The sequence below is a fragment of the Triturus cristatus genome, chromosome 10 (assembly GCF_964204655.1).
Source record: "Triturus cristatus chromosome 10, aTriCri1.1, whole genome shotgun sequence".
NCBI lineage: Eukaryota > Metazoa > Chordata > Amphibia > Caudata > Salamandridae > Triturus > Triturus cristatus.
Window position 1 is genome coordinate 87,539,308 of NC_140593.1, and position 72,089 is coordinate 87,611,396.

Below are 72,089 nucleotides of genomic sequence, written 5' to 3' on the forward strand. Positions count from 1 at the left end.
CAGAATGAATTACTTTAGTTTAAATACTTTGCAAATAGGTAATAGACTTTTAAGTACAGTGGTTACAGTTGTTGCAATGGGCAACACAATTTCAAACACAATGCAACATTGAGCTCAATGTGAATTTCTAGTCAAATGCAATTAGTTACTTTATGGATTGCTTTTCTAACCACAGGATTGGATCCTAGATTCAGTCCTTGGACATCTCCTGTAAACAGTTGAGTAAAAGCGTTTTGGTTACAGTAGTGATTTTTAAGGAATATTATTGTATTTTAAAAGTTGACACACAGAAGATTTTTCCACATAGAATAACCAATGTTATCCTATGGCAGAAAATTCACTTAGCAGGTAAGTAGTGTTATCGTTACTTTTTCTTACTCAGTGGTCGATCCTGGATCCAGCACTGGTGAATCTCCTGTAAACAGTTGAAAGAATGTGTTTAAGTCATACAGACGATTTTTTAAGAATGTTTTTAGTTTGTGAAAATAGACACTTAGAAACTTTTCTGCTGAAAACCACACAATGGATTCCTATGGAAGGAAATACAAGTTACTGGTAAGTACCCTAAGAATTACTTTCCAGGGTCAGTGCTGGGCTAAAAGATGAAGCACTGGGTTCTCTCCTGATAACAGGTGAGTAAATCGGAATTCGTAGCTCGTCTGATTTTAGAGGAATATTTGTACGTTTCAAAATTGGACACAGAAACGTTTCTGGTGAAAACCACACAATGGATTCCTATGGAAGGAAATACAAGTTACTGGTAAGTACGCTTAGAATTACTTTTCAGGGTCAGTGCTGGGCTAAAAGATGCAGCCCTGGGTTCTCTCCTGATAAGAGGTGAGTAAATCGGAATTCGTAGTTCGGATGATTTTAGAGGAATATTTGTACAATGGTGACAGAAGGGAGCGGGGCCTGAGGTGACGTGTGCAAACACGCCCTGTGGTACGTTTTAAGTTGGGGAATTAATTCCTCTTCAATCCTGCGGTCCCCTGGGGGCCAACTAGCCCACCAGGTACCTCCAGTCTGCGCCAGGGAGCTGCGTTGCAGAGAGGTGTTCAGAGGCCACGCCCCTTTTTACACATCTCTGCCACGCAGCTCCGTGGCGCTTGCTGGAGGTACCTGGTGGGCCAGTTGGCCCCTAGGGGACCTCTGGATTGATGAGGAATTAATTCCCCAACTTAAAACGTGCCACAGGGTGTGTTTGCACACATATCACCTCAGGCCCCGCCCCCTACCTTCACCACTGTGCAAACGCGCCACGTGGCACGTTTTAAGTTGGGGGATTAAGTCCCCTTGAATCCTGAGGTCCCCGGGCAGCCAACTAGCCCACCAGGTACCTCCAGTAAGCGCAATGGAGCTGCGTTGCAGAGAGGTGTAAATAGGGGCGTGGCCTCATTACACCTCTCTGCAACACAGCCCCCTGGTGCATACTGGAGGTTCCTGGTGGGCTAGTTTGCCCCCAGGGACCCCCAGTATTCAAGGGGAATTAGATCCACCTCTGTAAAAGCACCAGGGGGCGCGTTTGCAGAGTGGTGCAAGGAGGGGGCGTGGCATCCGGCCCGATCCCTCTTATTTTTCTTTTCTTTTTTTAGAAGGGGGGCTGTGTAGCCCCCCTTCTTTTTCTAATGTTTTGGCCCTGGGGACCCCATCCCCCAGGGCCCCCACTTTTTTTTTTAATAAAAAAAAAAATCGGGGGGCTGCGTGGCCCTTTGCCCCCCGGGGACCCCAACCCCCGGGGTATGGCCCTTTTTTTTTTTGTATTTTGGAGGGGGGCTGCCTTGCCCCCGTCCTGTGGCCCCTTTTGGCCCCGGGGACCCCATCCCCCGGGGCCGTTTTGTTATTGTTTTTTTTTTTTTTTTTTAAATGTAGGAGGGGGCCGCGAGGTCCACCTCCCGGGCTACTACTAGCCCCGGGGACCCCATCCCCCGGGGCTTGCCCTCTTCATTGGGGGCCGTGGGGGGGTCCCCAATACCCCCATGGTCCAAGCCGGCTCCCCGCGTCCTGCGGGAGCCGGCATTGCTTTTCCACATGGGGAGCAGCTCACATGCTGCTCCCCATGTGGAAAAGCAATCTGCTTTGCTTCATTGAAGCGAGAGCAGGTTTCACTGCTCTCGCTTCAATGAAGCAAAGCAGTTTGCAATGGCAGGGTGGGAGCCGCGAGGCTCCCGCCCTGCCATTGCAAACAGCAGTGTCCTGGGGGTGGGCACCCCGGGACACTTCAGGAGCCGGCCCTGAGGGATGGCGGTCCCCAGGGCCTGTACAAGGCTCCAGGAGGGGGCTGCACGGGCCCTCCCACATTTTAAAGTTGCCCCGGGGGTAGCAGTCCCCGGGGCTGGGGGAGTCAGAGAGCTCCCCCCACACCAAATTTTTTCAAGCCCCGGGGGGTGGCAGTCCCCGGGGCTGCGGGGGGACGTGAGCCCCCCCTGCAGATATTATGTTAGAGCCCCGGGGGGAGGCGGTCCCCGGGGCAGTGTGGGGGGGGATTGAGCCCCACCCACACTTTTTCAATATGCCCCCGGGATTTTAGCAAATTCAGCACGGGCTGAATTTTTTTTTAATTTTTGGCCGAAATTTGCGCTGGGTGCGCGGATCTCGCCGATTTTATTTTTAAAAAAATGCTTTTTTTGGCCCTGGAGGTCCTTGTGGGACCCCCTGAGCAGGCCTGGGGGGTCAGGGTGTTTCTACCCTGCCCCCTTTTTGCATTTTTTGCGTTTGTTTTTTAAGTTTCCGAGGCACAAGATGCCTGCCAACACTTCCTGATTTGGAGTGTTGACAGCCAATTAGAATAGAGCTTGTGCACGGCAGGGTGCACGCTGGGTGCGCATAGGGTGCGCGGTTCCTCCGAGGCCATAGATATATATGTAATTTTAAATGTCATTTTCTCAGGAACTACTGAACGGAATTACACCATTTAAGCAAAAGGCACGAGTCCGAACTAAGGACTACCTCTTTGCCAAATTTGGTGTAATTCCGTTCAGCAGTTCGGGCTGTAGCTGCGGCTAAAGGTCCTATGGGAAATTGCATGGGGAAAATGCATTTTGGGACTCCCCTTTTTTCTCGGCCCCCGCTTGACGAATCACCGTGAAACTTTCAGGATAGGAGCGGGCCAGAGCTGGCCAAAAGTTTGGAAAAGTTTGCAAAGATTCGTCAATCGGCGCCAAAGTTATTCCAAATAGAATGTTGCAGATTTCCTATGGAAAATAAGCCCTAACTATATCTACCTACTGGCGACCGCCAGTAGGTAATATATATCTCCAGTTAAAAAGCGTATACTGGAGCATCTCCGTGCCATTAGGAATAGGGATCTTACCTATACTATTGCCAAACATTGCGCGCTAGAGCATGGAGAGATTTCTGACGTTAGTTCTAAGATCTCGTTTTTTGGAATTTACAGGGTTGCAGTACATCCACGTGGAGGTGACCAAGAACGCCGCCAGCGACGTTTGGAGTCTGAATATATCATCCGCCTACAGAGTAAGGCGCCTGGTGGCCTGAATCGAGAGGAAGATATTCATGTTCACCTAGGATGAGGGGATATCATATACCTGTAGTGCTCCAACAAATCTGGACACTGTATTGATACACTCTGGCTCCCCTTCGGGCGCTCTCTCTTAGTTTCCCCACCTCCTGCCATACCACCTTTTTCATAGACATCTTGCTTTTGCAAATGTTTATTTTATTTCTCCCTACTTGTTCCATTTCACCGCCAATTCGTCCAAGCGGCTGCTTGGTCGATGGGTGGGCATAGCCGCCACGCCTTGGTTTTTTAACACACTGGGGGTTGGTTTTTCTTCTTTTTTTCCCCGGCATGATCCAAGCTTCTCCTTAGATATTTTTGTCATTACACTTTTTGTGTGACTTTTTATTTTTGTTTTTGTAATTTGTGTCTGTACTTTATCATTTTAGTCTAGCCGTCTAGTGTCTATACAGGGTAGTTGGTTGCTGTTTCCACTTGGCAGTTCCACTTGCTCTGTATGTGCACCATTTCACTGTGGTACACATTTGATGGGATCGCATTTCTTCTCTTGCAATTGGCGGCTTTAGCACTAGCTAAATATATCCTTTTCACATTAAGCATTTATAAGTGAGAAATTTAAATTCACTAATTTGTTGTTGTATATAGGAAAAAAGAAAAAAGAAAAATTCTTATTATTTTTTATTTATGGCAGCCTTAATGTGTTGAAAGTCTGTTTTTTATATGTACTCATGACTCTTTTTTCTATGTCTATTCTTAAATCTGCTTGGTCATGCTTGGTTGTAAAAAAAATGCCTTTATATGTAGCCACTTCCTTTCTACGAAGTGACTTTGACAAAGACCGGGAGGTTGAAACGCGTCAGTCATTAAACCTTTCTTTTCCTGCAATCCTGAGTGCGACTCCTACCTTTTTGTTGTGAAGCAGGAGGGTTTTCTTTCATATATATCTATCTATCTATCTATATATATATATATATATATATATATATATATATATATATATATATTCAGTGAAAAAACCATAGGTTTCACACATGTTATAGTTAGCTGGACATTTTACTCGTAAAAAACCAATGAAATTGCCCCGTTATAGTTAGTTCAGCTAACTATAACTCGCGCGCCCGCAATGCACTGCTGATGACGTCACATATTACATCACTCATGACATGGTCAGTGACATCACTCATGACATCACTGATGACATCTCAAATGACATCACTGATGACCTCACTGATGACATCATCCAGTGAATGTGTGTTTTTCTGAAAATTAAATATGTTTTATATATGTATATCTCAAGGTTGATGGAAGAATAAATGGGTATATTACTGTCTAAATGGATGATTTCTTTTTGAAAAATTGATTGTGTAACTGACTGATTAAGTGTATCATAGTGAATACATGGCTTAGTGAGTAATGTTTAAATATATAAATATCTGTATCATTTTTTCACTTTGTGTATAAGTGGCTGCATGGGTTGGTGAGTAGCTACATGGGTGTCTATATAGGTTATTAGTTGGTTTTTTGAGTATCAGTCTGAGTGTCTGCATGGTTCGGTGGGGGGTATGACGTAGTGCATAGGTGCATGAATGAGTGACTCACTGTTTGTATGTGTTGAACAGAGCATGTGTGCAGGACTGCATGGGTGGATGAGTGTGTGTATGGGTGTGTTAGTGAGTGAATGACTGTCTCAATAGTGTCTTTATGAGTAACTACATATGTTTAAAACTAGTATATGTGACTATTGGTTTATATATGTGAGTATATGTGAGAGTGAGAGATTGAAAGAGTTCCTGTATGAATAAGTATGTATTTCTATAAGTGATTGTTTAAAAGACTAAGTATGTGTAAGTTTCCGTAGAAGTAAGTGTGGTGGTGTGTGTATAACTGTATATGCAAGTAAATGTATGTTTGATTCTTTATTAGCATGAGTGACTATGTGTGTGAGTAGCTCTATGGATGAGTGGCATTGTGTAACAGGATGTATAGGTGTATGAGTACATATGATAAGTGAGTACATGTATGAGTGACTGTATTGGACTGTTGGTGAATGAGTGGATGTGTATGTGGATCTTAGAATTACTGAAGAGGTTGTTGTAACTGTTATTGGTATGTCCATTGTTTTGTAAATTTTAGTCTCTATTTTTGAATGTGTGTATCAAAGGTTTTATTAGGGGAAGAGGAGGTCTGCCACTCTATCACAAGGATGATGTCATCAGTGAGGTCATCAGTGATGTCATTTGAGATGTCATCAGTGATGTCATGAGTGATGTCACTGACCATGTCATGAGTGATGTAATATGTGACGTCATCAGCAGTGCATTGCGGGCGCGCGAGTTATAGTTAGCTGAACTAACTATAACGGGGCAATTTCATTGGTTTTTTACGAGTAAAATGTCCAGCTAACTATAACATGTGTGAAACCTATGGTTTTTTCACTGAATTTCTAAGGTTTTTTAAATGCTAATTCCTAACTATAACGTGTGTGAAACCTATGGTTTTTTCAGTGAATTTCTAAGGTTTTTTAAATGCTAATTCCTAACTATAACGTGTGTGAAACCCATGGTTTTTTCAGTGAATTTGCAAGGTTTTTTAAATGCTAATTCCTAACTATAACGTGTGTGAAACCCATGGTTTTTTCAGTGAATTTGCAAGGTTTTTTAAATGCTATTTTTTTTTTTTATTCTTCATTTTTTTCAAACATATTTTTATTTTAATTTTCTTACCTTTTATAAAGACTATGCTTAAATTTTTAAAATCCTTAAATATTTTTTTTATATATATTTTTTAAAATAAACATGTAAAAATTTTTTCCAGATTTTTTTTTTTTTATTTTTTTTTTTTATAGTACGCGTACCGTAAGCTCACAGTAAGCGTACGGTTTACGCAACGTCCGTAATCTATCTACGCTGCTTGCGTATAGTTACGTACTTTGCGTAGCCGCGCGTACTGCGCGTGGGACGCGTGCGCGCTTACGCCACACGCGCACGTTACGCGGAAGTGCCGGGGAGTGACTGTTATGCGCATGCGCGCAAGCGCGTGTCTTTTTTACGCGCACGCGTACTTTTTGCCGTAAGCGTACCGTAAGCGCACCGTAAGCGTACGGTAGGTCATGTGATCTTGAAACACAACTTTTGATTGGTTGAAAGTACTTTCAGTTCTAGAACTCTCCTACACCACACCCATTCCCCTCATTTCTGCTTGTGATCCCTTAGGAGAAGGAGCTGGTTTGTCTTTGGGATACGATGGCAGAACAGCAGAGCTCTTCTGAGAGTGAGGCTAGCACCAGCAGCACTGTCTTGAGGCAGAGATCGAGGAAACAAAAGCCTTCTTATGTTTGGGATTATTTTACTTTTCCAGAAGGCCAGCAAAAGGTGAATGCACCCTTAGTTACTTGTAAGCTGTGTAAGCGTGTACTTTCTAGAGGTAATCCTAACAGGAAGTATTCCTTTGGGAATCACACCATGAAGAGACACCTCCAGGATGTACACAGAAGGACACATGGTCATCTTTTTGGAGGTAACTCTTCAGAAAGACGAGCCAGTACATCCACAGCAGCTCAGCCTGGACCATCATCTGCAGGGCTGACTCCTTCTTCTGCAGGTCAGGTGAGCCCTTCATCTGTGGGGGGAGAATCTCCTTTTGCTGGCCCTCTGGAAATGAACCTTCGATTTCGGAAGGTTGATATTCATTGCACATTTTGTAAAAGTCTAATTTGTCATAGGGAGACCAGTGTTTCCCTAGTGAACAACAAAATAGATCAGCACATTTGTAGCTTTGAATGATTTTCCCATGCTTCCTTTCCTCTGTCCCTGCATGAACACAACGGTTCTTTTAAGAGCCAACCTTATCTTTCATCTTTTTTTTACATATGTTTTTTAAAACCTTTTTTTTTTTTTTTTTTACCGTACGCGTACGGTGCGCGTACCTTTTTTTTATTTTTTAAAAAAAACACTAAAAATCAATTGCACGTGTACAAACTGTTTTTTTTTCAGACCACCACCATGTGCATTCTCTGTGACTGCCTACACTCCACCAAGGGCAACCAGCCTTAGTGATGCTGAATGTATTTGCATTACAGACTTAAACCTGAAAACCCCATTGGCTTGTAAATACTGTGCATGACTATACATGGCAAGCACATGGGTGTGTGCTAAGCCTCTGCTTCTTCCCCAAAAAATTTGCTCCCCCTTTCCATCTAATGCAACTGTGAAATCACCAGAGCAAGACGCAATAAATCTCTGCCTATAATTCCTCTATGCACACAGAGTCATGTTTTCACATTAGTCCTAAAACGAAATTTCTTTGCCAATATCAAAGCACACTTACTGCTCTTTTTTTTTCGGGCCAAGTGAAAATCACTTTTTACAATTGGAAATCACTTTTACAGACTGACACATTATGAAACCACTATTTTTGATTTATTTAATTGCACGTGTCCAAGCTGTTTTTTTTTCAGACCACCACCATGTGCATTCTCTGTGACTGCCTACACTCCACCAAGGGCAACCAGCCTTAGTGATGCTGAATGTATTTGCATTACAGACTTAAACCTGAAAACCCCACTGGCTTGTAAATACTGTGCATGACTATACACGGCAAGGACATGGGTGTGTGCTAAGCCTCTGCTTCTTCCCCCAAAAATTCGCTCCCCCTTTCCATCTAATGCAACTGTGAAATCACCAGAGCAAAACGCAATAAATCTCTGCCTATAATTCTTCTATGCACACAGAGTCATGTTTTCACATTAGTGCCAAAACGAAATTTCTTTGCCAATTTGAAAGCACACTTACTGCTCTTTTTTTTTTCGGGCCAAGAGAAAATCTCTTTTTACATTTTGAAATCACTTTTACACACTGACACATTATGAAACCACTATTTTTGATTTATTTAATTGCACGTGTCCAAGCTGTTTTTTTTTCAGACCACCACCATGTGCATTCTCTGTGACTGCCTACACTCCACCAAGGGCAACCAGCCTTAGTGATGCTGAATGTATTTGCATTACAGACTTAAACCTGAAAACCCCACTGGCTTGTAAATACTGTGCATGACTATACACGGCAAGGACATGGGTGTGTGCTAAGCCTCTGCTTCTTCCCCCAATAATTCGCTCCCCCTTTCCATCTAATGCAACTGTGAAATCACCAAAGCAAGACGCAATAAATCTCTGCCTATAATTCTTCTATGCACACAGAGTCATGTTTTCACATTAGTGCCAAAACGAAATTTCTTTGCCAATTTCAAAGCACACTTACTGCTCTTTTTTTTTCGGGCCAAGTGAAAATCTCTTTTTACAATTTGAAATCACTTTTACAGACTGACACATTATGAAACCACTATTTTTGATTTATTTAATTGCACGTGTCCAAGCTGTTTTTTTTTCAGACCACCACCATGTGCATTCTCTGTGACTGCCTACACTCCACCAAGGGCAACCAGCCTTAGTGATGCTGAATGTATTTGCATTACAGACTTAAACCTGAAAACCCCACTGGCTTGTAAATACTGTGCATGACTATACACGGCAAGGACATGGGTGTGTGCTAAGCCTCTGCTTCTTCCCCCAAAAATTCGCTCCCCCTTTCCATCTAATGCAACTGTGAAATCACCAGAGCAAAACGCAATAAATCTCTGCCTATAATTCTTCTATGCACACAGAGTCATGTTTTCACATTAGTGCCAAAACGAAATTTCTTTGCCAATTTGAAAGCACACTTACTGCTCTTTTTTTTTTCGGGCCAAGAGAAAATCTCTTTTTACATTTTGAAATCACTTTTACAGACTGACACATTATGAAACCACTATTTTTGATTTATTTAATTGCACGTGTCCAAGCTGTTTTTTTTTCAGACCACCACCATGTGCATTCTCTGTGACTGCCTACACTCCACCAAGGGCAACCAGCCTTAGTGATGCTGAATGTATTTGCATTACAGACTTAAACCTGAAAACCCCACTGGCTTGTAAATACTGTGCATGACTATACACGGCAAGGACATGGGTGTGTGCTAAGCCTCTGCTTCTTCCCCCAATAATTCGCTCCCCCTTTCCATCTAATGCAACTGTGAAATCACCAGAGCAAGACGCAATAAATCTCTGCCTATAATTCTTCTATGCACACAGAGTCATGTTTTCACATTAGTGCCAAAACGAAATTTCTTTGCCAATTTCAAAGCACACTTACTGCTCTTTTTTTTTCGGGCCAAGTGAAAATCTCTTTTTACAATTTGAAATCACTTTTACAGACTGACACATTATGAAACCACTATTTTTGATTTATTTAATTGCACGTGTCCAAGCTGTTTTTTTTTCAGACCACCACCATGTGCATTCTCTGTGACTGCCTACACTCCACCAAGGGCAACCAACCTTAGTGATGCTGAATGTATTTGCATTACAGACTTAAACCTGAAAACCCCACTGGCTTGTAAATACTGTGCATGACTATACACGGCAAGGACATGGGTGTGTGCTAAGCCTCTGCTTCTTCCCCCAATAATTCGCTCCCCCTTTCCATCTAATGCAACTGTGAAATCACCAGAGCAAGACGCAATAAATCTCTGCCTATAATTCTTCTATACACACAGAGTCATGTTTTCACATTAGTGCCAAAACGAAATTTCTTTGCCAATTTCAAAGCACACTTACTGCTCTTTTTTTTTCGGGCCAAGTGAAAATCTCTTTTTACAATTTGAAATCACTTTTACAGACTGACACATTATGAAACCACTATTTTTGATTTATTTAATTGCACGTGTCCAAAATTGCACGTGTCCAAGCTGTTTTTTTTTCAGACCACCACCATGTGCATTCTCTGTGACTGCCTACACTCCACCAAGGGCAACCAGCCTTAGTGATGCTGAATGTATTTGCATTACAGACTTAAACCTGAAAACCCCACTGGCTTGTAAATACTGTGCATGACTATACACGGCAAGGACATGGGTGTGTGCTAAGCCTCTGCTTCTTCCCCCAAAAATTCGCTCCCCCTTTCCATCTAATGCAACTGTGAAATCACCAGAGCAAGACGCAATAAATCTCTGCCTATAATTCTTCTATGCACACAGAGTCATGTTTTCACATTAGTCCCAAAACGAAATTTCTTTGCCAATTTGAAAGCACACTTACTGCTCTTTTTTTTTTTCGGGGCAAGTGTAAATCACTTTTACACACTGACACATTATGAAACCACCATGTGTAACTACAACAAAAACAATTCCCATTTCTATTATTCATTTCTTAAGTTACCACATACATCCCCTCTCAAACTGTAAACTCACCTTTAAAATTAGTTAGTTGTGAAAGAAATGTGACACTCAAACAGCAGATTATCAGAGCCAGGATCTCTGTTGTGTTCACCTCTCTCCTCTCAGCAGAACCAGATAATGGCAAACTTTCCCTCTATTTTTCCACACATATACATGTAAGTTTCAAATCTCAGTGCTTCCCCCTTTTTTTCACATGTATTCACACATTTCTATTGGTTGAAAACGAACCCTTTTCCAAAAGTACCCTTCCCCCAACTTGACTTCTGCCTAGTACCCTTCCCCCAACTTGACTTCTGCCTGCTACCATAGCAACAGCTCATGGAACACTGCTGTGTTCAGTTAGGTCAGAAGTTCGACACACAATGTTTCAATTCCACAGAGCAAGAGTGCTTGACTTTTCAAACCTAACAGCAAATCCATAGTACTGTTCTTTGGTTACACATTTTTTTGTACCAATACAAAACATGCTTCTATTAATTTTCACATACAGACTAGTTTTTATTCTTGAATGGTATGAAACAGCCAATCAGTTCTTTTTGTTTTAAAAAAATATGTATGCCTCCATTTCCAAACTGTCTTTCTTTTCATATTGCCATTCTACTGAAAGACACCTCCTGAGTGCATCCAGTTCTCCTTTGAAGATGTTCACAGTGTGGATTGTAGGGCACAGCTATGTCTTCTGGAATGAAAAGTATGCAGAGAAAACAGGTATGGTGAGAGACCTTGCTTTGCCAAATGTAGACATTAAATGGATTGGTCAGAGAGGGTTAAAGTGGCACCAATTAATGCCATTGGTGAAATCCTTCATGCACATCCAACACCCTGACCTCATAATAGTGCACTGTGGTGGCAATGACCTAGGCACTTTGACTGGGGTAGGTCTGGAAATGCTTATGAAGGACACCTTTGCACAACTGTTTACACTTTTCCCTAAAACTGCCTTTGTGTTTTCCAACATATGCCAAAGGCAAAAATGGAACTGGTCCAATCATTTCTGTCCGCAGATTGACAAAGCAAGAAAGCACGTCAACAAATCTGTTTCTGCTTTCCTCCGTGACTATGGTATGGGTGCCATTTACCACAACAACTTGCGTTATGACATGCAAGACATTTATAGAGGAGATGGTGTGCACTTCAATGATGAAGGGAACAGAGTCTTCCTCTTGAACCTTAGACTCTGCATCGGTACTTACTTGTAGGTACCACTAAAAAAATGACTTCATAAACACAACAGCTCTTTTTAGAGCTCCCTAATTTCTAAACTCTTAAATCTGCTTTTCATTTATTTTTTTTATTTTTTTTTACCGTACGCTTACCGTAAGCTTACCGTACGCGTACCCCGTGATTTTTTTTAAAATCAATAAATGTTTTTTTTGTACTTTTCTGTCCTTCTTTGACCCCCTTACAATTGTTAGGGGGTCTGTAACTCTCCTCATTGCCCCCTTTCCTTGTTTTCACTCTTTTTTTTCAGAGTGAAATACACAAAATGGCGGCCGCCGCTTCCTGGTTTCGGCCGATTCGAATGTTTACTAAGATCTAAGAGCCAATCAGAATCGCGCTCGCGCACGCCACCGTACGCTTACCGTAAGCGTACGGTAAGCGTACCGTAAGCGGGCTCAGATATATATATTGATTTAAAGGCTATTTTCTCAGAATCTACTGAACAGATTTACACCAAACCTACAAAAGGCACTTCCTTGACCTAGGGACTACCTCTCTGCCAAATTTTGAGTAATTCTGTTCAGCCGTTCGGGCTGTAGCTCGTTCTAAAGGTCCTATGGAAAAATGCATGGGAAAAACGCGTTTTGGGACCCCCCTTTTATCTCAGCCCCCGCTTGACGGATCCCCCCGAGACTTTCAGGGTAGGAGCGGAGCGTAGCGCCCCACCTATTTTGAGAAATTCGCGAGGATTCGTCGACCGGCGCCAAAGTTATTCAAAATAGAATGTTGAGGTTTTCCTATGGAAACGTGGTCCTAACTATAACTACCTACTGGCGACCGCCAGTAGGTAATATATATATATATATATATATATATATATATATATAATCACCAAGGCACAGATCTCTAGAATTAGAAATAGAAAACCTTTACAAATTTAGCTTTTGATAATTTCTTTCTTGATATTGTGATCATTTAATATTATCTCTTCAATATTCCCGACCCACGGTTGTCAGGAAGGAGGGATGAGACTATGGGTCGTGCCGTCTGCAGAGTCCAGAGGAAGTGATCGTGTCTGCAGGGATGTCCTTCTTCTGTTCAGGCAGGGTAGAGGCTGATGAGTGGATGAATCAATGGCTGTCTCCAGCTAGAGAGCTGGGAGTAAGGCACTTGCAGGTTACTTGCTACCTGGGCAGCCATGAGAGGGTTTGATCTTACCCAGACCAACATGGTGGGTAGGAGCAATTTAAGGTGGCCCTTCAGGAGGACTCCAGTCAGGACAGAGGGACCCTGCTGGAGAATGGACCAGACGGTCAACGAGTCGAGGGCTGAACAGAATGGGACTATGCCAGCTCCGAGGCATTGGAGGGTAGATTCACAGGGCCATCTGTGTCAGGTCCATCCTCTCCAGACATGAGGCACAGAGGATGGAGAAAAGTCGCCAGTACCCAGATTTACTAATTACTGTAAAGATTCTAACTGAGCAATGCGTAACAGGATCTCACTGATAGGGCAGTCAGCAGCAGATGTGTTCTACGGCAGATGGCAGGATCCTACCTCACTGACCAGGAGTTTAGAGGTACTCCAAAGAGAGGCCCACAGCAAAGCCAGACAGCTCTGTTTCAGGGCAAATCATGTTTACACTAGTATAACTAGGTGTGTAGAAAGGTTGGTGATATTTCAAGAGTAACAAAAGGAACTGCGACCAGCAAGGCCTCAAGCAAGGTTGGGTGTTGGCTCCTCTATTATTTAGGTTGTACTCTGCCTGTGTGGGCAAAAGCAGTGGGAAAGCAAGAAACTTTCAACCTAAACTAGGAGTCCTGAGTAATACCCTGCTTCAGTATGTTGACGATTGTGTGACCTTGGGTGCCATCCGTCTAGGGCCACATTGAAGTTTGTCCTCCATATTTAAATATAATCACAATAATTAGTGAAAAACAAAATGTTAAAAAAAAATGATCATTGTATATGAACATCATTAAATCACTTCAGATGGTCATTAGGAAGCACAACAATTGAGAAGGCCAATCCCTGTAATCAATCCCTGTAATGAAGGTGACTGTACTACTGTATATTGACATGAAGAAGATCGTGGTACAACAACATCAAGGAGAGAATATTGCAGGACATAATATCGAAAGGGAAGTGCATATAGGGAAATACAGATTTACAATTCCTACCTCTACATCTACGTTCCTTGAAGATATAAGTACTGCATATATACACACATTTGGAGTTAGGTACAGAAAGTCTAGACGTACCTGTTGATATTCTTTTTTTAGGTTTCGCTTGTGCTGTGCTCGTGAAATCTATTGTGTCTAATATAAATCTTAAAAGGGGCTTACATTTCGCACGTACTTTTTATTGGTCGTCTGTTGGCCACTTACTTTTCCTCCATTTCTATTGGCTGTTGCACACTATTTCCTGTTGTTCTGCGTGTGTTTGCTCTTATCAGTGTCCCAAGGTCCAAGTACTCCTTTCCATCAGCCAAACTTGTTTGTGAGGCTGCTCTCTTGATGTCGAAAAAGGTCAGCGTTCTAGTGTTCTTGCTCTCCAGTGTGCAGCTCGGCTGCACGACACAGCCCTCGTAATCTCTTCTTGGCTGCACTACAGTAAAAGCTTGGATCGCACAGAACTCATCAGTCCCCCCAGGGCAGCGCGCACTCACCAGTCCCATCGGGACCAAAGCAGGGACTCCCTCTAGTGATAAAGCTGCATCAGAGGCTGGCATTTGTTTACATTTGGGATCTAGCATGCCATACAAGTGTATCTACAGCCCGTCTGCTCTCCTCCTCTGTGCTTTTCCCACATCGTTTTGAGTTCCCCGACTCGCTCCTGACCTCAGTATTGCTCCCTTCCTCATCACTGCATACCCATCACAATACTCCCTTGCTGCCTGACCCATCTCTCTACGAATTATGTCCATCGATGCTTGTAGCAAGTAATTATGTTTATGCCATTTCATACTTGTGCAGTTTAAAAATTAAAATGCAAATTTGCAAACACTGCCAAGCCGCGCCCTCACACATGATGAATATTATCACCTCAATCCACCATTCATTCCCCACCAGAACCCGAGTTTGAGTGCACATCTCATTATTAATTTATCGCCATGTAAAAGAGCGGCCTGTGTCGAGATCACACACCTATGGGCAACACTTGCGAGAACAAGCACCAGGCAAGACATGTAGAAGAAAGGAGCCTAGCATTGTTTATTACTGTAGGGAATGCAGAACCAATAACAATGCCAAAGCCATTTGAAAGGTTAGAACATAGCAAGCATTGGCGACAGCCTCCTTTTGTCTTTACAGGATCCTGCTGCCTCAGTTTATTTCATGCACCCAATAGGAATGACTTTGTATGAAACACAATGAGTACACTGCGCTTTCACTGATGAGCAGTGTAACACAAGGAAATGAAATGAAATGGATGCTCTCTCTTGCAAACAAAGACATTATCAATGAAGTTGTAACCTTCTTTAGCATGCCTTAGTCTTGTAATATAGGCATAGGTTTATCCTAAAAGTGTGAGTGATTGTCTCTGTGTAATGTGTGTGTGATGCACAGTGCTCGGACACCCTCCACTGGTATGAGTGGCGCTATATAACTAATTCAATGCATCTGAGAGAGTGTGGTTATGGAAACTTGGTCACTGTTAAAGGATACTAGTGAGAGAATCCATGGTGGAGGTGGTCAATGGCGGGGTGCACCAACGAACATTGTTGCACAGGGCGCCACAAGCGCTAAAGCTGGCCCTGAATGTATTTTTAAGATATGTTGCACAGCGGCGTTAGCTGCAGTACAACATGGTTTAAAACTTTAAAAAGTGCTATTATGTGGACTGGTTTGACCCCGCTATAGCGCTTTTAAAACGTTAAGCCATGCTGCAGAGCTGCTAGTTTGTTGCATTGGGGATAGCACTTAAAACGTAAAAGTTCCTGCTGAACTCAGGATAAATCGACCATGGGGAAACAGCCTTAACGACACTGGCTCAGCCACATGTGCCATTTCCCTGCAAGCTGAGCCATGGCTGCCATAACCATGCATATGCCTTACCAATGCATATTTGTGGCTAAGGCAATGCACGGTCTAGATGCAGAGCGGTTGGGTGGGCACAGGAAGAGGAAGGATCTGAAGAGAATGCAGAGAGGTAAGTGGGGCTGGGGCTGAGACCGGTTCTTGGTACAGGTGGGGGTCGTTTTTCAGGACGGGGGGTAGTTTTTAGGGCTCGGGTTGGGGTTGTTTATAGGGCAGAGAGCAGTTTTAGGGCTCAGGGCAGGAGGGGCTGGGTTAGGGTACTTAGCAAATGTAGGGGACTGTTGTTAGGGCTCAGGATGGGGAGGTTGGGGTTAGGGTAGTTTTGAGGGCATGTGGTCAGTTTGTAGGGCTCAGGACAGGGGAATGGGACAATTTTCGGGGATGGGGCAGTTTTAGGCTTCAGGATGGGGGCTGGGTCAGGGTAATTTGCAGGGGTCACTTTTTAGGTCTCAGGGCAGGGAGTGGGGGGCTTGGGTCAGGGTAGTTTTTGAGGCATAACAGCAGTTTTTGGGGGTCAGGCAGGGGTGGGAAAAAAGGGACCGTATTAACGGCTGAGGCAGTTTTAGGCCTCAGGGCTCGATGACTGGGTCAGATGTAGGGGACAGCATTTAGGGCTCATGGTGGGGGGCTGGTGTTGGGTTCGTTTGAGGGCATGGAGTACATTTTTAGGGCGCAGGGCAGGGAAAAAGGGACAGTTTTCAGGGATGGGGCAGGGGTGTGATTTTTAGTACAGATGTCCATTTACCAATCATGCCTTTACCATGAAATTGCATGGTAAAGGCATGCGTGGTAAAGACGCAGTCGTGGTTAAGACCACCTGGTTCAGCCATGCGTTGTTCAGGCATGCATTGTTCCATCATACAACCCCACCATGCTTTAAGAACTATTTTTTGAGGACTGCATATGGTTTGCGTGCTTTTTGGCTGCATTTTTTGGTTTGTCTGACACTTTTGATTTGATCTCCTGGTGTCCGCATGCATTTCAAGCGTGCTTGTGAGCAGTATGATTTTTTTTTTTTCTCCAATGCCTTTCAACTCATGTTCTCATCGTTTCTATGATGCTCCTTTCAACCCCCTAAATCACAACCATTCTAAAATATGTTTCTCACATTTTTATTTAGAGAACGTTGTGGGGTGCATTCCATTTTACTTAAATTCCCCGCTCTTCACCTGATATCCAAGCTTCATATTACCACCAGTTTCAGCACAATATATTGCCTTTCCCAATAAACAAGTCCTAGCACTTTTATGCAGTTTCAGTAATATTGCACAACTTCTCCCTTAGCTAACACTTACAAAAATAAATTACCTATTATTAATGACATACACGAAACCTACTGCATTTACCAATGAATGTGTATATTTGGCACCGTCGATATCCCAACTTTGATATCTAGTATGGACACTTGGCAAGACAAATGAGCCCATCAAAGGCGCACTGAAACGACTTAAAACAACAAAAAATGTCTTGATAAGAAAATGTATTCTGAATGTCCATAACCCTACAGCGGCCGCGGTGTTTCAGGTGTTTGCAGCTAAACTAGTGATAGGATTGACACATGAAGCTAATAAACTTTAAGACAAATTAACTGCCTGGTGAAGAAGGTAGTGGGAAAAAAGATGAAGCTTTAAGAGGGGTTTTTGAGTGTGACGCACCCCAAATAAATGCATTAAAGAATTAGCAGTTGGGTCTCGGGCCCTAAGTCTCGCCTGCGATGTCTGTGTTTGTTTTCTCATCGTGCACCAAGAATAAACGACAAAACAGTGACCTTTGATGTAAAACAGGGAAAAGAGAGAGACAGAGATATACATATAGCGGCCTAATTTCAGAACATGAAGCCAGATAACACGCAATGAATACAAGCTTCCCTGCTTACACAAATTGTGTGATCCTTTGCATTATATTTCACAGAACCTACTTTTTCTTTATACTAGGAGAGCACTTTTACATACTCAACTTTAGGATGCACAAGCACCTCGTATGGTTGATTAAACAGGCTATGATGTTGCTCCATTTATAATAGGAATCTAGGCCAGGTTTAGGGATTCCTTGACTACTGACTTCCCTCTAACTTCACTAATATCGTTGTCGTTGGGGGACAAGCCATTAATGTTTCTAAGTTCACATTTAAAAACTTTCACTTTTTATAAATGTCGGTCTATGCAGTGATATATTCTAAGCCGTGTTGGCATGTTTTGCACCTAATGATCCACAATTGAACTGCTGTTTAGTAAAATTCCTGAGGCTATGTGAAAAAGAAACGCCAGCACAATAGTTATTATACCTTTTAGAAATCTGTAACAAGTGCAAGTCCAATGCGGAGGCTTGAAGAGGATGCTACCGTTTACTGTTTTCTTGGCATTAAAGCACTTTATTTAAGTCAAAGCACTTCTTTCACTTTTTTACTGAACTCTGGAATAAGTAGTGAAGGGAAGTATGGACTGGAACTAAGTATCTTTGCACCTAATGAACAACAACTGAACTGTCGTCTAGTAAAGCTCCTGATGTTATGCGAAAAGAAAATGCCAGCACAATATCAACTAAAGATTTTAGTCATCTGGAACAAGTGCAAGTCTAATATGGAGGCTTGAAGGGGATGCTCCCTACCATTTACTCTATTCTTGGCACTAATGCACATTATTCAAGTCTAAAGCACTTCTTCACACTTTTTACTGAATGCTGGATAGTTAGTGAAGGGAAGTATGGACTGGAACTGAGTACCTTTAAGCTTTAAATATGGGCAAAATCAAAAATAATTTGAATGGAATTTTATACGTATATTTGGATTAAATTGAAGCTATTTTGAATTGCAATGGTTTTAATTAACTATGCAAATAAATTAAACTTGATCAACATGAACAGTGATATATACTTAGGTAAAACGCTTCCGCATGTTAAAGAAATACTTTTTTGAATCTTTGAACCTTGAAGAGACTGTATAATATTTTTACATTATGCTTGTTACACGATATACATGCCAAACGTTTTTGAGATATGGTCAATGCATGCAATCTTAGAGCCAAGCCAGACACTTGGCTTGACTCTGGCTCAGTTTGCACAGTTAATTTGCTGGTGTGCCCACCTCTATTTGAAACTTGGACATAGTACATTGAGCTGTAAAAATGTATAACGATAATATTAGAGTCATTAAGGACCATGGGAAATATATTTGAATAAGATAATCGAGGGGTTAGAGATAAACTCTTCTGGGACGAGGCAGCCTCTCTTGATTCCTGTTAATCCATGTACATATTTCCAGAATCTACACCCTTCCCTTGAGTCTCAATTATTCCATAAGAATACGTTTATTTTACAGTCTGATCGGTCTATCAGCAGTGCATTGCGGGCGCGTGAGTTATAGTTAGCTGAACTAACTATAACGGGGGAATTTCAATGGTTTTGTACGTGTGAAATGTCTAGCTAACTATAACGCCCCTGAAACCTATGGTTTTTTCAGTGCTTTTCCAAGGTTTTTTAAATGCTAATTTCTAACTATAACGTGCTAGAAACCTATGGTTTTTTCAGTGAATTTCAAAGGTTTCTTAAATGCTAATTTCTAACTATAACGTGCCTGAAACCTATGGTTTTTTCAGTGAATTTCAAAGGCTTTTCAAATGCTAGTTTCAAACTATGCCTACAGAGGTAGGGCATGTGAAGAAAGAGGAAATGCAGAAAGAAGCAACAGAAGTCCTCAAAAACGAAGAAAAGTGCAGGAAGAAGGAAGACGTGCAGAAAAAACAAACAGAAGAGCAGAAAGAGGCCTTGTTGCAAAATCATCCTGTACCCTCAAATTTTTCAGATGGGTACTGGTGGCAACTGACTCTGACTAACCAGTCCTAGAGCCAGTGCTATTCTAAAAGACACTTAGAATACAGTGAAAACACCTATATACACTACGGAAACACTATGCGTTGGGGTACCCCTGTAATTACCATGGCCTCCTCTGTAAGCCCCTAGTACATAATAGGGCAGGGGGATTAAAACTACCTCTTAAAACATGCCACAGGGTGTGTTTGCACACTGGTGAAGGGAGGGGGGGCCTGAGGTGACTTGTGTGCAAACTACAAACACACCCTGTGGCCGTTTTAATTTGGGGGATAAAGTCCCCTTGAATCCTGAGTGTCCCTTGGGTCCAACTAGCCCACCAGGTATCTCCAGTTAGCGCCACAGAGCTGCGTTGCAGAGAGGTGTAAAAAGGGGGACGGCCTGGACCACCTCTCTGCAATGCAGCGCAGTGACGGTTACTGGAAGCATCTGGTGGGCTAGTTGGCCCCCAGGGGCCCTCAGGATGGAAGGGGAATTATTTCCCCAACTTAAAACGTGCCACAGAGCATGTTTGCGCACGTCACCTCAGGCCCCATCCCCTCCCTTCCCCACTGTGTAAACATGCCCTGTGGCCATTTTAAGTTGGGAGATTAAGTCCCCTTGAATCCTGAGGGTCCCTAGGCTCAAACTAGCCCACTAGGTACCTCCAGTAAGTGCCACAGAGCTGCATTGCAGAGAGGTGTAAAAAGGGGTGTGGCCTCTGAAAACCTCTCTGCAACGTAGCTCCCTGGCACATACTGGAGGTACCTGGTGGTCTAGTTGGCCCTCAGTGATCCTCAGTATTAAAGAGGAATTAATTCACCAACTTACAACTCGCCAGGGGGCGCGTTTGCACAATGGTGAAGGAAGGGGGCGGGGCCTGAGGTGACGTCTGCAAGCATGCGCTGTCTCGGCGAGAGACGCTGTATACAGTATTGTGGGGGAAGCTCCACCCACTTTCTGCCCATGCTTTTGATTGGCTCAAATCTGAAATGCTGCATTCTCATTGGTCGGCGTATTAGTCCCAGTCCCTTACTGCCATGACGTTATTTTTATCCTTCCATGGCTATCAACCCCTTTACTTCAGCAACTCTTTTGTTCCCCTGCCTCTCCCCGTTCCCTCAAAAGTCTGTGACTTGTCTGACCACCACCACCCCCCCGCCCACTCCCGTTCCTGCCTTCTTCGGCACCCGCATTTTTGTTTACAATGCAATAGGACTCACGTGAATACGAATCCTATTGCATTTGTAAAGGCTTTTATTCATATGATTGCCTGCCTGCATTCGCACTTTCTTTTGCCTGACCTGTCCAGACTCTTGCATGTGCGCGATGCTTTACATCGTGCGCATGCGTGCCAAACGTGTACTCTGTAGTGCAGTGGCTGCCTCCGGCTCGGCACGCAGTGACTCGAACCATGCTCGGCTGGCTGGCTGCAGGATGCAGGCATGTTTGCCTCACTTCTCTTCAAAGCGGGTGCCGAGGCCCTGTGAAAGAGCCCCTGTATAACAAGCCGTCCTTTGACACCAGACACTCGGCCCGACTGTGGAAACAGGTTTAATGTCTCTCGCATGGGCGGTAGCCGCTGGTGACGGATAAGAGATCTGAAAAGGTGGCTGGAGGGGTTAGTTTGGGGACAGCGGGGCCCGGCTCTTGTGATAAGAGAGGTAAATAGGTCCAGTGAAAGGGGTCGCCTCTTCAAACAAGTGTTAGCTGCCATCTCTTACTGGGTCTTCAGTTAAAGGACAGACCCCCCCACCTCTGAACAGAATAACAAAGTTAACAGCCCCCTTATATTTATTTAGGTAATATCTTATGTAGCATCGACTCCACCCAGCGGGGCTTCATAGCACAGTACGACACACTCTTAAACAAGGGCGGTCAACCATTTATTGATTGCTGTAAACACACTCCTAATACAGTTGAAATCTGTTTTGCCTTTCTTTTAAGAAATAAGTCCTAAACGCTGACAGTGTGCTAGTTTCTTTATGTCTCAAAACTATATCTAAATAACTTTAAAGTGTATATGAGAGCAGGCGATAATCTAAAATATTTTCAACATTTATATATTTCTAACTGTAATAAACTTATATTATGGTAAATATATTTTCTCAAAATCGCGTCGGATGCGGTCTCCTTGCGCGCTAGGTGCGCGATTGCCATGTGAACTTAAAAAAAAGCATTTGATTAGTTCATAACATTTCCCATTGTAGCAGTTGGAGAACGCCACCCTTTTTAGTCATTCTCTCTACAGCATTTGATGAGACACACCTCTTCTGCTTAGAGAGCTTTTTAAAAAACGTTTTGCTATGTACACATATCTTACACTACACACAACATGCAACCATCATCTTCATCAATATTCATGGTCTGTAAAGTAGCCTTCCACCTGTGATAGCCATGCACCTAAAAGTTACATACCCAAAGTTTTCCACACTTCCAGAGGTAACATGGTTGCATACGCTGTCCACAGCACAATGTAATGTGGTACGGCCCAGGGGCAGTGTCATGCATAGATAATGAACACACGGACACAGATAGATAGTGGAAGTGGGTACGGGCACATGCGCTCCACTCCTTTTTATTTCCAGGGTCACATATCCAGTGACGTCTGTGCTGGATGCGTGTGGGGTGAGTGTAAACCAGCCCTCAGGGAATGGTTGCTGCTAGCATCAATACAACAGTAATCATTGGATCACACACACAGATTCAATAATAAAAGGGTCAATAGTTTGTGCCTCAGTAAGGTAGGAACAGTAGATGTGAAATAATACACAAACGATTCTATCGTAAAAGAACCATAACTTGTGGTATACTGAGATACAGGCAGTAGATCTGAAATAATACACAAAAAGATTGTCTCATAAAGGGTCCATCGGTTCTAGTCCACATCAAAAGCATTCAGCATGTGCATAGCCAGCGATGATCCGTGCTATGGGCGGGCCATACTAGGAGCAATGTCTATTGCCTGCAGGACTGCATCACCTGCAATACCAACTCGATCTGAATTGTGAACACTGCTGTCTATAGTGTAGGCCAGAGAGAGCTGTCAGCAGGGCCGGCTTTAGCACTGGTGGCGCCCAGTGCGACAATGTTAGTTGGCACCCCCAATGACAACCTCCACCATGGATCCTCTCACCAGCACCCTTTAACAGTGACCATGTCTCCATAACCACACTCTCTCAGATGCAGTGAATTAGTTATATAGCGCCACTGTGACTAGGCGTAGGCACGGGGATCGGGGTTCGTTAGTAAAGAGGACTCGTTGATCTTTTTCTTTTTCTTTATTTGATTTTATGCTTGTGGAAGGGTGCGGGGATAAAAGTAAAGAAAGGCACAGTCTCTATAATGAGGGGATATCCGATCCTGTTGGGCAGGAGGATGTTGGATTAGTCTTGCTCCCTCTTTGAACCTTCGCTGCGCTCGTCTCCGGGTATGGGGTTTCCCTCAGGTGTTCCTCACGCGTCGTGCAGCATCTCTCTCGCCTCACTGAGGCCAGGCAGGAACTCCCCAAAATAAAAGAGAAGTATAGGGTCAGTTTCTATACTTCAACTCCTGTCACGGGGCCCAGGGTAGGAAGTGATGGGAGATTGAGATCACCACAAGGACATGTGATATAGTGAGAGGTTATAAGTAGTGCTCGGGGTGCGGTTATTTCTGCGGGGATACTCTTGCGGTGCTAGCGTTTCTCTTTCGGACCCACAACCGACCTCCCGACCCAACCCGCTACGCGGTTGCGTACCTGTGATAGGCACACCTCTCCAGAGGTGTGGCTGGGCGATATGCCGAACCGTTGGCCTCCTGGCTCTCTTTCCTCTGGTCTTCGTCCTCGGGTTGCTGTTTGCTTCTCAGGTTCCTCCGCTCCTCGTCTCTCTCCGGTCTCGACTCCTTCTTCCTCCTTTGCTTCCGGGTTTCCCGACTCTCGTGGATCTCCTCCCCTTTTTCTGCTGACGCTGTTCTCGCCGATTGGATCAGCTTGATCGTCATCCTCCAAGGGGGCGTCGTCTCGACAAGCAGACGGCCAGTTAAAGGGAACAGCACGTTTTGGTACATCCTCCGTGAACCAGTCATCTCGGGTGCCTGCCTGTGATAAGGAAGATAGTTTAACGTGATCAACGGTAGGAGACCACCAGTCCTCATATTCCCCGGGTTCCATGTGAGGGGGTGGTAGGGGTCTCGGCATGCCCAGGTGACAGCCACTCATACCAGAGCACTTTGCATCACACACACATTACACAGACAAACAATCATACGTGAATAAATCAGGGCATAGGAATTGTTACATAAGCCAAAGGACTACACGTTTAGGAGTCACTTGTCATCCATACTGATAGGCAGTAGCTAAGGAGTGCTTGGTGTGGAGAAGCACAAACAAACTCAGAATCGAAAAAGAAACAGCATCGTAGGGAGTTTTCTTTAATAATAAGAATCGATTTCTACCCAAATGAACCCTTTTTGCAACATTAATCTATGCTCTGATGTATACTTTGCAGTGTGTATGCAGTTCTCTCATAAAAGTTACTAGCTCACTGTTCTATATTAGGACTTTAAGTTATAAATTGCTAATAACAAAAATATGTTTCTTTTAAAAGCAGTAACCTTATATGCAATCTGTAATCTACTTGGTGCACGCTCTCTGCAGCAGGCATATTAACCCTCTGTGCTACCTTCACATAAGTCAAAACCGCAACTATACTAAACTCCGATCTCTGTCTAGGAAGAACATTAATCACAGGAGTTATCTTGGTGTTTTTGTGAGGCCCTGTAATTGCCTATGGAAAGGAACGTGGCAGCAGGTGCTTTAAATACAAAATAAACTTGCAAACACGGCACCCACAGGAAGCCAGCACCCGGTGCGGCGGCACCGGTCGCACCACCCTAGAGCCGGCCCTGGCTGTCAGCAAGGGCCCACAGCCACGTGGCGTTGACTTGAGCTATCCTGTTTGCAGTAAACGAAGCAACAAAAAGCATATGTGGAGCCTGCGATGATGCATATGCATAGTGTGGACAGAGCGCACTGGAGCAATGTCTTTTGCCTACAGGACTGCATCATCTACAATAGCGACTCGATCTGAATTGTGAACACTGCTGTCTGTAGTGTAAATTGAAGGCAGTAGTCAGCACAGACATCCATGAATACTTTTTCTCACTTCCTCTTCACAAAATACAACAACATAACTTACAAAAAACTCTGGAATAAATAAATAAAAACAATTCGAATTGCGATCTCTGCTGTCCACAGTGTAGACTGTTATTCAGTGTTCTTTTCCACTACCAAGAAGAATTTGGTCATTGTACTAAACCTATAACTCATCTAAAAAAAGTTCTTCAAGCAAGCATGCTAAAAGGATAGTGTGTATATTTCAATAGACGTTGTAGTTAGTTGCCTACTGGATTCCGCAATTAAGCAATCACCACTCAATCTGAATTGTGAGCCCTGCTGACTGCAGTGTAGGCCAGAGGCAGTGGTCATTAACGCCTCACAGCCACGTGCTGTTGGATTCGGAAGCACAGAGTTGGTTGCACCTGATCGAAGGGGGTACACAGAAATCATCACAGACTTTAACTTCTGACATCCTCAATCACAGAATCAAGACCCTGTTTCACTGTTCGGACCTGCTGTACCACGGTGTAGTCCAGCAACTACAGTCAACCAAGCCCAAAAATCATGTGCAGCAGTTAACTACGGAAGCACAGAGTGTGATGCACCTCAACGGAGGGAGTTCTGTGAAAACCAAGCAGCAGGTAATATCGGACATCGTCCATTGTGGGATCAAGACACCGTTCCACCGTTCCACTTTTGGGACCTAGAGATGGTTGCTCCTGGTCGAAGGGAGTACCTTCATCTCCACTCTCAGATGCAGTTCTAACCTCGTCCATTGTGGGATCAAGACACCGTTCCGCTGTTGGGACCTAGAGTTGGTTACACCTGGTCGAAGGCAGTACCTTCATCTCCACTCTCAGATGCATTTCTAACATTGTCCATTGTGGGATCAAGATACCGTTCCACTGTTGGTACCTGTTGGACTACTGTGTTAGTAGTATACAAAGTACTCCACGGTGCCGGGCCTCAGGCTGGGTGCTGTGTGCCTGTGTCGCGGTAGCCGGCGTTGATCTCAGAAGCCTTCCCAGCTCGCAGACCTCGGCCCAGGAGCTTCCGCTGGCACGTGGTGGGCCCTCTTTCACATACAACGGTGTCGAAAGATGAACTGTGGGGCATATGTGCATCGCAGCGGCCATGACGGTTTCTGGGTAACCAGCAGGCTGAGAGCATCATTCACGCACCCACCTTCGCTCACAGCATCAGCCTTGTGGGGGTGTAAGCTGCGCAGACCTGGCAGACACATTCGCCATTCCGGAAGAGAACTACACCCAGAGAAACTTGCCTTTAATTCATACCCCTACGCTAGCCTTGCGTATGCCGAGCCAGCCCACTACGCTAAAGATTTGGGGGGGAGGGGGCATGTATACGCTATGTTTTCGTAATATTCCCTACTGACTCTACTATCATGGTTGCGTCCACTTCACTCAATAGACCATCAGTGTATGTTGACATGACAATAAACAGCTACCAGGTGACGGACATAATTGATTGCACTTCACTTTGTTCAAATGCCGCCTTATCAAATCGTTCGTGCACTAAAATCTCCCGCAACCCTCACCTAAGGGTGCCTCTGTAAACAGATCCGAACAACTTAATCTCAAAACGGAGGTGCACCAAACGTAAAACACAAGAGTCCAGATTGTTTCTTTTCTTTTTTGAGTTTTATTTCATAGATGTACACAACAACAGCCTTGCTTGTGTATGTTGACATGTACATGTCTGTGCTCTGCATACTCAAGTCTCTCCGGCACATCCCCTCAACACTTTGCATTGTATACTTTTATAATTGAGAATCACTTGCCACCTTCACACATACTTTGCTCCCATCTCTCCCCGCATTCAGCCTTGTGTGGCAGAGGTGCCATGCCATGTTTGGTTTGTGTACATGGCTAGCCACTGTTCCCACAGTACGTAGTGTCGTTGTGTCTGCTAGGTGTACATGTTCTTTGAAATGTTGTATGTGATTATATAAGTAGCGCATTTATTCACGAGCAGTGGTTTCTCCCTTTTACATATCGCTGTCTTAAAGAGGATACAGACGTTTTTCTCACAGGTGAAAAGTGCGACCACAATGGCAGTCATTCATTACTATGCAAGAATGTCCAACTGCACTACGCTTCTAAGCTTACAGCCCCCCATCTTGCGTGCTTTCTTAAAAGCACGCCAACTCCCACAATCAGACCAACATTCACACAGCTTTCTAACAGCAGTTATCTGGTTCTTAGTAACATGGACTGCTACGGAATGTGAGCTGGCATACCGTATGTCCTTACTGTTTCAAACCGAGTAACTTCCTGTGGCAATGTCTATTCCCACCCACACACAGTAACTCCCACAATTCAACTTGGCCTTCAATACCTACTTTGAAAACAGATTTCATTAAACTGAGCAAACCTAAAGCGCTTTTTGTTTCAAACAGGAGTGTCCCTCACGTTCTACAAAATAAATGTATCGACTGCAGATAGCACGAACTTCAAGTAAAATACAGTCCCTTTTAAATACGAACGTCCCATTACACTTTGTGAATTGTTACATAATTTTCGACACTCAAAGTCTGGCACATTTATTTAACACTGTCTCCTACGGCCTTGTCACAGGCTTTCAATTTGTTTTTGGCATAATACCAGACTTCATTCATTCGATCATCTCTGGAATAACAGGAACAGTGCCCATAATTCTCGCTCTGGTTGTGGCCATCCTACTACTATTTTTGCTTATAAAAAATGGCTGCGCTCCCTGTGGTAACAATCATGTCCGACAGAATACGCCTCTGCGTGAAGCTACATCAATACCGTGAAAAAATTGAACAACTTTTCGGCTGCCTGCCTCTATCTATTATCGGAGCCAGCTACAACATGACATTTATTTACACATATGCGATCTGCGTACAACCATCTTTATATTGCAAAACATACCCATTCGGCTGCCTTGCCAATATCCCAACAATCGCTCCCGATATCCAGCAGGTAATAGAGTATCTTGAAAACTAGGAACTTGATTGTTCGAGCAGTGGAGCAATGGCGGATGCAACACAAAAAGGTATCCTGGCGGAATGAGATTTCTGCGCAGCCACGAAAGATCTCCTGCAACGTACGACCTTTGACAACATCGCAGATTGCCTGCCAATTCAAATTGCCACTCCAACATTCGAGGAACATTACTGTCCCTTCGAGGATATGAATTGGATCGCTTCGCCTTTCTCACATAATGGCAACAATCACCTCTTGGAACATGACGCATCTCAAGCCACTGAAGAACTTCCGGACTGCAATCTCCAAGACTTGTAAGAAATTCACGTTATCCTTGGATTGATTTTTTCCAACTTATTTTACTTTTTCCTATAAATTTTTTTAATACACTTCAATTGAACTATTTTCATATAATAACTTTCTAAGTATACTCAGGGATTTGAACTCTGTTTTCATTATTGCCCTTACGTCTCCAGCCAAACCAGGGATGGGTGATGTATGGCCTATGCAAATACGCTATTTACTTGCTAAATTAGCCTAAACCCGACATCCATTTTGAAACCATGTCTCTTCTTTCTGCACACGTCTCTCTGCCTGCTTGTTATCCATGAAGACCTTTCACACAAATTAGCTCATCCTCAGCCTCTGCTTACAAGCTGGCGATCAAGATAAAAAAACACAACATTGTTTAGGAACTAGTTGGCACAGTCTGGTAATCGTATCCTACCTTTATTTTCATATTAGAATTTACTCATTCATTATAGCTATTGTTTATGTCACATGGAACTGTAACATGTAATGTGCAATTCACTGATGCAGCAGCTTAGGTTTGAATACAGCAGAAGAGGTTGGAGTTTGCCACAGCTCGATGCCTTAGCTCTTGCACAAGAATGTTTTTTTGTAAAGGGCTGAAGACAATAATGTATGGTTTGACAAGAAGGGTACCAAATGTGCTTCTGAGAAGCGCAATGTTTGTGTTCCTCAAAGTTCTGATGTGAGTAGAACTATTACCAATTCTGACACGCACCAGATTGAATCTACTGTAGAAGAGATTGCTGACTGTTCTGCTGTTGATAATTTTGTGTTACAGAAAAGGAGTACCAGGGTACCTAAGAAGTTTGATGATTACATTTTGGAATATTTTTTTTTACTTCTTAAAGGATACATGTGTTAATCGTATCCTACCTTTATTTTCATTATAGAATTTAGAGTCATTCATGTCTAATAGGTATTGTTTATCTCACATGGAACTGTAACATGTAATGTGGAATTGACTGATGCAGGAGCTTAGGTTTGAATACAGCAGAAGCGGTTGGAGTATGCCTCAGCCGGATGCCTTAGCTCTTGCACCAGTGGGTCCATTTATGGCACTTAAATAAAGACACTTTTTATATAACTTGCAGACTCCATCGCTTTATTACACACAGCCACTTTCTTTTTTTTTTTTTTTTTTTAATTTTTAAAAACCTTTATTCGGATATTTCAGAGACACAGCTATTCAGCCGACAACCCGGAGGTTCGGCAGCTCGTCAATCAACATATGTAGTCTTCTATAGCTGTCATGCAGGAGAGAAAAAAGGTTTCAATTTTTAAAGAAAAACATAACGAGCAAGGCAATATACATCATGTGTTCGCGTCAGATCCCACCGATGAGGCGGCCCCATATCCACCATCAGATCAGCCCTCAAGTGTGGAGGGGAGGGAGAGGCAGAGGCACTAACTTTCTATCAGATTTCATCCGCAAAACTCAAGTCGGAAGTGGGGCTAGGGGGAAAGGTGCTCCTCTGGTGGGTCAGTGGCAGGAGGCAGGCAGATGTACCCCCTATACTGGTTCCACCCCCCCCACACCTTGTGCCATTTCTTGGGCCTCCCCCGTGCACAATACACTGTTTTCTCCTGAAACATGCACCAGTCCATGTTGTTCTTCCATGCATCCAGGGTGGGCGGGCTAGGGGATCCCCACAATCGTGCAATATCCCGCTTGGCCACCATATTACCAAGGGTCACCCATTGAGTCTGCGCAGCATCGTAGTCTGTAGGGCCCCACACGTTCAAGAGACAGCGCCGCGCCTCTGAGTGCAACACAATACCCGTGACCTCCTGCATCACAACATGAATCTGCTTCCACAATTCCGCAATCACACCACACTCCCATATAATGTGCAGAAAGGTGCCCACCATCCCGCAGCCCCTCTTACACAGCCCGTCCTCGGAGAAACCCATGTGGACCAACCGGGGGCCAGTGACATAGACTCTGTGGAGTATCTTAAGCTGGACCAGCCGCAGCCTGGCGGGGATGGCAACCTCTTTCGGGGAGGAGACAGCGCACTGCCAGTCCTCATCGTCCAGCTCAAGACCGTCTCTAGTCCACTGGTCCCGCACCCCCAGGAGGAGATCGGTACGGACGTTCACCAGCTTCTTGTAAATGAGAGAGATTGTGCTCTCTGGCACATGGCCGTCCAAGATCCGGTCCTCCAACGGAGAGGATTCGGGCACCTTCTCCCCCTCAACGAGGACCGACCGCAGCGCATGACGTACCTGCGCGTACCGGAAGTATTCCGTGCCCTCTAGCGCATATTCCGTCTGCAGCTCTGTAAACGACTTAATCCGCCCCTTGGCCAGCATGTCCCCCACCCTGGAAATACCAATCAGGTCCCATTTGTCGAAACCCTTAGAGTTCCAGAGTTTCCCCAGCATGTCCGAGTCAAACAGCGGAGTGGCCAGTGTGAGTCTATCCTTCCACCCCAGGGAGTTCGTGACTGCCTTCCACACGTGCACCGCCACCCCGGTCGGCCCCGTGAGGGATCCAGCCGGGGCCCTTGAATAAAGTGCTCTATAGTAGCCACCACCCCGCAACAACCACCGGTCCATAGCGAAGCCGGGGCTAAGCGCAGGACCGTAGACTCCGTGGTTGACTGCGCTCAGTTGGGAGGCCCAATAGTATCTCCGGATGTCGGGAAGCGCGATACCCCCGTCATACCAAGGGAGAGTTAGTTTTGCTATCGCTATACGCGGGCGGCCGTCCCACAGCAGCGAACGCTGTAGACTCTCAACCTCCCGAAAGTAACTGGCCGGGACCAGCTCCTGGGTGTTCTGCAGGGCATAGAGAAAGCGGGGAAGCGACATCATTTTAAAGAGCGCCGCACGACCGAGGAGGGAAAGCGGCAGCCGCCTCCAGCCTGCCACGTCCCGCCGCAGGCGCGCCAACGGAGGGACACAGCCACTTTCTTAGACACACCTGATTTCACCATTTGTCTTCTGTGGCATTGCAACATTCTGCATTATATTCTTCACGATTATTTCTTTATTCCTGCTTGCTAAAACACTGCATTCGAGTCTTCACACCGGTAGGGGTGAGTAGTTTGTAATATGTGATTTTGTAATGTGTGTTGTTTTTTATGTACTTAGAATTATAATTAATTATTGGGATTGTATATATGTGATTGCTTTTATGGATTTGATAAAATTCGAATAAAGATTATTATGAAATCGATACTTTTTATCACTCGGTTAAATGTTTCTACCTGGCCATTGGCTGCAGAATGGAACTCTGAGATTCTTTTTTGCAATATACTACATTTAGCAAGAAATATCTCTGTGTGCTTGCTGATAATTTGAGGACCATGATCTGACACAATAACCTCAGGAAGGCCTTCCCTGAAAAACGACTCATCCAAAAATCTAACAATGGCTACCATAGTGATTTTTCCAATCATTGTTACCTCTGCCCATTTTGAATAGTAATCCACAACCACAATGCTATAAGCTTCTTGCCTTGGAAGAACCGAAAAAGGAGTTAGAATGTCAAACCCTAGTTTTCTCCTAGGTCCACCAGGTAGCTCAATTTCAACGGACTCAGTCACTAGTGAAGAGATTGTCAGAAAGGGATTTCCAAATCCCACTCTGACCGATACCCCGTCTTAATCTGAGATCCTGACGAGGTGTCGTTTGTGGACTCCAACCACTGTGGTACGACCACCAGCATCATAATGCAGCATTCGGACATAAGGGCTGTCTGCAGTTGTAATCAGGTCCTTAGTGTTGTGTTTTCTTTAAGGACTCATCACTATTAACTTCTTCAACTCATTTCTCCTCTTCAACCCTTCAATGTTGCCTTTTATTTTGCTAACATCAGCAAATGTAACAGCTATTTCACATTCTGACAATATTATCATCAATATCTGTTCTTCTAGTAGGTAATCTAGATACGCTCTCTGCGTGAACAGCTTTTTTCCCCTAGGCCTATGCTCAATGTGATACAGGAAAATCTTAAGCTCCGAAGCTCATGTATCTAATAATGCTGTCATTGTTCTCCCACCCCTTGGTGACAACATATTGACTAGAGGTTTGTGATGACAAATTTTGTCCCTCATAGGAACATTCTAAAGTGTCTCCCCCTACAGTTTTTTTGTCTATGGCACAGTAGTATTTCTCTAAGTCACACAGGGTTCTGGACCCATATGTCATAATTTATTCATTTCTGCCATTACTTTGTAAGAATACTGACCCCAAACCACAATCACTGGCATCCAAAATGATGATAATTTGTTTCCCCTCAACAAGAGGCTCTCAACACGGAGCATTGAGGATTTCCTTTTTTAACAATTAACCCCTTGAGTGCCCCGCCCTTTCCACGCCCTGTGCTGGGCGTTTCATTAGCGGGCGGGACTCATGACGAGATAGTCTCGTCATGGGCACAGCGCAACCGCGGCCCATGACGAGACCATCTCGTCATGGGCACTCAAGAGGTTAAAAAAATTCATTTGATTTTTTTTCCCCAGACAAATGTTAGTTTTTTTTAAAGACATCTCAATGACTCCACTTTGGTTGCATAATCTTGTGTATGTTTGAATGGAATTTAGTCAATTTAAAGGATGCTACTAATTTCTTTTGTTGTGGTCGATGGAGCATTCACTATGGCTTCAAAAAAACAAATCTTTGGTTTAATTCCTAAGCTAGAAACATTGTGCTCAATGTATCCTACCTCCTGTTTTCTGATTTTGCACTTTGACAATTTTAGTGTGAGCCTTTATCCTCTTGTGCAGACAAGAACCCGAGAAAATGCTGCTCATGTTCCTCTACATGTCCCCCAAAGGTTGAGATATTATTCTGGAATGTGACTGATTCAGGAATGCCCTCTATAGTTCTTTCTTTCACCTTTGAAAAACGTACCTTGTCGGGTGACATATGTCATTTGATTCATCATTCAATGCAACCTCATGATATGCACTCACCTAATCTAATGTGAAAAAATCGATGTCCCATATAAAGTGGATACCATTTCATGCAAATTAGGATGGGTGTGTGAATCTATCTATATTTCCTCATTTAAACTGCAGAGATCTATGCACAACCTTACTTCACCAGCACGCTTGACAAAGATTACTACTCTTGAAACCCATGGGGATGATTCAACTGCCTCTATTACCTCTCTGCTCATGATATCAGTCAATATGTCCCTCAATATCACTCTATGGGCCCGATTACGATGTCGTTCGGAAGGCCTCTGAATCTGATTTGGCTTTCCCGGACCGATTCATAGCCCTTGTTTCCGACCGAATCGTACACCGGTCCGAACGACCAAGTACGATGCGAAAATCGTGTACGCATCGAGCAAATCGTTTCCAGATCCGAACCACTCTGTACGACTCGTTCGGAGCCGAATCGTGCCACGCAAAGGAGCCGAATTCCAACCGAGTGATTACGATGCACGATTAGTACAGCTGCTTTTCCTCAGTCTCAGCGAGAAGAAACGGCTGTCAGAAGCGTACTTCAGGGGGGTGTAGCAGGCCTCCCTACACCTGTGGCCCTCCGAATCTGTCACAGGGGTGTGCCCATGGGTCCCCGAATCAAGGCATGCACATGTGGCGGGCACCATACGGGGTCCGCTACAGGGTGTACGTGTTTCCCCACCCACCCCTTTTCTGCTATGGGAGCCTGTGTACACTACTGTACACGGGCTCTCACAGAGTTCAATGGGAGTCCGAGCGAACCGAGTCGCAGCATCGCACTCACTAGTTCCGATTCCCGGAACATGTTTTGCTTGGAAAGTCCCCCAAATCTGAGTCGTACCGGAGGACTTTCCTAGCAAGATCGTAATCGGGCCCTAAGTGTTAAAAGAACATCTCTTACTTAATGTCTGACTGGGACAGCATTATTTTGTGTTTGAATCCTTTGTATTCACCTATTTGTCAACAATAGGCCTGGGCAGAGTTTGCAGAGTTCTACTCAGAGGAACTCTGTGAAGTGCCAGAAAAACTCTGACATGCTCCGCGAAGTTCCGCCAGCAGCTGAGTCTGTTAAGTCTGTTTGTACTGCTCTGTAAAATGAGCACAAACTGCACTGCACGTCATACCAGAAGGTGCTACTGCTTTCTGATGCTCAAATAGACATTCTACTTGAATGGCAGAGTACTCAACTCAATCAGCAGATTTCTCAACACGAGCGATTACGACCTGCCACGACTGCCCTCATTGAGAAATCTTGCTGGGATGAGGTCTACCACACAATTCGTTTCTTACATGCGCTCGCCAGCTTAACGTTGGAGAGCCACTCAAGAGAAAAACTCTGCTCTGCGTCCCTGTATGACGTTTTGTGGAACTCCGCACTCCACGCAGAGTGCAGAGTGGGTAAATCTACACGAACTCCATCAGTGGAGCGGATTTGTTCTCCTACCCCTAGTCAACAAAAACAGAAATAAAAATCTCTTTTAAGGCTGTCATAAATTCATCAGAATCCTTTGTAAATGTTAATTTTTGGTTGAGTCTGTACAGAACTAAATATACATTCAGGGGGGTAGGCGCCTGGCTCATGCTTGATTCCCATTTCCTCCAGGATGAGGCCAACATAATAATGACCGTCCTTTCTCCAAGATGTATACTTTCCCTCTAGTACATCTACCTGAAAATTCTATATTAGACCACTAATAACCAAAAAACTTAATTTGTTGACCAGTAAGGCCACCAGAAAAAACATCAGGTTCCGACAATTTTCTGTTTGACTAATTTTGCTAAAAAATGTCCTTTCTTAATAGGGTGAACTAGGCTTATGAACCTACATAAACAGAAATGGGTTTATCAATCATTCTGACACTACCCGAGGGAAGACTCTTATTTTTCTGTGCCACACAATATCTGTACTCCACTCTTCATACAAAATTAGCATAGTGGCAAAACCCTGAAATATTCGTACATGAAAAATACATACGAATGACCTCGGGAAATGTCTACGAGACGTCCCCGGACAGTTTTACGTACGAGTCGTAAAACTGAAGTCCGAGCACACAAGTCCGATCCGTACCGGCGTCCCGAATACACAAGCGTATGGAAAACGTCCCGTACGGAGCAAACTTTGCACGACCCCTACCCCGGGTACACTTGTGCCCGGGGTACGAGTCGTACGGCCCCCTCCAGCCTCCCACCCCTCCCGCGTACTTCCGCACCGTACCCCCAGCCCCCGTATGTACGCGCCGTACCCCCAGCCCCCCAGTATGTATGCGCCGTACCCCCAGCCCCGTATGTACACGCCGTACCCCCAGCCCCCCGTATGTACGCGCCGTACCCCCAGCCCCGAATGTACGCGCCATACCCCCAGCCCCCCGTATGTACGCGCCATACCCCCAGCCCCGTATGTATGCGCCGTACCCCCAGCCCCCGTATGTACGCGCTGTACCCCCAGCCCCCTGTATGTACGCACCATACCCCCAGCCCCGTATGTACGCGCCGTACACCCAGCCCTGTATGTACGCGCCGTACCCCCTGGGGGTACGACGCATACATACGGGGGGTGATGGCGTGTACAGCACGTACCAGGCCCCCTTTTCCTCGTGCATCGCGGCGTACTTAGCTTTTCTGGCACTTTTGGGCTCCCGTAAAAATATAGCTGTGCGGAGTGCTGTGGGTACAAATCGTACTTGCTGGTTCGTAAAACGCTGCCTGACTCCGTGCGGACGTCACGTACGCGCTGTCCAGGATCGGAATTGTATGTATTTTTTAGCCGTACGGTGTTTTTTACGATTCGTACGGAAATGGTATTTCTGTACGAATCGTACTTGCTGGTTTGTACAGTGGAATTCCCGGGTACGAGTCGTACGGAGAAAAAGCTCCGTACGACCATTTGTACCCGGGTTTTACGGGATCGGAATCGGCACCTTAGTGTTATGTCAGAAGAAGCTCATAATCTCTCTAGTACTTTTTGTTGTTGTTGGTGCTCATCAAAATTAGATCTCATATCACTTGTTCATAATTGATATTTTCAAAATCACTCAAAGATGCAAGAGATCTTAATGCTGAGGCATATTCTTCAATAGACTCATCATTGCCTTGCCTATGTAAATAAACTTTGTCATGTTCCATAGCCACTTTGGTTTATTATTCGATATGGTGTGAGCATTTGTTTGATGCATATTCATATACATCAGTATCATCAGGCACATTAACATTCTTAAATTCTATTGATCTGAATCCTCCAACAATGTAATAGAAGAGATAACTTTCTTTTGGCTGAACATGAATCACCTTCTAATACCTCCACATAAGCCAGAAACACTGCTTCCCATATTTCTCAGTTCATTGGTGGTACGCAGGGTGAGGGTAGAAAGGATGGTGAAGGTACAATATTTGACACTAAATTATCACAGTCAAAACAAATTAATAATATGTGTAAAATAAGAAATTAACAGAAGAAAAGGAGACCCCATTTATTTATGGGTAACATAATGTGGAGAAGAAAAAGTAAATAAAGTAGTCTGGTGACAGACAATAAGTCGTAGTAATATCCTGAACTGTTAAACACAGATTCCATTGGCTTGAACAGAACACCACATTGAGTTCTACAAACAAGTTAATTTAGTAACACATTTTTTTTACAACTATAGAAATTTCTTATAATTATTGATATTATACATTTTAAAAGTAAAACATCACAAGTCAAGGTAATTTAATGTATGTACTGTTTTTGTAAATGCAATAAAATAAGTTAATCTTTTCATTTAAAAATTATTTTATGGATCCACGGACCCGCTGTGGTTCCGTGAAAAATGGGCGCCACCACAGGTACTCTATGGTTTCAAATTCCTATTACGTTTTAGGAATGTGTCCACAAACCCGGATTCATAAATTCGCCACAAAACAGTAGAAATGCACCTAGATATATAGGTGCTTCAGATTTTAATAATTATATCAGAGGAAACATATTTATATATAGATATCTTGGAACCTATGTGTGTTTTTAAACATAGCTAATCAGTTCATGAGTTTGTCAGATCCACGCATCTATCCAGTGGATCCACAAATCTGTTTTATAACAGAAATACACCCAAACCAGAGCTTATAATTGACTACACTAGGACCCCACCCATCTTCATGGTAAAACCACACCCTGTGTCTCATTTTGATTTTACCTCTGCAGACATAGTATTGAGAGCAGTGCTGCTATCTGTTTTCTTTATATCTGAGCAGAATTATGTCCGCTTCTACAGCAATGTGTGAAGAACTACCAGTGCAGGTGGGAGCTATTTCAGACCAGGACACAGACATGCCATGGCCAAAGAAGGACAGTGACGTGTGAACATTTTGCATCATTCCATGTGGTGAAAAGAAAGTGTCGGCGAAATTGGTGCAATGCACAAAACCTTATCAAGAGGTATTGGTAAGAAGTATTCCCATGGGACTAATTCCAAATGGAAACATATAAAAAATATCCATGAAAAGTCATACCATCGTCCCATGTGGGATAAGGCAGGTGCTAGAGAAACTATTTTGTTATCAACAGAAGCATTGGGAGAAGCATTAATAGTGCAACAAATTAGTATACCAGCTTTCTGCGACACATTAAGTGACATGGTCACATGCCCTTGGCGGTGAAGATAACATCAGGGACTGCATACCTGGATGCAGTCAAGAATCACCAGTGTTAATTTTTATTTTTACTCCCTGTTCCACCATTATGTTTTTGAGAGACTGGAGCCAGTTGCTTCTTACCAATTACCTTCCGTTATCCCCTTTTACAACCCTAGATTTATTTGTTACCCAAAAAAGAAATACCAAAAAAATATAAATTCGTTCATAAAACAGAAAAAATAACCTGGTTCTTTTCAGAACCACTCCATCTGGTCAAAGAAAGAGCTAACTACGTGCTTTATGTTTTTGTGCAATTGTGTGTTTAAGTGTTAGTGTGTTTTTATATGTGTATATGTCACAGTACATGTGACTACTTTGATAAAAAGGGGAATAATCATATAAAGTATTAAAGAAGTCAATTAGCAAATGTTTTGCAATGTCTTTAAGTAACTAAAAAGGAACCTACTGTGCAAATGAGTGTATGGGTGTGCCAGTGGCTAAATCAGTGTATGAGGGGGTGTATAAATGAATGAATCAGTGTGTTAATGGATGTATGAGTGCACACATTGGTGTATGGGTGGGTATGTGAGTGACTGTATTGGTGGGTGAGTGGCTGTGTGATTGTATGGGTGTGTGAGTGGCTGTCTCAGTGTGTGAGTAGCTGTGTGAGTGACTGTATTGGTGTGTAGCTGGGTGTGTGAGTGCCTTCACTGGGGTATGGCTGGGTGTGAGTGGCTGTATTGGTATGTGAGTTGCCATATAAGTGTATGTGTCTATGTCAGTAGGTGTTTGCATGTGTAAATGGGTGTGTGAGTGACTATGGGATTTTTGAGTGGGTGTGTAAGTTCCTGTGTGGGTGTGTCAGTACCTGTGTGAGTGACTATGAGTGTGAGAGTTCATACATGAGTCCCTGTATGAGTGCTTTTATAACTGTGTGGGTGTGTTGGTAGCTGTGTGAGTGTTTTTATGGGTGTGCAACTGGGTATGTAAATGACTGAATATGTATGTCACAAGTGATAGTGTGTATTGATGTATGAGTGAGTATGTGAGAAGCAGTATGGGACTGCAAGTGAATGTCTGACTGTGAATTTCTAGGTTTTCATGGTATTTTCTAACTATAACGTCCGTGTAACTTTTGTTTTGTGAATTTCAATGTTTGCCTTAATATAAAATGCACTACAATTTGAGCCATAATTAAAATTCAGATATATACATTTTTATAAGTTAATAAATACATGTTATTAACTATTATTGCACAATTCAAACTAAACAATTAACAAATAAACATAACATAACTTATTTAACTATTTACAAATACAGAAACACACCCAAACCTTAACTTCTGATTAGCTACACTAGAACCAGATGCATGTACTTGCAGTGCTACTGTCTGTTTACATTTTCAAATTTGATCAATATGATGGTATGCCAACGTGGGACCAATGAGTACTGATATGATTGTCATGGTGAGCTCAAATGTATGTTGTGAAATTTAGCAACACCAACTTTGTTTCTAACCCTCAGTTGTGCAGAATATCCATGGGATGAATTACATGACTTTTTGAGAGAAGCAAACTCTAACATTAATGGCATAAAATTCAAGACACCAGAAAAACTTACAAATAGAATTGTGTATTTACCAATTCTGTGCAGTGTAACATCTGTGGCATGCAATTATCAAGAGAGACTGGTAACAAGTATTCTCATGAGCAAAGTTCCACAAAAAGACATACAAACACTTGATGTGGGAGAAGGCAAGTGGAGGTGAACTATACTCATCATCTGTAGTAGTCTTGGGGGAACCTTCAAATGTTAAACAAAAAATAGTACCAGCTTACTGCAACAAGTTATCTGAGTTGGTAACTTTATTATGCAATTTAAACAAAACAATTAACAAATAAACATAGCAAAATGTATTTAACTATTTACAAATAAACTTTTGTGCAGAAGTACTTCAGATAGATGCACGTATGTTTTTAGACCAGCACGGACAACCTGACCCTGTACGGCATGAGCAGGAAGAGATACCACCTCCAAAAAAAGGAGAGTGGTGTTTGGAAACATGTCCGTATTCCTTTGGGAGAGAAAAGGGTTAGTGCTTAGTTTGTCTAATGCAATGTCTGCAGCAAGCAGTTGTCAAGACAGACCAGGAAGAAGTATTCCCATTAGACAAGTTGCATTTGGAAGAACATCAAAACTGTCCATCAATGCATGCACCAATTGCATAATGCAGAAGAAGGCAGGTGCACCAGAAGAACAATCATTATCTGCAGTAGCCGTAGGGGAATCATTGTCACTGGCTGTCATAACTGCTCCCGCTGTCTGCGATAAGTTATCTGAGATAGTAACTCAGTGAGGCAAATGCCAGATGCCCGTGGGTCTAAAGATGTTCTCCAAGACTGCATACCTGGATGCAGTAAAGAATTACTGTTGTTAATTATTCCAGTTGGCTTCCATTACCCCTTTTAATACCTTGTTTATTTTCTTCCTAAAAAGATTTTGAAAAAGATATAAAACTGTTAGTGCTGCAGGACCGCTACTCGCATTTAATTTACAGGCATTTGCACATGTACTGCCCTCCACTAGAGACTTACAGATATATTAAATATCCTAATTGTGGTTAAGTCAATCAAACTATGGTTAAGGGAGAAGCACACATACTTTGCCACTATCTAGCAGTGGTAAATTGGTCATATTACTAAGGTGAACTGGGTGTCTCAGTATGTGACTGGGCACCTGATTACAAGTTTGGATGTCCAACCGCCGAAGATCTGCAACAGTGCCCGCCAGTAGCCCACAGTCTATAGACTGCTGTATAACACGTTGACCACTGTGCCGGTAATGTGGATGCAGAGATCTTGCGGCAGTGATGAGTACTTTTGCCAAATATATTGATGCTTGTGTGTGCATTTTGACTGCATATGTGTCAGATGTACACATCTGCATGATACATGTGGAAAAATACCATCTAGCCATTGAGGGATTCTGGCACATGTGTGGGCAGTCCTGGCAATTGGTATATGGTAGGAAAAGGACTCACCTGCAGATCATTGCAAATAGGGTAGTAATTCTCTGGGTGAAGATCCTGCTGTGAAGGGGGGCCTGAAGAAAGGACTCCACGTCAGACTCTACCTGGAATAACAAGAAAAGGGTGAGTATGCACCCCAAATCCTTTGTGTCTGCTAGACTGAAGCCGTGGTCAGCTTGTGGAAAAGGCAACTCATAATACGGATGGCAGTGCAGCTCCCCTGTGCCGCCCTACGGCGGCTGCCTTTTGCCAGCAGTCTCGTCGGTTCAGCCGCGGTCTTCGCAAAGGCAATCTGCCCAGCTCGTAATATGCTGGTCAGACCGCTGAGCTCTCCACAGTCAGACCGCCACCACCGATACAGCAGTCCACAGACCACCAAAGCTGTAATAAGGCCCTGTGTGTTTTAGTGACTGTATGGGTGTTCAAATGGGTATGTAAGTGACTGTATGGATGGTAACTGACTGTGTTAGTGGGCTTTTGGGTGTGTAACTGTGTGTGCAAATGGCTCTATTAGAAGTGGATACATAAGTACTCTGTGAGTTTGTGAGTGGATGTATACCTGATTCTGTCACTGTATGATTGGATGTGACAGTGGCTGTATGGTTTTTTAAATAGGTATGTTTGTGGCTTATAGGTGGGTGAGTGGCTGTATAACTGGATTTGAACCTCTGTAAGTGCCTGAAACTTAAAAATACATGTCTTTCCTTTTAACCACAGAGCACCCTTCCCCTTTGTCCATTGGGTCCTGCCTTAGGGGTGACTTATTTGGAAAAAAAAGTAGACTTTAAACAAACATTGGCAAGGGGTATTAAATGCCAAGTTCAAGTGACAGTGAACTGCACACACAGGCTCAGCAGTGGCAGGCCTCAGACAGGTTTAAAGGGCACTTGTATGGATGACTCAATTTGTGCTGCAGGCCCGCTACTAGGATTTAATGTATAGACATTGAGTATAAGTAGTGCACTCTACTAGGGAATTACAGCTCAATTAAATATATAAATTGTGGATAAGTCAATAAAGCCATGTTTTGGTGAGCAGTGCATACCCTTTACCACTATCTGGTAGTGGTAAACTGCTCAGATTCCTAATGTGAACTGGGTGTCTCAGTATGTGACTGGGTGTGTTAGTGACTGTATAGGTGTCTAAATGGGTATGGAAGGGAATGTATGGATTGGTAAATGACTGTGTTAGTGGGTGTTTGGGTGTATAACTGTGAGTGGATGTGGCTCGGTTAGTGGTGGATACATAAGTCCTGTGTGGGCCTGTGAGTAGATGTGTAAGTGCCTCTGTTGCGGTTTCACTGGTTGTGTGAGTGGCTAAATGGTTTTGTAAATAGGTATGTGAGTTGCTGTAGGGGTGGGTGACTGGGTGTATAATTGGGTGTATGGGTGTGTAAGTACATGTGTAACTGACTCTCTGAGTGCTAGCTACATGAATGGCTGTATAGGTATGTGAGTGGGTATGAGAGTGCCTCTATGGATGTGTGGATGACTTTGTAAGTAGATGTGCAAGTGAGCAAGTGGGTGTGAATGGTTTTATGGGTGTGTGACTGTGTCAGTCACTCTCTGGCTATATCAGTGGTGAGTGCATAAGTGATTTTACGAGAGTATAAGTGGGTGTATGAGTGTCTGCCTGACTGTGTGAGTGGGTACAAATTATATACTATTAAGTTGCATACAATAAGCAAGCACCCGCATTTAATTTTTAATGTATTTATTCATGCTGGCTTAATAAAATAACTATATTTAAAGCAATTTCTCTTTCTCCTTTGCTGCTCACTATATTTTTAGTTAATGCTCTCATCTAAGCTCCCTTCTATTTTGCATTTTACTATAGAGTCTGGAAGCCTCATGTTTTCTTTCAGCTTACATACACTCAATTTTTTTTAAATATACTTTTTTATACTACAACTTAATTAACATACCTGTAAAATCTCTTTGCTGTTGTCCAACTGTTATTATAATATCTGTTAATATCTGTTCTCCAATGCAAATCTAAAGTCAGAACAATGGAATCGTCCTCCACTCGCAGTAGAAAAGTACCTAAAATCGCTACTGTTCCCCATGTGCTCTTACTCATACTCCTATACTTAGCAAACCACAGACTTCTTTTCATATTGTATATTACCACTCCTAAGTGATCACTATTTTTGAATCCTTTCCATGTTTTCTGGAAAGAAGCCCAATTTGGTAGGTTTTCCACGGCTCTGTGGATCCACAATGGCGCTTAGCGCAGCCCCGTGTAAAATTGCGGAAGACCGGCGGATCCACATGAAAGACCATAAAATCATTCAACAGTCTACTGTTACTGCTTTTTAATTATATTTTATTTTGTAAACTATTAAATATTACCAGTTACAAGGCATACACTCCCTACTTAGTAATTTTTGTATGGTAGTCTCCTTTTCTGTGTTATATAGCAGTCTCTTTTTTTCGCTTCCCCCACAGTCTCTAATCTCTGTTTCCACAGCAACCACGTTTCCCCCCAAAACAACACAACAAAAAAACTTGTTTCCAGTAGTCTCTGCCTACCAACAGCTGAAAAGTTCACAAAACTTTCTCTAAACAGCCTACTAGCTTCACATTAACTGTAGAAGGTGTGGTCGACTGTTACCAATTGCAAGCATATCCCAAAAACATAACTTTCTTTTTTTTCCAAAGCCAATCATAGAGGTAGCAACTTTTTTTATTACTGTTGCTACCCAATTTGAGTTCTGTGCACATTTTCACCATCTAATCAAATATGTTCTTTTATATTTTTCTTGCTGTCTTCTATTTTAGCTGCCTTTCATCTTCAAAACTGCCTCATTCTGGCTCAGCGTTTTCCTGTGTACTACTCCTGCTTGTCTCCAAAATTATCAGAGCCTAGATTGTGGACCATAGTTTTGTGTTTTGGACCAGAGAGAGTGCTAGAAAGAATGACATTGACAGCGACCTAGGGCTTAAAACCATGCTACAGAACAGAGCTGCCTTTGAAGTTTTACAGACAGGGTACCTGCTGTGTCTAGAGGAAACCTGGCTACTCACCCCGTTGGTTATACCGGGATTCGAGGAATTTCAACACCCAGCTAAAAAGCATAACGTATTCAGAAGGCCATCAGTGGGCCTATCTATATAAGTAAGCTTGAGTACTACCATACAGAAGCGGCCCGTGGAGGGAGTTCCGTGGGGCATTGAGTCGGGGAAGGGGAAGGGTGGGGTGCAATGCAGCACGCGCAACAAAATTTGTTTTATTTATTTAATTGTTTACTTACCTCCGTTCATCCATATTCCGGTGTTTACTACCCCCCACCCTGCCCCTCCCCCGCACCACCTCACCGCCCCGCGGAACTCCCTCGACAGGCCGCCTCTGCTACCATAACATCAGCAAAATCTCCAATAAGCACAGACATGGTCCCAGCCTTACACTTGCAAGGCCTGAAACTGAACGGTTCCCCAATAACAACTCGACTTTTGAATGTTTACTTCAATAGCAAAGACAATCTGAGACATGGTAAGATGAGGGAACTGGTCGACACACTTGAAGAACTTCTCAACAATTCCCCGAATTGTGGGATAATAATGGCCGGTGACTTCAATACTCACAACCTGGGAACAGAAACAGATGCCCTACCACCAAGGGATTACGCTGGTAATTTGCTTAACACATTTCTAAACACTCATAGACTAAGGTCCGCACAAGAGGTACAAGCTGCAAACCACGTTACAATTAAAGATTCCCAGGGTAAATCCAAATCAACTACTGATCATATTTTTATGAGCTATTACCTCCAAGAACAAGTGGTAGAATTTTCAAAACCAGTACAGCAGACCAGATCACCTCCCACTGTTCACAGTTATTTCTTTGCAAACGGTTAGCCTGATGCACAATATTCCCCTGGGCGAATCTAATTGGGAGGAAATACACATGCTCCTAAATCAACTAAAGAGGAATAAAATCAACACAACTCGCCTCGCAGCCTGGAAAAATAATTGGCCAATACTCAATATCGACTACACTGAGGGGAATATACCCGCAAAATGGTCAAAACTAAACTGGTGCCGGAGTTGTACCAACTTCTACTAGGCACAAAACCAAACCATCGGTCAGAATCCCAAAATAGGGTGCACTAAGACCAGACAAACCGCAACTACACACGTGCGAGAAATGAAACAGGACTCCAAAAATGGCTGACAGCCAGGAATACACACAGAAGAAACATATGGAACTTCAAAAGGCAACAACAAGATTCCCAATGGCTGTATATTTAAAGTATTTTAACCCCAAATAGACCATCAGAATTTTGGCTATACATCAACATAAACTGGCGAAACGGAGTCCCAAGACACACATGGATTAACCATGTGAAAACACTCTACTGCAAGTCTTCTTACAATACCCTCACAGACTATCAATGATCACTTACGAGCACCAACTTACACAAAGTCATTGGTAACAAATTTGAGGCAAATCAAACAATCATGGAAGAAACAAGCGAACCTGTTGATGTGTACAACCGTGTGCTAATAATACTAAAGAACATCATAAGCAACGGAGCGGCCTACCTGGACACCTATTCAAATAGGACCATGTACTCTGGGCAACTATACTCACTCCGTTATATAAGTTATGTATAATTATTTCAACAGTCCCCAAGTATGGAAAGGCTCCCTACTACAACCAATCCATAAAAAAGGTGACACTGGCGATCCAACCACTACAGGATGATAGCCCTTCTGGACATCGAGGCAAAGGCATAAGCATGCCTCCTCTTACAAGAACTACACAACTGGGCTAATGAGAGGTGAATGCTACCAGTCTACCAGTCTGGCTCCAGGGCAGGAGCATCAACATTGGATAATATTCTAGCCCTAGCCTACCTGGTAGAACATTCCACCCGGGAAAAACAGCGCCACCTTTCTTCATGCTTCATTGACTACTCTGCGGCATTCGACTGTGTCAACAGGAATTTACTTTGGCAAAACTACAATTTGGGGGATCCTAACCACGCTGTTGAATGACATAATTGCCCTAAACACAAGAACCTGGGTACGCGTCAAACTAACCCGGAACACAGCAACAAAGAAGGTGCACATGGCCCGAGGGCTGAAACAAGGTTGCGTATTGGCACCTTTACTTTTTAACTTATATACTGCCGACCTTGGCAAATCAATATCAAAAGCCAACTTGTTAGAACCGAAAAGTGGGCTGACCAGACTGTTCTTAATGCAATACGCTGATGACATGATCTTAAGGGACCACACGAAGGCGGGCTTGCAAAGAGCACTGGACGCACTAAGCAACTACAAAGACGAAAACAAATTGACAGCTACCACGAGTAAAACAAAGGTAGTGATCTTTGGAAAATATGCAAACTTAAATATCAATGTAGAATGGCTAATATGAAAATAACTACAACAAATAAGTATACCTACATGGGGGATTGGATCACGTGCAATGGCAAGCGGACAGCACATATTGCATCTTTGGAATCAAAAGCCAAGGTGGTGATGTACATCCTCTGCAAACTCAACTCCAAACTGAGCAGCCTGACAACCAAGCCTATCCAAAAGTTTATAAAAGCCAAGTAACTTCCCACAATTTCTTATGGGCAACTAGTCTTTCCTGGGGCACTAATTAACACCATGGAGTCTACCAATTGCCGAGCATTTGAACAGATCTTCCAGATACCTGCCCATGCCCGGAAAGCTTTAGTACGGCTTGAATTCGGTCTAAGCAAACAAACTTACAAACACTAGGCATCGATCATTCGGTAGTATCGAGGGACATGTGCAGCCTTCCCTAATACAATGAAAGCAACCCTGAAAGAAATTTTCACACAAGGCAAAAATACTTGGGCAGACGGTCTATCTACTGCCCGCACTGAACTGCACCTCGACTTATCCAACTGGGGGGATTGTATTCATCAACCAGGACCTTTTAAAAACCATTTTAAGGAAAAAAGGAAGACTATTATCCAAGCAAGATGATTTGGGAGTTATAGAGTCCTCTAGCAACAACATCGGGATTTTAGTCAGCTCCTACAAGGACAGACATATCCTGAATCAGCTCTGAACAAATCAATTCTAAAGGAAATCCTGTTAGTCAGACTAATGGTCATGCCAATTAAAGACATAACTATTCGCTGGAAATCCCTAGAGGCGGTCACCTCTTGCAGACTGTGTCATAGCTACGAGGAGTCTCTAGCCCACCTAGTTTGTGTCTGCCCTCAACTGAGCCATGCACGCTGCACTTTATTAAAACGTTTGTTTTTAAAATACGGCACCCATTCCTGTCTAGACTAAATGAAACTTCTTTTGAACTGAGAGATCCCCATGGAGCTGGCCAGATTAGCGAAATTTGTACGTCAACTTAAAGAACTTATAAGCAAAGATCGTGCCCCAGTTTAAAGGCCGTCCACAGGCCCAATTATGCGAGCATGTATTACATTTTCCGGTTCCCTATTTTTCTCCTTGTGTAACTGTTCAAAATGTACTAAATGAAATGATACAATGTTGTTTTTATTATTGACTAAAGAAGATGCGTGGAAGGACACACCATGCACGGCCTTTTGTAACAATTTTTATTAATTGACACAATAAATTTATTCATAGTGACCTAGGTTTATCTAATGTAGAAATTACATGGATTGGCCAGAGAAGGTTAAAGTGGCATTAATTGTCAAACTCCAGACCTCATGATTGTGATTGTGCACTGTGGTGGCAATGACCTAGGCACAAGTACTGGGGTAGGACTTGAAATTCTAATGAAGGATACCTTTGATAAATTAATGTAATTTTTCTTACATACTGCCTTGGTATTCTCCAATATTTGCCAAAGACAGAAGTGGCAGTGGTCAACCCAATGTTGTCCACAGATAGAGAAATCCAACAAACATGCCAATAAAACTGTTTCTGCATTCCTCTGAGACCACAACATGGGAACAACAACATGCTTTGATATGGGTGGAATATATCAAAAAGACAGAGTCCATTTAACAGACGAAGGCAACAAAGTGTTCCTCAACATCCTGTTCTATGTGTAATTATCATCTACACATCATAAACATTAAGATTCTTGAGGGTGTGTGAGTGGGAGTGTGAATGGCTGTATGGGTCTGTGAGAGGGTGTATACGTGGCTGCATGGGTCTGTGAGTGAGTGTGAGAGTTGCTGCATAGGTGTGTGAGTGCATGTGTGAGTGGCTATATGGGTCTTTGAGTGGATGTCTAAGGTTCTGTATGGGTCAGTGAATGGGTCTGAGTGGCTGTATGGATGGGTGCGTGGGTGTGTGAGTATCTGTATGGGTGTATGAGTGGGTGTATGAGTGGGTGTGTGAGTAGCTGCATGGCTCTGTGAGTGGATGTATGGGTCTGTGAGTAGGTGTCTGAGTGATTGCATACATCAGTGAGTGAGTGTCTGAGTGGCTGTATGGATGTGTGAGTGCATGTGTGAGTGCCTGTATGGTTGTGTGAGTGGGTGTCTGAGTGGCTGTATATATGGTTGAGTGGGTGTGTGAGTGGCTGTATGGGTCTCAGAGTGGGTGTCTGAGTGGCTGTATTGGTCAGTGAGTGGGTGTCTGAGTGGCTGTATGGATGGATGAGAGGGTGTGTGAGTGGCTGTATGGTCTATGAGTAGGTGTGTGTGTGGCGGCATGGGTCTGTGACTGAGTCTGTAAGTGACTGTGTCAGTCTCTGAATGGGTCTGTCAGTGCCTGCATGGGTATGTGAGTGGGCGTGTGAGTACCTGTGTGGGTCTGTGAGTACATTTGTGAGTGGTTGTGTGGGTCTGTGAGTGGAAGTGAGAGTGTCTGTGTGGGTCTGTGAGTGGGTGTGAGACTAACTGTGTGGATCTGTGAGTGGCTGTGGGGCATGTGAGTGGGAGGGGTAAGAGTGTCTGTATGGATCTGGGAGTAAGGGTGTGGGTCTGTCAGTAGGTGTGTCAGTCCTTGAGTGGGTCTGTGAATTAATGCTTGATTGCCTGCATGGGTCAGTGAGGGGGTTTATGAGTGGCTACATAGGTCTGTGAATTGGTGTGTGTGTGTCTGCCTGGCTATGTGAGTGGGTCTGTGAGTGCCTGCATGGGTCTGTGAGTGGTTCTGTGAGTGCCTGTGTGGGTCTGTTAGTGGTGTGTGAGTGCTTATGTATGTATGTGAGTGGGTCTGTGAGTTCCTGCATAGGTCTGTGAGTGGGTGTCTTAATGCTTGCATAGGTCTGTGAGTGGGTGTGTGTGTGAGTGCCTTTGTGGGCCTGTGAGTAGGTCTGAGAGTGCCTGCATGGCTCTGTGTGTATGTGTTTAAATGCCTGCGTAGGTCTGTGAGTGTGTGTGTGACTGCCTGTGCTGGTCTATAAATTGGTGTGAGAGTGCCTGCGTGGGTGTCTGAGTCAGTCTGAAAGCATTTTTTCTCAAAGTGTGTCAAGATTCGCGAATCCACAGTGGATTTACATGAGGAGGCCATGCTGAGCCTCCCGGTAGATTCCGAAAGTGGAAACAACATTTAAACTCAACTTTGTGCCCAACATAGGTCCCTCTGATACTTCTCTAACACTTCCATGGGGTAAGGGTATGTCTAACATGACCCCTTTTATAATTTTGCAGATACATTTTAAGGCCCCGGGACCATGCCTCAAATTTAAAATGGCAGGTGCAACCTCCCGGTCAGGTAGTGGTCAGCCAATCACAGCATTGCTGGTGGCGCTTGAATTCGCAGATCCACCATGTTGGATCCCCGGAGGGTCCTCGTCCCTTGATATACAAATTTGTTTTTCCTTTAATAACTCCACAACTACTGAACACATTTACTCCAAACTACAAAATAGGCTCTTCCTGGACCAAGAGCAACCTCTGCCAAATTTGGTGTAATTCCGTCCTGCAGTTAGGACTGTAGTCCTGTTCAAAATCTCTATGGGTATTACATCGGTATAGCACAGTTTTTGACTCCCCCTTTTTCTCATCCCCCACTGGGTCACCCTGAAACTTTCCATGCAGAACTAGACTAAGTGAACAACTTTTTTGTGGAAATTTTGTGAAGATTCGTCACACGACACCAAAGTTATAAGCAAACCAAAAATCGCTTTTCTTAAGGAATCTAGGTCCTAACTATAACTATCTACTGGTGACCACAGTGCAACATAAGTATTACAAATATATATTTTACATTATATTAAATGTATGTTGCTAATTTTTTTAATTTACTACTATGAAAAGCATATCTGTCTATCTTTCTATCTATCTATCTATCTGTCTATCTATCTATCTATCTATCTATCTATCTATCTATCTATCTATCTATCTATCTATCTATCTATCTATCTATCTCTAAATACAACTTAAAAAAGGATTAACAATTCAATTACAAAATATTAAATGCATTCCTACATGAATAAAATATTTAAAAAATGTAAAAACACAATCTCAAAAAATATTATACAAATAAAAACTGTACACAATATTATAAAACACAATCTCAAAAAATATTATACAAATAAAAACTGTACACAATATTATAAATCTTTAAAAAAAAATAGAAAAATATGTAAACAATAATAGGAAAAGTGTTGATGTTTGGGAATATTATGTATTCTATTCCTACTCCTGTTTAACCCCTTCCATGCGGGGCGGATTCCCACGCGGTGCTGACCGTTACCTGCGCGGGCGTGGTCATGACGGAACGGTTCCGTCATGAGCACAGCTCAACCGACGCTCATGACGGAACCGTTCCGTCATGAGCGTCGAAGGGGTTAAGTAACAGTAGAGAAACTGTTGTACTTCAGAGGCGCTAAAATCACTATTTTCACTCCAACCAGTGCAACAGTAGGGAAAGAGTTGGACTTTGGATTGGATAGATTTACTATTTCCACTGAAAACAGCACAACAGCAGGGGAAATATTGGACCTCGGATGGGTTAAATTTAATTTACCACAGGGAAAGCATTGGACTTGGAGGGATTAAATGTACTAATCCCACTCCAGTCTGAGCAACAGCTGGGAAAGCGATGGACTCAGATGAGGTAAATTTACTATTCCCACTCCAGTCTAAGCAAAAGTAGTAAAAGCATCAGATTTTGGAGGGGTTACGTTTACTATTCCCACTTCACTCAGCGTAACAGTAGGTGAAGTGTTGGACTTCAGAGGGGTTAAATTTACTGTTTTTATCCCAGTCTAAGGAACAGTAGTGGAAGATTTGGAGTTTGGAAGGATTACATTTACGATTCCCACTCCAAACACCGCAATAGTAGGGAAAGAGTTGGACTTCAGAGGGGTAAAATGTACTATTCACACTCCAGTCTGTACAACAGTAGAGACAGCGTTGCACTTTGAGGGGTTATAGTTACTATTCCCACTCCAAACAGTGCAATAGTGGATAAATTGTTGAACTTCGGAGGGATAAAATGTAATATTTCCACTCCAGTCTGTGCACCAATAGGGAAATGGTTGGACTTTGGAAGGGTTGCATTTATTCTCATTCTCACTCCAGTCTAAGCAACAGGAGGAAAAGTACTTTATTTCAGGTGCATTATTTATTTGAGTAACCTTACTAATTTAACAAAATATTAAACACGTTATTTATTCACATTTAAAAAGTATATTTACATATATATATATATTTATTAAAAGATAACAATAACTAAACACTTTATAAACAATTATTATTAAAATAATTATTTAATTATTACTTAAAATTAGTTCTCAGATATATGCCTGCAGCCCACATCTAAAATAAAACTCAAATAAATTAGTATAGCACAATTTACATACTTGATAATCAATTATATAATTAATTAACAATTAATTGTTAATTATTTATTGCTTAACTAACTTCCTGCTCTACACCCTCACAAACTTAGCAACCCGCACTTAAAATATACCTAGAAAAAATCACTATTACATCATTTACATTATTAATATGAAACAGATAATTAATTACAAATTATTGAATAATTAATACTTAATTATTACTCAATTAACTTCCAACTCTATCCCCCTACAACACCGACAAACCAGTGCAACACTATAAATTACTACTAACAATTAAATAAAACATTCTAAATTATTTAAAATCACATCCTATGTTTTAAAAAAAGGTAATAACAAACTATACGAACAAGATTAATATGTGAACTAAAACACATTCTGAACTGGGGTGGCAGAGTGGGCTAAAGAACGGTGATGGATTAAACCCAGATCAGTTGACTGGGGGTGAGTGCTTGCAATGTTCAACACTGCTTCCATCATTTCCTTTGGTTTTGCTTTGTTCGCCATAAGTTGGCAGGGTACGCTCAGACGTGAGTCCCTTGCTCACTTTGCCACTGGATTCAAGCAAGCCTGGCTGAAGACGGCTGAAATGCCAGAAACCGATCCTAGGAAGCTTGTTTCCGGTCCAGGGAAGACATGGCTTGGTAGTTCGGGCTGGACTGTTCCCATGAGGCACAGGGTCAGACTGATTTGCATATGGCCATGTCTGAACTGGGGTGGCAGAGTGGGCTAAAGAACGGTGATGGATAAAACCCAGATCAGTTGACTAGGGGTGAGTGCTTGCAATGTTCAACACTGCGTCCATCATTTCCTTTGGTTTTGCTTTGTTCACAATAAGTTGGCAGGGTATGCTCAGACGTGAGTCCCTTGCTCACTTTGCCACTGGATTCAAGCCAGCCTGCCTGAAGACGGCTGAAATGCCAGAAACCAGTCCTAGAAAGCTTATTTCCGATCCAGGGAAGACATGGCTTGGCAGTTCGGGCTGGACTGTTCCCATGAGGCACAGGGTCAGACTGATTTGCATATGGCCATGTCTGAACTGGGGTGGCAGAGTGGGCTAATGAACGGTGATGGATTAAACCCAGATCAGTTGACTTGGGGTGAGTTCTTGCAATGTTCAACACTGCGTCCATCATTTCCGTTGGTTTTGCTTTGTTCGCCATAAGTTGGCAGGGTATGCTCAGACGTGAGTCCCTTGCTCACTTTGCCACTGGATTCAAGCAAGCCCGGCTGAAGACGGCTGAAATGCCAGAAACCGGTCCTAGGAAGCTTGTTTCTGGTCCAGGGAAGACATGGCTTGGCAGTTCGGGCTGGACTGTTCCCATGAGGCACAGGGTCAGACTGATTTGCATATGGCCATGTCTGAACTGGGGTGGCAGAGTGGGCTAAAGAACGGTGATGGATTAAACCCAGATCAGTTGACTGGGGGTGAGTGCTTGCAATGTTCAACACTGCGTCCATCATTTCCTTTGGTTTTGCTTTGTTCGCCATAATTTGGCAGGGTATGCTCAGACTTGAGTCCCTTGCTCACTTTGCCACTGGATTCAAGCAAGCCTGGCTGAAGACGACTGAAATGCCAGAAACCGGTCCTAGGAAGCTTGTTTCCGGTCCAGGGAAGACATGGCTTGGCAGTTCGGGCTGGACTGTTCCCATGAGGCACAGGGTCAGACTGATTTGCATATGGCCATGTCTGAGCTTGGGTGGCAGAGTGGGCTAAAGAACGGTGATGGATTAAACCCAGATCAGTTGACTGGGGGTGAGTGCTTGCAATGTTCAACACTGCGTCCATAATTTCCTTTGGTTTTGCTTTGTTCGCCATAAGTTGTCAGGGTGATGAGTACAGGCCCCAGCTAGGCCTGCAAATACAAGGGTTCGCCCTCCTGTGTACGAAAACTAGAAGGAAGTTGGCACGGAAACTGCAAATACAAAGACAGAGTTTATTAACCCTTAAGGGTGGTCCTACAACCTACACAACACTCTTCAGTATTGCATAGAGTAGCACAAAGAACTTGCGTACACGGTCCCCTTTTATACACAACAGAGGGGCTCATAAGTGGGTGGATACAACATAGAGCAAAATTCATTACCATTTATGGACATTTTCGATACAGGATCAATATATGGGCGGAGTTAACAATTTCCTGAGCCCGCGAAAACATGGTCAAACAAGGACTAACTGATAACAGATGTGGTCAAGTCTGGGCATGCGCCAGACGGACAAAGGAGCTATTTATAGACTGTTACTAGGCAGATTACAAAAGCAACTAGCGAAGAGGTAGGACTCTTCTCGTGCAAAGCACGTGGAGACATGACAATACAAAATGGAGTCCGGACATTAGTCAACATAAGACAAGAAACACGTTTTGACTGTAGAGAATTCATGTCTTCAGTGAATGCTTAATCATATCGCTGTTTTAGTTTTCAACAGACGACCCTTTCAGCATTTACTGAAGACATTGGGCTTATTAGGATAATCATCATATATGTCAATTTTCATCATCTCTTCCACCTCCTTGTTTAAGTTTTTCTGATAGGTTACATTGGCAATAGCTTTCTTATCAGGAATACAAAATGACACACATAAAGAACCGACTAAGGGACCACACTGAACACAGATGCAGCAGGAAAACAGAACTGCTACAATAATACAGAGACCAGTTAAGACTTTCCATCCCCATGTAGTGATCAATGCCCAAAACCATCCAGAAAAGGTCCAAGTGCCATTTTCTGTATGAATCTCAGCTGCGATTTTATGCAATTTATTAATAGCATTATAGACTGATGGCGTGTGGTCAGGAATAAATACACAACAACTACTTCCGATAATTCTACATGCTCCACCTCTGTCTGCTAACATAACATCTAATACCATACGATTCTGTAACGCAACAATTCTAGTGATTTGCAATTCTTCCGTAAGATTCCCAAGAGCAGCAGCAGCTTGATTCGTTACAGCCTCTACAACTCTTGTTAATCGTCAAACCTTCCTACTATTTAGGGCAGCTCCAACAAAGAAAAACAATCCTAAGTTAAAATCAACATACTGCTGTAAGCTAGTGTCGGTTTGATCAACATCATCAATAGATAAAGTACGTTTATACCTATTTACAGTTACATTGTTCAATAATTTCAAGTCTTTATTATAGGATGCAGGTGCTAAGAATACAGGGGGTAATAGGGACGCTACATAACATACTCCGGACCAGCCGGCGGGTAAGCGGTAATAACCTTTATTCCCACATACGAAGTAAGTATTATGAGAAGCTAAGAAAGTACTATTATTTAATCCATCTATATTCAAAACAATAATACAATCACTAACACCAACAGGAATATGACCGACACTCTGGACACACAGGTCCGCTTGAGCTTGCGCCACTTGAATTACAAATTTCTCATTTCCGACAATGTCTCTGGTGTTCGTGAAGATGTAGGGGGTTGATTTGTTATCTGGTCGATATTCTTCCCACTCCCATATTGTCCCATTAGCTTGTGGATAGCCTTCTTTATCTTTATGACATTCCTTATTAAGTCTAAAAAGTAGTCGTCCCACTGTAGGTTTCCGTGTGGCAAAAAGCAAAGTGTACCATGCTCTACAAGAGCCATTATGAGAGAAAGGAAGAGGTATGAACGGCGTTCCTCCTTTCTTCTGATGAGCTGGCATCATACCACATATCCAACAGTTCGTAGCATTTGTAGCAACATGGGTATGATGCAACATCTGGATAAAAGTATTATTCAAATAAGACTGACGATGCTTCAATTCTTGATATGGAAGGGTGTAAAAGTAGTGCTCCTCAGGCACTGGAGTAGTCAAAACAAGCAATTCACGGGCAGGAGTCACATCTTCAACAAACCACGTGGTTATACCAACAATAGCTACAATGATAATAAAACTTGTCGCACAAAAAATCTTCTTCTTTTCCATTTTGTAATAAAAGTCAATATCTTCCTGAAACTAAAAGGTTGTCAGAACTCTTCCCCTTAGGCAGCCGTTGATTTCTTCACCAATGCAGGGCTGATCCCCCCCCTGCCTCATTGGCTCTCCGTTTCACTAACCTAAGGGCCGTTCTGACAACGTGTCCTGGTACTGGGGAAAAAATCACTTCCTCGGTCTGAGATGATATCTCCTTACTCCAGGAATCGCTTGGTCCGGGAAGAGCTCCTCAGTGTCGTTCGGTTCCACAGCACGGCCTTTCTCTGCAGTCAGGATTTCTCGATGGTCGGTCAATACAGCAGGCTCCACTAATCCAGGTGGCACTTTACGACAGTGCAGGGAGTGGATCCAATTCTTCCGATTGGAGACTCGCACAGCTGTCCTCGTTGCGAGCAAGACTTGCTCAGGACCAACCCATCTCGGCTCCAGACTGTTCGTCCTTTCAAACACCTTGAGCATAACATAGTCTCCAGGCCGGAGATTATGTCCTTCACCTGTGGACCGATCAGGGAGCGCTTCTCGAACCTGTTAATGAATGGAAACCAAATTATCAGTTAACTGTACCAGATAATCATTCATCATTACACAAGGTACATCATACACTGACTTCGGTTTCGGTGGACCCCAAATATTCATTGGGCGTCCGAACACGATCTCATATGGCGTGAGACCAGTCCGAGAATGCGGTATCGATCTAATTGACAATAATGCCAGCGGTAAAGCGTCTGGCCAAGTCAAAGAAGTTGAAGCTTGGATCTTAGCGATCTTAAGCTTCAAAGTACCGTTATATTTCTCAACCAATTCCGCAGACTGAGGGTGAAACACTGCATGAAATTTCTGAGTGACTCCCAGTCCTTTCAGGACATACTTGATAACGTCTGCTATAAAATGAGGTCCGTTATCACTCCACAACAATCTACAAACACCATATGGAGGGAAGAACTCCTTCAATAGCATCTTGGCTGTAGTCATTGCCGTATTGTCTTTCGTAGGGTATGCCTCAACCCATTTACTGAAGGCACAAACCACTACTAGAACATACTTCAGATTGTTACAGCGCTCAAGCTGAATGTAATCCATCTGCAAAACCTCAAAGGGTGCAGTAGGTGTTGCAAATTCTCCTGCTGGAGTTCGTGTACCCTTTCCTGGGTTATACTTCAGGCAAATCATGCAAGTCTGCACTACCCTCTTTGCCGTGCTAGCAATCTCCGGATGCTCCCAAACTCATGTGAGTAATTTTACAATTGCGGAAGCTCCGACATGTGCTAGTCCATGTGCCATCTGAACCATAGGTTGTACGAAAGCTGTGGGTAACTTCCATTTATCCACCTGCTTATTTCTCCAACACCCTTCATCATCCAATTCTCCATCATTGGACCATTGCTCCCTTTCCTTATCGGAAACGGTCCTCTGTATCTCTAGCACTTCTCTCCTAGCGTCATGCCATCTTTCTGCCTGTGACTTCACAACATACATTGCAGTAGAGTCAGGCTGCACCGCAGTCTCTCGTGCCACCCGGTCTGCCAAAGCATTCCCTTCCCCAACTTTATCAACCATCTTTTTGTGGGCACTGCATTTAACTATAGCAATCTTCTTTGGATATGTTAATGCAGTCAAAAGGTTGTGAACTAACTCTCCATACATTATCTGTGCTCCATGTGACGTTAGAAACCCTCTCTCCTTCCAGAATAGGCCAAAATTGTGCGCTACTCCGAAGGCATAGCGGCTATCTGTATAAACATTCACACACAATCCTGTACTGAGCTCACATGCTCGTGTTAATGCTATCAGTTCCGCTGCTTGAGCTGATTTCTGCGGTATGCGTGCTGTCTCCACGATTGTTTGTAATGTGGTAATTGCATACGCTGCTGAAGTCGTACCATCTGGTAGCTTCAGGCATGATCTGTCCACCCATAGTTCTCCATCTACATCTGTAAAGGGCGTATCCTGGAGATCAATATGACCCTTTGTCTGTTCCTCAGTCACGTGAATACAGTCATGTGCTTTTTGTGCTTCAGACTGAGTTTCCGGGAACGGCAACAAGGTGGCTGGATTTAACGTTGCACACCTCTTCAACGTAATATGAGGAGCCAAAAGCGTCAATTCATATCCCGTTAAACGAGCACTGGTCAAATGCTGTGTCTTTGTCTGATTAAGCAGGGCATCAACAGCATGGGGAACTAATACCAACAGCTTATGAGATAACACAATTCCCTCGCTTTGGCGTATTGACACAGCTGTCGCCGCAACCGAGCGAAAACAACCAGGCAATGCTCGGGCAACAGGATCAAGTAATGCCGAAAAAAATGCACAAGGGCGCTGCTTGTCGCCGTGCATCTGCACTAAAACTGATAATGCACATCCATCTCTCTCATGCACATACAATGTAAAGGGCTTCGTATAATCAGGGGTACCTAACACTGGTGCTGAACAAAGGGCTTGTCGCAATTGCTGAAAGGCAATTTCACACTCATTTGACCAGGGAAGAGGAATTGGGGTATCTTTTGTCAAAAGTGCTAACAATGGTTTAACTATATATGAAAACCCCAATATCCATTGCCTACAAAAAGAAGCAAGACCCAAAAATGCACGCACGTCCTTCTGTGTGGAAGGTACTGGCGTGTACAAAATTGCTTGAATACGATCTGGTGTGAGTGCACACCCCTCCTTAGACAAAAGGTGACCCAAGTAAGTCACCTTTGGTCTACAAAATTGCAATTTCTTCTTCGACACTTTGTGATTGTGAGATGCCAAAAAGGAAAGCAAAGATAACGTGCATTTCTCACATAGCTCAGGAGTGTCGGCCGCCAACAAGATGTCATCGACATATTGTATAAGGGCTACACCATCAGGCAGAACAAAGGAATCCAATTGTCTTTTCAATGCTTGACTGTAAATGCTAGGACTCTCTGTATAACCCTGAGGGACTCTACAAAATCTATAAGACCGATTATTCAAAGTGAAGCCGAAAAGGTACCGGCTATCAGGATGAATAGGAATCGAAAAGAAAGCATTTTTCAAATCGATAACCGAGAATGTGGTCGCCGTTGGCGGGACCAGAGTAAGCAACGTCGTAATATCAGAAACCACTGGATACTGAGGTATCACTATCTTATTCACCTCCCTTAAGTCAATAATAAAACGATAAACCCTAGTATCAGTATCTTTCTTCAAAATGGGTAAAATAGGACTGTTGCAGACATTGTATGGAACTTCCTCCACTACTCCCACCTTGATCTAATCCTGCACAATCTGTATGAGTGCCTCCTCCCCCTCCTGGGAAATACGATATTGAGGGAGGCGTGGCAACACAGCACCCTCCTTGACACTAATGTGTACAGGCGGAATCACCATCTGTCTCACATCAGTATCCGAAGTGGCCCACAAAGTACGTGGGAGGGAAGCTAATACAGTATCCTCTGCAACCACACACATCCGTTCTGCCATGGGGTGATTGTCATTTAATATCACACGTACTCCAGTAGGGGAGCAGCGGATCGTAGCTCTGAAGTGCTTAAGCATATCAAGACCCATAATGTTGTCAGGCGTGTTCGGAGCAAGCAAAAACGGACAGGGTGCAGAAAGTTGGTCAACATGAAATGCAAGGGGTTGGGATAGAGGGCTTCGAGAGAGTGTACCATCAAATCCTACCGATGTAACCATTAAGCCAGATGGGGGAGCCCTCGGAACCAATTGTTTGGACAGCGCACTGCGAGTAGCTCCTGTATCAACTAGGAACCGATCAGTAGAACCCAGAACATTTGCTGTAACATAAGGACCCCTCTGATCAACTGGCACTTCAACTGATTCCAACCCCCACCCAATGCAATGCTATGCATGCTGCGAATCATGGTACCCAGGGCGGTCATTCCCAGACATTTGATACTGATTTTGCCGATCAAATACATTAGGTCTATCTCGTTGCTGCACGTTAGGATCAAATCGGGCACGATCATTGGAATTCCCTCTGAAATTCGAAAAGCCCCCTCTACCTCTCGGCGGTCCCTGACCACGTCCCTGACGAGATGCATATAATACCGGACAATCCCTGGCCCAATGACCCAACTGTTTGCAATATGCACATTGATTTCTATTAACATCCGACCGACCCGAAGGGGAACCATAAAATCCTCCTCTACCTCTCTCAACACCCCGACGAGGCGGACCATACACTTGTGCTAACATCACCTTAGTTTGCAAATCTTTCGATTTCTTCTCCTCATTCCCCTTCGCTTCTTGTTCCTGACGCTCATAATACTGAGCCATAGTCAGGAGGGATGCCGGAGACGAGGTGGACCAAGAACTTTCACTCGCTTTTAATCGAGCTGCTATTCCCGGTAATAAATTCGCCACATATTTATCAACAAAAAGATGTCGACCCGTATCATCCGTAAGTGACTGACCACTGAAATCATGAAATGTTTCCTCAAAGCACGTAAAGAAGTCTGAAACTGATTCATCAACCTTCTGTTTACACGAGGCTAACATATTCCAGTCAATCTTTTTAGGGGGAATGATCGTTTTCAACTTAGTCAAGATAGCAGCAGGAAGATCTAAAATAAGCTGGGGCGTTTTTTGCGCGGGCTTTCTCTCCCTATCCTCATCCTCAATCTCAGACCATTTGGCCTTAAAAACGGCTTGATCATCCACCTTCCGCACAGATCGCCACATATCCGGTGGTAAAATGAGCCCAAAGAACAAACTATATCTGCTAAAGTCATAGTACAAGAATTCAAGGCCCCTTCGACATCTTCATAAAAGGCCGCTGGATTCTTGCGGGGGTCAGGCAATGCATTCTTCAATGCCATAACATCAGTCCTATGCCAGGGAGTATAAACCCAATTATATACGAAATATCCCCTAGCATCGGGGGAAGACGTGTCTGAACTAGTTCCCGCTCCTTTAGGAGGAACATACAAAGGTGCCGCCTCTCGCATCGGTTTAGCATGCACTAGTTCAATCTTATCTGACTGAAGGATAGCCGATTGTTTCCCGCCGACATGTGGATTCGATTGCTCCTCCTCCCCTGTCTTTTGGCGCGCTTTCTCTTTGAGTTCAAACGTCGCGTCCTGCAATGCAAACAGCCGTCAAACCGCATCGGGTACCTTAGAGGGAGAAAAGACACCATTACGTAATGCTTTAGAATCTAATACTATATCATCAGGCTCAAGAACATCAGAATATTTCCGAAAGGCAGTAACCACTTCATCAGAAAAAGTTTCAGCAAAATATAACTTTTCCCTATCCTTCCAACTTTCCAAAGATGCCAATAATTCAGTAAGAGATAGCTTGCCCTTAAGCGCACGAAAAGAAATTTTCCGAAGCTCACCCATACGATCAGTTGATAACATGGACCGCGTGTCTACCTCACCCGAAACCGATCCAGAATCCTGTGACCTCGGGGCAGACGCGCCAACATAAGGGGCCGGAGAGCGATCTAATAAATAAAAATCATCTTCAAGATTAGTAAGGACAGGATAAAGTGGCTGGCGGACAGCATATTGACCCGATACTTGCAACCTACGCTCTTTCTCTTGTCTCTCCGCCAGTTCTCTTTCCTCCCGACGCTACGCTTCCTGCGCTCTCACATGATCATTTTTCCGTTGCTCTTTATCAATCAGCGCTTCCTCACGTTTCTCCTGCTCACGCACTTCCTTCACCCATAACCGTACACATTCAAACATGTCTTGCCTAGCACGCCGTTTACACATACACTGTTCCACATACTCAATCTTACGCATATCAAACGATCCATACAAAGGCCATCGTAACTCAGGATCCTTTTTGGTGTATTTCCTCCACACTGTGCTGTACATTATAGAGGAAAGACCATGCTTCACATACATATCCCTATTAGGAGTCCCCTCTGGGGGGGGCTGGAGCAGGTTCCTCAAGATTTAACCGGTTTCCAAAGCAGCAGCACCACTTACGGAGTGCGCTAAAAGCAGGCATGCTCAAAAATAATGCAAAATATGCAGTATTATCAAAAATGGCACTTAAACGTTGCGCCGTTCAAATTTAAACAACTCCGGAGAAATATCTCCACATTACCTGCCTATGTGTGTTGCAACGCATATATTCCCACAGTAATCAATACAAATATGACCGGTCATCACAAATCAAACTCAAATAGCCAACCCAGGCTTCAAAACTCGGAGCAAGTACCGTACAACGGTTCTTACCAATCAAGAGCATCCAGATTCCAACTGCCAAGTTCCAAAATCCGCCCAAACGGCTATCACGCGGCAAACCGACAGAAGAGGTCTCAGTCGAGGACCGGCGCCACCCAGATGGTCAGCTCGGAAGGGAAGGAAGAAAAACCTCGGGATGCCAGGACTAAAAGACGCCGCTGGCAGTGATCACATCCCCGGCCAAATTCCTCACCTTCGTCACGACCAGTCCTTCGAGCATCCGAGTCGCCGATGAGCCCCACGTGACGGGCGCCAATTGATGAGTACAGGCCCCAGCTAGGCCCGCAAATACAAGGGTTCGCCCTCCTGTGTACGAAAACTAGAAGGAAGTTGGCACGGAAACTGCAAATACAAAGACAGAGTTTATTAACCCTTAAGGGTGGTCCTACAACCTACACAACACTCTTCAGTATTGCATAGAGTAGCACAAAGAACTTGCGTACATGGTCCCCTTTTATACACAACAGAGGGGCTCATAAGTGGGTGGATACAACATAGAGTAAAATTCATTACCATTTATGGACATTTTCGATACAGGGTCAATATATGGGCGGAGTTAACAATTTCCTGAGCCCGCGAAAACATGGTCAAACAAGGACTAACTGATAACAGATGTGGTCAAGTCTGGGCATGCGCCAGACGGACAAAGGAGCTATTTATAGACTGTTACTAGGCAGATTACAAAAGCAACTAGCGAAGAGGTAGGACGTGGAGACATGACAATACAAAATGGAGTCCGGACATTAGTCAACATAAGACAAGAAACACGTTTTGACTGTAGAGAATTCATGTCTTCAGTGAATGCTTAATCATATCGCTGTTTTAGTTTTCAACAAGGGTATGCTCAGACGTGAGTCCCTTGCTCACTTTGCCACTGGATTCAAGCAAGCCTGGCTGAAGACGGCTGAAATGCCAGAAACTGGTCCTAGGAAGCTTGTTTCCGGTTCAGGGAAGACATGGCTTGGCAGTTCGGGCTGGACTGTTCCCATGAGGCACAGGGTCAGACTGATTTGCATATGGCCATATCTGAACTGGGGTGGCAGAGTGGGCTAAAGAACGGTGATGGATTAAACCCAGATCAGTTGACTGGGGGTGAGTGCTTGCAATGTTCAACACTGCGTCCGTCATTTCCTTTGGATTAACTAAAACACATTACAATAAATAAAATTCAATATTTTTTACAACTATGTTACTGAAAACAAACTTAAAAACAATGATATTCTCAAAAACTATATTACTCACCTAAAAAAAGATATTCTTGGCAACAATATTTTTTCCATCACAATATTTTTTTTCTGATGGTTCTGTTTCCTGATATTTACACCTATATTTTTTCCATATACCAGAGAGACATAAAGAGGGAAACAGTGAGTAAAAGTGGAGATTAGATAGAACGAGGGGCTGAAATTTAGCAAAATGTGAAAGAGGAAGATACAGGTGTTAAAAGGGTAGTGGCAATTTAGAACATCATGTTTTGACCAATGTTACTGGCTCACTGTGCTTTGAAATACACTGTTTTGCACTAATTTTCAACAAATGCCCCTGGGCTGGAACCAGAAAGTCTCTGTGCAAAGAAATATTTAATGTCTAATTAATGTCTGCCCAATCTGACTGGTTCCACGCTGTTTTTTGGCAAGTCTCTTAGCAGAGCCACTCTAGCCCATCCCCACCCCCTTACTTGTTATTATTCCCTCTTGCTAAGAAATACTGTACTCTTGCAGTCATACAAAAGCTAGATAACAACAGGAATTCGGTATATAGTGCCAAGAAACCACTTGCGTGTAAAAGTGAGCTTTACGAATACATGGTAGGTAAAAAGATTGTGTGCCACCTAGTGGCAAATGATATTCAGAATACTGCCCAACGTTTATTGGGGCTATTTATATAGTGCAGACCTAGCCCCGGGCGCAGCGGGCACTTTACAGAGTACTGGGAGTGACATGCGACTGCTTGCAGGGAACAGGGGCATAGGCAGATATTTTCAGAAGAGTGAATATACCTGAGCTCTTTGGCTAGTAACATTGAGGTATTCACTGCAATAGTCCTCAGATAGTTACACAACCACTTCTAGGCGCTGCAAGGGTCAGGAGGAAAAGAGGCAAATGCTGATGAGTATGTCTCCCCCCTGTGTGTGGGAGGCCCAGGAGGAGACACGTCATTCTATCTCCTGCCAGGAAGGAAGGATGAGGGTATTCAGTGTGCCTGGGGCTGAGTTCAGAGGGAGTGGCAGTGTCTGCTGGGATGTCATTCTGTCCAGGCAGGACAGTGGCTGATGAGTGAGCGCATCAGTGATCTGAAAGCCCAGCATGGTGGGCATGAAGGTCGCCCTTTAGAAGGACCCCTGATAGGGATATTTTATGAAATGTTACACTGGCGACGATTGGAGAAACGGATCCACGTGTGACAAAACTACAGAGAAGGAACTACTTAAGATACTAAGAGGAACTGAATTGAACCCAATGCACAACACATCAGACGGCCTACAGAAGTAAGTTGGACGTTGGTATGCGGCCTAGGACATGTTAAAAGACTGTCTACACATTGAACGATTTAAGCATTTGAACTTTATGTTACCGGGTGCACAAGCGTGAAGCCTGTTCAACTTTCTGAAGTGTCTCAATTCAACTTCCACTGCTCAGTACCTCAGAAAGGTTATTTAATTGGAGGGCAAATTGGAGACAGAATATCCGCCTTTCATGTGTGAGAGTATTGTGCAAATTCCCCGGAGTTTGTACAACTTATGAGTTGTGGAGTACTTTCCAATTGAAACTGTCAGGTGCAAGGAGTAACGGCCTCCCGCTCTTTGGCACATTTTGGGGAATGAGTCAACGTTTATTTTTAGCATTTGGCATTGGGGAAACTTTCATGCTGGTTGTGTACCCTCGCAACATGCCCCATGCCCGATACTGCACAAATTACAGTTCGACCGCATCTTTTCAATTGAAAAAAAGTTACGCGTGGTATTTACTGCGCGCGATTGTACCTGATTCTATGTCAGGACCGGAGGCTCCGATTATGCTTCTCATTTCTTTACTGAAATTTGCTCAGCAGCCAATCATATTACAATATAAGAAAAAACTACAATACCCATGAACCCAATGGGTATGACGAAATAACCATAGAGTATGCACATATAAATAGTCAGCAAGAGAATACCACATCCTCTTTCTTTGCTGCTCCGCAGCCAGTTAAGTGCATTTTGCTTTCTCTTTTCATACTCTAATCTGTTTTTTACTTATGGCAATGGTATTGTTATATCTGCTTTGTATGTATTGCTAGCGCTGTGCGCGTTCCGTTTGAATTCAATTTCGCGAGTGTTGCTTAATTATATTGCCTGCGTATACGCGTTGCAGGGAGCGTGTGTCTGCCTCCCCGGTTCGGGCGCTGTGCGCCCGCGCCTCATTATTCGTGGAGAGGGAGAAAACGGGGCTGAAAGGCTACGCGCGTGTCGCGTAGTTCTTTCTTTAATTACATTCAGGCGGTCGTTACCGCGCATGCGCGGCGGCCATTTTTCCTGGTGATAAACATCGTTTTCTCTTCAGGAATGCAGCGCGAGAGCAGCGCTTCTTTGCTCATATGCCCACAGCCTGTTTTTATGCCCCTGTTGACGTCCTGCTGTTTTCAGACACAGTTGGGGCTGGATAATTTTGCATAGGCTCTGCCTAGAGTGGCTTATTATTATTATTATGCTTGGCAAGCCCTCCCTCCACATTTAAATATTTACATAATTTCAGGTCATTAAACCTGTTGTTTGGTCTTGCCTACGGGGTTCTGCCGCTCCCCCTTTATTGTGCTTTGGCATAAGTGATTCTTTGTTGATATCCTTCCTCTTGTGGGCTTTATTTACACCAGGCACTGCCATGGCTGAATATTTTGAGGAGGATGATTACTATTATTATGATGATGAAGAAGCCTCTGGCTCTATGGAGCAGGATTTGGTAGAGGCTCTTGACATGGGTGTTCAAACGTCCGTGAATAAGGCGCTGGTTCGCGCTATTACACCATTGAAACGTCATTTGTCCCAATATGCAGTGCAGCAGGGTTGGCTACCTAACTCTAAGTCTTCTAAATCTTCTAAATCTTCAAAATCTTCACAGTCCTCCAGGTCTGCTAAATCTTCCAAACTATCCAATCCACATAAATCTGATTTTGTTAAACTGGCCAAGGCCCTTTCTTCTGAACATTCCTATGGCCAGCCTCCCATTGAGCCTTCGTCCCCTCCAAATCGTCAGACAGACGATGACAGTACTTCTACTTCTTCCTCCTCGGATCATGGGGTCGCTTCTCCTCCTCCTCGTAAGAAGGCCCGGAAGGAACATTTGGTTGATGCGCCATCGCATCCCCAGGTTCTAACTTTTGATCCTTCCGACATCATGCACCCTAATTCTTCCTCTTGGCTCCCGTCTCAGGAGGTGGCGGAGTACGTCCAGGCACACATTCGTCAACCTTTTGACAAAGATGTGCGTACCCGTCTCCGTTCTGAATGTCCACGGCCTGAGTTAGCAGACAAATTAGCAGACACTCCGGAGGTGGATCCAACTATGGTGACATATCTTAAGAAATATGCCAAGGACCCAAAAAGAGGCATTGATAGAGCTTGGTGCTCTTGTCAAGATAAGTTATTGGACTTATTGGGACCTCTCACCAAAATTTTGGATTTAGGTTATCAGGCCAAAGAGTCTTCCTCCGCCATTGATCCTGACGACCTCATTGGTTGGGCTCAAAGAGCTGTTTGTCACTTGGGAAATGCCAATTGTGCCATGTCTTCTGAACGCAGACGTTCCATTTTATTAAAATTGGACCCAAAATTGGCTGAGCTTTCCTCCTCTGAATCCGGTCCTTTGGCGCAGGGTTTATTGTTTGGGCATCCTTTTCTCAAGGAACTCACAAAATTTGTCGCCACTTTCAGTGGTCTGGACAAGGCTCAGGCTTCTATTAGACGGGCTTTTCGCCCGGTTTTTGGGAGGGCCGGACGATATAGGGGACGATCGTTCGGCCGCGGCTTTAACCAATCTAACCAGCGTGGTTTCCAGTCCCACCGTGGTGGAGGTCAGGACCCCAACGCCGCCACCAACAAGCCTTCCTTCTACCCCTCCCGTAGAGGTCGATACCAATTCCGCAAAGGACGTGCCGGCGGTCATCAAGGAGGACATCACGATTCCTCCACTTCAGGTGAGTTTGATCTCTGTTACAGAAGTCATGTTGGGGGGCAGGATTCAGTTTTTCCTTCCCAATTGGCTCTTGATCTCCAACGATGCATGGGTGTTGGAGACTGTCAAAGGTTTCAGAATAGAGTTTTTCAGTTGCCCAAGTCAACCTTTCCCTCCTTCTCCCTTGATGTTTTCTCTTCACGATCAGGCGATTATTTCCGCGGAAATAGACTCCCTCCTGAGGAAAGGGGCTATTGTCCGGTCTTTTCCTCATCCTCAGGGTTTTTCAAGCAACGTCTTTCTGGTTCAGAAAAAAGGAGGCGGTTCCAGGTTAGTTCTCAACCTGAAAGAGTTCAATGGCTGGATTGTCTATCGCCACTTCAAGATGGAGGGCATCCATCTTTTGAGGGATCTTCTTCAGGAAGGGGACTGGATGGTCCGCCTCGATCTGAAGGATGCGTATTTGTCGCTTCCCATTTACGGACCTCATCGCCGGTTTCTTCAATTCCAGTGGCAGGGTGGCTGGTACGAGTTCAAGGTTCTCCCGTTCGGCCTCTCGTCAGCACCCTGGTGCTTCACGAAGCTTCTGAGGCCTGTGGTGGAGTCACTGCGAGCTCGGGGAGTTCGTCTGATAATTTATCTGGACGACATTCTTATCATGGCTCACTGTCCCCGTCTGTTAATGCTCCATTTGGAATGGTCAATAGATCTCTTACAGTCACTCGGATTTCTAGTGAATCCTCAGAAATCTGTTTTTCACCCCTCGCAGTCGATAGAATTTCTGGGTTTCCTGATCAATTCTCTCTCTTGCCAACTGCTATTGCCCCTTCAGAAGATCAGGACAATCAAACGGGAGTTGAGATTGATTTTACACAAACAGCTTGTGTCGTTGAGATCTATAGCTCGGATTGTCGGTCTGTTAGCTTCATCAATTCAGGCCATCTTCCCGGGTCCTCTCCATTATCGGGCGCTCCAGCGACTCAAAATCCGCCATCTCCAGAAAGGCCTCAAGTATTCGGATCAGATTCCTCTGTCAGAGGAAGCGAGGTGGGAGATGTTGTGGTGGTTGGAACATATGGAGTCATGGAATGGCCGAGCCCTGTTCGGAGTGTCCCCGGAGGTGGTGATAGAATCCGACGCCAGTCGGTGGGGTTGGGGAGCCCGTTGCGGTCCAATGTCCACGGGAGGCCGGTGGTCTTCGGAGGAATTATCTCTCCATATCAATTGTCTGGAACTTCTGGCGGGGTCCTTTGCGATTCGTTGTCTATCTCCTCGCATGACGAATTGTTGCATTCTCCTACGCATGGACAATGTCTCAGCGGTCCGTTATGTCAACAAGCTAGGGGGGACACGTTCCAAGATTCTAGCAGAGATAGCCAAAGATTTTTGGCACTTTTGTCTTCAGAGAAACATCACGGTGATTGCAGAGTACCTGCCGGGTCACAGCAATCTGGTGGCAGACTGGAATTCTAGTCATCTTCGAGATTTCAGTGACTGGAGACTTCACCCTCGGGTGTTCAGATTCCTGTCTCGTGTGTGGGGCCCCTGCCAGATCGATCTTTTTGCCTCTCGCCTCAACACTCAACTTCCTCAGTTTTTCAGTTGGCGTCCGGATCCGGAGGCTCTTGCCACGGATGCATTTCTACAGACATGGCCGTCTCACCTGTGTTACGCCTTTCCCCCGTTTGTCATGATCTCCAGGGTTCTGGCACGCATGAAATTTTATCAGACGGAGTTGATTCTGATCACCCCTCTCTGGAGGGCTCAGGCTTGGTTCCCGGTTCTTCTGCAGATGTCTTGTGCAGTGCCATTTCTGCTTCCCCAGCTGTGGAATCTGTTATTGGATCCCCTCGGCAATCCTCATCCTCTAATAGAGTCGGGTCAACTCTTTCTAGTGGCATGGCGGGTTTCGGGGATCGCTGGCAAGTCTCAGGCCTTTCGGGAGACGCTTCCAGATTTATCAATGAAGCTTGGTCTCTCAACACACACAAACGTTATGCAGCCGCATGGAAACGTTGGTGTGATTGGTGCGCTCAACGGGAAGTGGATCCCTCTAATACAGATGTCACTTTGATTGTGAATTTTTTAGCTTCCCTTGCTTCCTCAGGCCTTGCATATCGGACTGTCAACAACTTCCGTTCGGCCATCTCGGCGGGGCATATTCCTATTAATAGTAAACCTGCAGGTGAACATCCTTTGATTTCCAAGTTACTCAGAGGTATCAGATTGGTAAAACCTCCTTGTCCTAAGTATGTTGCATTGTGGGATGTGTCTATTGTCTTACGTTTTTTGGAGGCTTGGCCTTCCAACGATTCTTTATCCCGCAAACAATTATCAGCTAAGTTAACTATGCTTTTATGTCTAGTCTCTTGCAAACGTGTGTCTGATGTTCGCGCGCTTGACCTTGCAGGTCGTACTTTTTCTCCTGAAGGGGTTACTTTTTCCATTTCCAGACGTACTAAGTGTAATACTGCCTCAGTCACTTACCCAAGTTTTCCCAATAATCCAAAACTCTGTGTAGTGCAATGTATTAAGGATTATGAGGTAAGTACTGCTCCTTTTCGTCAAGATTTACATGGTCAATTGTTGATTGCGTTGCAAAAACCCTTTTGCCCTGTGACCCCGGCTACTTTAGCCAGATGGGTCAGATGGCTCATGGGTGAAGCAGGTATTGATGTTACTACTTTTGGTGCACACTCAACTCGTGGAGCTATGGCTTCCAAGGCTTTTTCTATGGGTGTGACCTTAATAGATATTATGAAAGCAGCTGATTGGTCAACGGATTCTATGTTTAAGACTTTTTATTATAAACCTATTCTGGATATTGCTTCTGTTGTGGTGGCTCAGCTTTGAACAAGCATAATCGGAGCCTCCGGACCTGACATAGAATTAAAAATTTGCGAACATACGTGACAAGAATTTTCAATTCTATTAAGGACACGGAGGCGAGGATTATCCCGCCCATTTTTTTTTTTTCTGTTATGTATTTTGCATATGATAAATTTTCAACTATATATTTCTGGTATACTGTTATGATGTATTTGGATACAATCCTTGTTTTTTCTCTTCCCTCCCTAAGTATTCTATGCTTTCTTTTCACTTCGGAATGGTATATTACCACTTTATATCTTTTTTAAGGTTCTGATCCGAAGTGAGCTGCGCTTCTTCTTTACCTTGGATTATTTTTTCTGGACGTCTGCTGGTTCCTGTTTTGGGGGATGTTGTTTCACGCATCAAATCAGCTGTTTCTATCCTGTTGGTCTTCAGTTGAAGTGTTCGAGCTACGATTTTATCTTCCACGCCTTTTTTCCAGTTATTGCACTTTTTTCTTCTTCTGACTGTTATTAATTTCCAAAGAAAGAGGATGTGGTATTCTCTTGCTGACTATTTATATGTGCATACTCTATGGTTATTTCGTCATACCCATTGGGTTCATGGGTATTGTAGTTTTTTCTTATATTGTAATATGATTGGCTGCTGAGCAAATTTCAGTAAAGAAATGAGAAGCATAATCCTCGCCTCCGTGTCCTTAATAGAATTGAAAATTCTTGTCACGTATGTTCGCAAATTTTTAATTCAGCGTTCCAAGTCTTGCTCCATGGATCCAGTGACGTCTTTTGGAGTTCGTCCCACGTTACTGCCTATGGAAGCTTTGCTGCTCCCATGCACTGCGAGCCACCCGGCACAGCGTCTGGAAACGTCCAGCCATTTTTAAATTTTTAAGACACATCTTCCGCTCTGCCAACCAAGGTCTATTTAACCTTTGGTTCTCGATTTTGCACCGCCATGCTAGGATTAATGACTGCCTGTACAATGAACTTATCACGCTTCATTCTACAATTCAGGGAGGATATTTCCTCTGAAGATTGGACTGATGGTGACCACTTTTATTATTTTAACTTATGTCTTGAACTTCTGTGATCTGCTCTGTTGCATGTTACGCAGTATGCTGTTTCCACTACAATTTACAGTTTAGTACATGCTACAGATGTGTGTATATAGGAATTATTTTTAGAATTTGGAACCACTTTTGTGCTCAAAATATTTGAGGTGTTCAAATTATATTTATGATTTCTGTTAATGATTTTGAGATGCTCTACTGAACAACTTTGGTGCTCTATTTTGTTAGAGGTGTTCATTTATATTTGAATTTCTGGTGATGCGTTTTTTTATCATTTAATTTTATTTAGGCGTGTTTGAGCGGAGCCACTCTTGTGCTCAATTTATATTGAGGTGCTCATTTATATTGTTATTCTTGCCATGATTTATTGAAGTGTTCAATTCTGTTATGCTTGCTGGTGATGGGCCAGGGCTCAGTGTTTGTGATGAGCCAAAGGGGTGTTCAGTGTTATTTATGCTTGCTGGTGAGGAGCCGTAGAGGTGCTCAGTTTTATTGGTGATTTTTTGTTTTGAACCACTTAGATGCTCTATTTTGTTAGAGGTGTTCAAATTTCAGACCATCTTTGCTCAAACTTTATTGAGGTGTTCAGTTCCTTTGTGTTAATGATGAATGAGTGGGTTTGTCATGTGGAGCACATTAACCACGCTCAGTTTAACCTTGCTCATGTTTTGTTATGTTGTCTTCTTGGTACAACCTTCAGTACTCGCACCTTCTTTGTGTGGTTAGCCTCTTCTCCTTACTACTGTGAAGAAGGTTATGTGTGTGTGTAATACCATTTTATATTTCTGCTTCTCGCACTGCGAGAAAGCAGTGGGGCAATGCTCCTCCGCCCTAATGAAGGAGCCGCCCCTGTTTATAAGAAGAGGACTATGTTGCAATGGAGCAACAAGGACATTTCCAGTGTGTCGGGCAGCGGGCACATCACTGGTTGGATTTGCACTTTTCATTTAAAGAGAGAAGTGAGCCTACCTGACTCCAACCAGAAAAGGTACTCAGGTGACAAAATAGCTAGTTTCATAAAGCATGTTGACCAACAGACACACACTGGGTTCCTGATTCATAAAGAGCTTGTAAATTCCAGCATGAGAAGGCTGAGATCTACTCAGGCGGAGATTACAACACCTACTTTGATTCACAAAGGACTCAGCCATCCTCCTGCCGAAGTTATGATTTTCAGAACTTTCCCAGAATGCAGCAGAGGATTGTCCACACAGAAGAAATTCCACAATTGTAGGATTAGGAGTCTGTAACGATCACAATGTCACAAAGAGATATATTTTGTCATTTCACTTCTAAAACGTATTAGCACGGGAAGACTTCTCGACCGCACCCACAGAAAATGAAGGGTGCTACTTTGTACTTTCACAAACGACCTCCGCTTCTAAACTTATATCTGTACAACACTGCTCATGTGGTGTAGAAAGTGGGTGTGCAGTTTCCATAAAAAGGGGACATCGGAGCAGGATCCTACTGATGGCTAATGTCACCCTTCTG